The 69,903-nt window shown below is 38.0% G+C and overlaps 1 protein-coding gene and 1 pseudogene across 3 annotated transcripts; both read right to left on the bottom strand.

Annotated features, from left to right (window-relative positions):
• Positions 1 to 9,329: 9,329 nt before the first annotated feature.
• Positions 9,330 to 23,280, bottom strand: LOC149846816 (putative inactive heme oxygenase 2, chloroplastic; annotated as a pseudogene).
• A 9,019-nt stretch (positions 23,281 to 32,299) lies between these two features.
• Positions 32,300 to 60,501, bottom strand: LOC149846815 (alpha/beta-Hydrolases superfamily protein). Of its 3 annotated transcripts, none has more exons than XR_016430319.1 (10): positions 59,647 to 60,501; positions 57,863 to 59,071; positions 45,957 to 47,141; positions 45,750 to 45,791; positions 43,216 to 43,292; positions 39,634 to 39,718; positions 39,447 to 39,530; positions 39,196 to 39,327; positions 38,665 to 38,763; positions 32,300 to 32,600 (listed from the first exon to the last, which is right to left on the bottom strand). XR_016430319.1 is itself a non-coding variant. In XM_089996595.1 (10 exons), exons 1-10 carry the CDS (start codon positions 60,403 to 60,405, stop codon positions 32,484 to 32,486), a joined length of 3,759 nt encoding a protein of 1,252 aa, XP_089852721.1. In that variant the 5' UTR covers positions 60,406 to 60,501; the 3' UTR covers positions 32,300 to 32,483. The 3 variants fall into 3 exon arrangements, 1 of the variants encoding a protein (XP_089852721.1); XM_089996595.1 differs by having other exon boundaries at positions 39,226 to 39,327; XR_016430320.1 differs by lacking the exons at positions 32,300 to 32,600; positions 38,665 to 38,763; positions 39,196 to 39,327; positions 43,216 to 43,292.
• Between the last annotated feature and the right edge of the window lie 9,402 nt (positions 60,502 to 69,903).

The following is a 69,903-nucleotide window of genomic DNA, read 5'->3' as shown; positions in this document are numbered from 1 at the left end:
AGAAGCCATGGGGAGACTTTTTTGGTGAGCAAGAAGGGAAAGGGTACCCGTAAGAGTTTACAACAATCGAGAAATAAAATAAAAAAATCTTTCCACAATAACAAGTTTGTATTTCTGAGATCACTACTTGCATTGGATCTGGAACTGAATGCCCACCAGCTATAAGTTTTTTGAGTTGTAATCCACTCACATGGAAAGAGAACAGAAAGTATGAAGGAGCATGCACTCCATTTTGGATCCTGTAAACGTGTAAAGTACCCCATCAATTTCTCATTGATCCAGATTGTCACTCTGATAGGAAGCAACAAAATGAATTGGTATGTGGACCCTCTAAATTGAGTATGTGGACCAAGTTAGTAATCATAATAGCTTCAATCTCGGGATTCAGTTAGATGTTTACCATCGCAATGGATTTTTTTTTAATCTCAATTGATCTTCCCCATGAGTTCGGAACCGACCATGCACTGCTAATATCCAAACCTGGATTCAGATTGAATAGCCAACCCCATTCCATTTTGTTCCATTATAAGGGCCTGTTTGGTTGCAAATCCAGAAATCTAGTTTTCGGGTTTTATATTTATACAGATTTTTAGAAAACTCAATCTTTTTAATTCTGAAAAATTATAATGTTTGGATGTACTTCAAAATCTGGAAGAATTATCCAGTTTCTAGCTTTTGCATGTTTGGTTGGTTTTCTCAACTTATTGAGATTTGCTTGTGACTGCCAATAAATTGTATGACCTGACATGCCTTCAAGGGACATCCGAAGGTTTAATGACTGTAACACAGAAGAAACTTAGAAACATACTGTAACACAGAAGAAACCTAGAAACATACTTCGTAATATTGTAGCACTCCAGCCATGCAACCTGTTCAATCTTTTTGTTTGAGCTGGGCATAATCAGGTAGTTGAAAATTTAAGCACAAAGAAAAGAAAGACAACGATAAAACCAATGGTCAAAACAAACGCAGGATAATTTCTATATTAGCTTGTGAGATGGCAATTGGCATCGCTTTCAGGCTTTTCATCAAACAGGTAACAGACAACTTCCCATTCTCCATATATATTTTTGTAACATTCAAAGAAATGATTTCTGTTAAATTTAGTTTATCTATTCCTTTCCACCGTGGTTTGCATCTTGGGAAGCCAGCCATATTTCGATCTCCTTGAGCCTACTCTTCATTTCATTCAACTGTTGGGTTAAACCACCATGTTGGTGGTGGTTACCCACGATGTGGGTAACGTTTTCCCACATAAAGTGCTCCTTCCGGTAAACCCATCACCGAATAAAAAGGGGAATGGTTGTTCAACCGTTCTCATTCAGTGATTATAAGAATAAGGTTTCATGAGCAACCTCATACGGGAGAAAAGGCGTGGAAATCAAATCTGTACTATGAAAAACATAGTGAAAGAGAGAATAGGGTCGACTCACCGGTGGCATTCGAAGGCCTGCGCTTGTGGTGGCTGCAGACCGACTGAGTTGAAGGAAACCCCTTTCCGACAACATCCTCTGCCCTCCGTCAATGGCCGACTCAGGTATGCATTCTGTGTGTTTTGTTTTTGCAGGGGCTTCGACCGGCTGGTGGCTGAGACGTCGGCGACTCCGGTCCGGTGCTGAAAAACTCCCCCCAACAATGGGTTATGGGCCCACACCCCGCATCCACTGCGGGGTGTGCTCTGGCCGTCCGACATGGCAGATCGTCGTGGGGCGATTCTGCAGCCGGCGACTGTCGTCGTTGGGCGACAGACAAAAAAAAAATTAAAGGGGTTTCAGGTTTTTCTTTTACCTGAGGCCATTGGGTTGCTGTATCGTCAGGAAACTGGAGTCTTCGACGGACGATTCATCGATGTCAAAGACCATCCGATGACATTCGGGACACTCCGGCGCCCTATTTCAGGGCAGCAGGCTGTGTCGGGTGGCAATTTTTTTGCCAGTGTACGTCGCCGTCGGGGCTCCTACGTGAGTCGCCGTCAGGAAGCGTGGGTCGCCGGCAGGCGACATTGGTCGCCGGCCCCAAGATGGGGAAAAACCCTCTTTTGAGAAAAATCGGGCTTTTCTGCCCCTTTTTCAGTTTTTTAACGGGTGGAACTAGATCGGGTTCGGTATTCAGTTCAGACCGGATCCGATTAATATGAGATCCATTATACCCGGGTCAGACTCGGATCCGGTTATTATCGGGTCTGACTCGGATCCAGTAAACCCCAGGCAGACCCGGATCCGGTTATAAATCGGGTCTGACCTGGATCCAGTTAATATCGGGGCCAACCCGAATCCAGATAACACTGGGTCTGACCCGGATTTGGTTGCAACCGGGTCCGACCCAGATCCAATTTATACCGGGTCTGACCCAGATCCGCTTACAGTCGGGTTTTGACCCAGATCTAGTAGGGTCCAGGCACTATTTGGCCTGAACCGGATCAGGGACTGATTCGGCCCCCTTTCGGGATCGGTTCAGAGCCGTTTTGACCGATTCCTTCCAGTTTCTCATCGGTTCCGAGATGCTAAGACTCTGTTTTCTTAAATATAAGAGAATACAGGAATTTTGGCATACAATTAAAGGGTTTTTATGAACTTTTGTTCATACTTGACCCAATTCATAAGGTTCAGAACCGGTTCAGACCCTTGGATGATCGGTTCAGGGCTGTTTCAGACCGGTTCAGAGTGCTTTCAAATCGGTTCTTGCTTGAGGACCCAAGTTTTTACCCATTTAAGCTTGACTTGGGTTATTGATCATGCATTTATTTGTAATTATGCATGTATAAATGTGTGTATAATGTAATTGCATAAAGTATAAGAAGTGGTTGGAAAAGAGAGGTAATTTATTATTTGTTTCTCATAAATATAATTTATTATATATTCCAGAAAACATCTGATGGATTAAATCTTACATGCTTTGGCATCGAAGGTTCGATCATATCTCTGAAAAGAGAATAAAGAGACTCGTAAATAAAGGGATCTTGAAATCTCTAGATTTTATCGACAATGACCCATGTGTTGATTGCATAAAGGCTAAGCATACAAACACATATAAAGAGGGTGTCAAACGCATCAGTGAGATATTGGAGATAGTCCATACGGATGTATGTAGACCGTTTCCCCCCTATTATACAGGCAAAAAATATTTTGTCACCTTCATTGATGACTATTCTCGGTATAAGTATCTCTACTTGATCTTTGAAAAATCTGATGTTTTTAATGTTTAAGAAATTTAAGAAAGAAGTAGAGAAACAAACCGATAAGGTTATTAAGATAGTCAGGTCTGATAGAGGTGGCGAATATGATGGTAAATTTACTTAGATGTGGCAAAGGGAAGGACCATTAGCTCGGTTTCTCAAAGAGGAAGTCATTGTGCCTCAATATACCATGCCTGGTAGTGCCTATCAGAATGGTGTAGCTGAAAGAAGAAATCATACGCTTAAGAAAAATGGTCAGAACTATGTTGAATTATTCAACACTTCCCATAAAGTTGTGGGGTGAAGCCTTAAGGACTGTTGTGCATATTTTGAATAAGGTTCCTACGAAATCTATACCTAAAACTTCTTATGAGCTGTGGACGGGTAGGAAACCATCATTGTCTTATATGCACACATGGGGATGTCCTGCAGAGGCTAATTTGTATAACCCCCACATTAAATTCTTTAATCCAAGAACAACCAGTGGATATTTCATTGGTTATCCAGAAAGATCAAAAGGGTACAAGTTTTATTACCCATCTCACTCACCACAGATTGTTGAAATGGATAAGGCAAAATTACTAGAAGATGATTCAGTAGAATTGAGTGCACTTCAAAGCCTTGGTTTTGAGGAAGAACATGATCCAGTTTCGTCACCTGTTAAGAAAAACATCGAAAGATACCACATTGTTATTCCTAATGATGGTGTGGTTGATCATTCGATTGTTAATGCACAAATCCAAAATGAACCTATTGTGGACAATGCGAAAGGCCACAAACAGGATGATCAGGTTCAATCTGAGCCTAAAGAACGACCTGTTTGGAGATCCACAAGGATTAGGAGATCTGCCATACATCCTGATTATGTGGTGTACCTTCAGGAGCCTGGTAATTTCATAGATATGGATGATGACCCGTTGACTTTTATGAAAATTGTTGAAAGCAAACAATCTTCGCATTTGATAGAAGTCATGAAAGAAGAGTTAGACTCTATGGCTAAAAATCAAGTGTGGGATCTTGTCACGTTACCTAAAGAAGTAAAGCCCGTAGGGTGTAAATGGGTCTTTAAGACCAAGAAGAACTTCAAAAGGTAACATAGAGAGACATAAAACAAGATTGGTTGCTAAAGTATTCACCCAGATGAAGGGCATTGACTATAATGAGACATTTTCTTCTGTCTCAACTAAGGAGCCAATGAGGATAATTTTGGCCCTCGTAGCTCATTATGACTTAGAGCTACATCAGATGGATGTGAAAACAACATTCCTCAACGGGAATCTGAATGAAGAGGTATACATGGAACAACCTCTTGGTTTCTCTGAAAATGATCGTTTAGTTTGCAAGCTTAACAAATCAATATATGGACTTAAACAAGCCTCCCGACAGTGGCATATTAAATTTCTCAAGTCATTGTGACTTTCAGGTTTATAGAAAATATTATTGATCAATGTATATACCTTAAGGAAAGTGAGAGTAAGTTCATTATATTGATGTTGTATGTGGATGACATTTTACTTGCAACTGGCGATATAAAGTTGCTTTCAGAGACAAAACAGTTTCTTGCATCACATTTTGATATGAAAGATATGGGTGAGGCTGCTTATGTTTTTGGCAATGAGATCCATCGAGACAGATCAAAAGGTTTTCTAGGCCTCTCTCAGAGATCCTATATAGATAAGGTGTTAAAGTGATATGGGATGGAGAATTGTTCTCCTAGTTCTACACCCATATCAAAAGGTGACAAGCTGAGCTTAAAGGATTGTCCACAGAACGATATTGACAAAACACAGATGAGTGCTTATCCATATGCACCAGTTGTTGGCAGCTTGCAGTACGCGCAGACATGTTCTCGACCAGATATTTCTTTTGTAGTAGAAGTGCTTGACAGATTTTAGTCTAACCCAGGTTTACCCCATTGGATGGCTGCGAAGAAAGTCTTGCGGTATTTGCAAGAGACAAAAGACTATATGTTGACGTATCATAAAGTTGATCACATCGAGGTCATTGGCTACTTAGATGCAGATTTAAGAGGATGCCTTAATAGTAGAAAGTCTACTACTGGGTACGTCTTCTTACTTGCTGTGGGCGCGATCTCTTGGAGGAGTGAAAAGCAGACGACCACTGCTGCCCACACCATGGAGACAAAATTCATAGCATTGTACGAGACTACTTCGCAGGCTATATGGTTAAAGAACTTCATATCACATTTAAAGATGGTCGATTCCATTGAGAAGCCACTGAATGTCTACTGTGATAATGAAGCCGTGGTGTCATTTTCCAACAAAAGTACTACGTCATGTAAGCATATGAAATTGAAGTTTTTTGTTGTTAAAGAAAAGACGGAGAATCATTTAGTGCATATTGTTAATATTGGTACCAAAGAGATGATTGTTGATCCTCTTACTAAAGGGTTAGCACCGGGATTATATTCTGAACACGAAATGAGGATGAGATTGTTAAAATCTTTTTAACATGTGCACATAAATAAAGTGATCACTTTCAGTTTTTGATTCTCATTATGGTTGTTGTTAATCTCATAAGGATTAGAGATTCAACTAAGGACCTATAGAATGGAATAAAAAGATCATTTTATTCATCAAGTTATTCCCATAAGGTTTTCTGGTTAAAGGGTTTATCGTCGGAACAAGTGGGAGAATGTTGGGTTAAACCACCACGTTGGTGGTGGTTACCCACGATGTGGGTAACGTTTCCCCACGATGTGGGTAACGTTTCCCCACATAAAGTACTCCTTCCGTTAAACCCATCACCGAATAAAAAGGGGAACGGTTGTTCAACCGTTCTCATTCAGTGATTATAAGAAGGAGGTTTCATGAGCAACCTCATATGGGAGAAAAGGTGTGAAAATCAAATCTGTGTATACAGTGAAAAAGGGAATAGGGTCGACTCATCGGTGGCATTCGGAGGCCTGCGCTTGTGGTGGCTGCAGACCAACTGAGTTGAAGGAAACCCCTCTTCGACAACATCCTCCGCCCTCCGGCAATGGCCGGCTCAAGTATGCATTCTGTGTGTTTTGTTTTTGCAGGGGCTCCGACCGGCTGGTGGCTGAGGCGCCGACGAATCCGGTCCGGCACTTAAAAACTCCCCCCAACATCAACTACTAGAAAACCCCATCCTTTTGCATTCTAAAACCCGTTGCAAACTGAGAAATGAATAAATCCTAAAACTAACTTTGGAAGAGGAAGGACCACACTCACCGACCAGCATTATCTCAGCATCAGCATCTATCTCGGCATTCTCTGGCACATTGTCATTGCCTCAGACCTTGTTTTCCGGCTGTCATTCATTCTCCGAAGACACTTTTCAGTTTCCCTACAGAGAGAGAGAACCGACTTCTTGCAAATAATAGGAAGAGATGTAAGCTTTGCAAACACACCATGTAACTAAAGAAAAAAAAGCAATAAGTACAAAGACATCAGATTTTTCCTGTTTGTACCACCTTCTTTCTTCTCCCTTATTATAATACGAACAAGTTGTCCTTTCACACTTTTACACGAACCCTCACCCACCATGTACAAGAGACTATGTCTTAAAGCCTCTGTCTCTTTTCTTCTTTTTCTTTTAGTTTCTCCCATAAAAAAATCTCTTTCATATAATCTTCTAGTTTTTTTTTTTTTAGTTTATAACTCGTAGAAACAGCACTCAGCATTAAGACCCTGGTCAGCCCACTATACCTACAATCACAGTGCCGGCTGCATAAAACTCCAAGGCTAAGACCCCTACCCCCGAGGCCTATGCTACACATTGACTTGCATAGAAGGACAACACCCATGAGGTTAGAACCTTGACTATCCGTCTAACAGCTACGATAACTCTCTTTTAACCCTCTTGGGGCATACAAGCTTTCAATTACTAGCACTTTTGCAGGTTCCCAAAATACCTTGTAAACCCTCAATACTTTGAGGTTTCCTTGAGACATAGGAAAGGAACTCCCAATGTTGTCAATATATGTGTATCGGCTTCACCCCTGAATCTGCTATTTTTAATAAATGCAAAAAGAAATACTTAAAATTAATTTTAATATTATTTTAATAGTTTTAACATGTGTCACGTTTTGATTGACACTTAATATTTTTTAAATTATTTTTTGGCCTATTCAGAACGATTCACTTGAATATCATTATTGGCCGATTTACCTGATACAAGGCCGATAGCCACAACATTGGGAACTCAAAATTTGTGAGTCCCATGTCCCATGTGGCAAGTCAAAGCCACATTACCCAACGTGAGAGGGAGGTGGTATCTCAGGAAAGAGGCACGACTAAGGTACTGGGCGCAGTTGCACAGAAGGGTCATGCCTCCTTTTTGAGATAAAATAAAAATTGGAAAATTTTCCAGTTTCCATAAATCTAGGTAGCAGTTGGATTTTCTCTTTTCAGGGCTTTGAAACAAATCCTATTTTTGTTTATCCTGTTTTGTTAGCCAAATACCAAGAAATAAAATGTCTATATTTTTTATTTTTCTAATATCTCATTTATCCGGATAACTGGGTCTAACAAAACAAGCCCTAAAAGAAAAGAGGAAAAGAAAAACTATATCGATAGTTGATGCAATGAGGGCCAGGTCAGATGCCCAATCCATTAAGCCGCACGCTAATCCACCCAGATGGCAGTGGCTAGATTTGGATTTAAGTCAGTTTGAGAAAATGGAAGGCCAAACCCAACCTGTATAATTTAAGGAGTTTTTAAAATGTGTATTTTCACTTAAAATGGTATAAACTCGGTGGGGGCAGAAATAATATCTCAAATTGAGATCCAAATATTGTTTGGGTCTGGTTTCCATGCCTCTAAATGTGGATTCAGGTCAGTTGGATACCCAACAAGGATCCAATCCACTGGTATCTAGGCTGCAACATATACCACACTAACCCAGAATCACTAGATGCATCCTTGGTCCAAACCCTTTTACCTGGTTTCATTCTGCTCAGTCAGGTTTGGGCCATGATCCAGTCTTGGATTGGTGGACCCGATGCTGTGGGTATTAGCCAAAATGCTTTTAGGTAATTGTAGTCCATTGTTTTCTTAAGCTTTTCTGCTTTCAACTAATTGTGTTTAGGCATAACCAAACTAGGCAAAAAAAAATCCATGTTAGGCTTCCTACTGCCAGTCATTGCATAACCAAGCAAGCTACGAATCACTATGCTTAGTTATAAGAACAGTTCATATCCTAAATGGCATGTAGGATGATGTACATGCTGAGCCTGAGGATCCATAAGTTTGACAACCATGCATGATCACATCATAACGTTTTTCATTTTACAAGTTGTATGATTCATTATGGTGCTTTATCCTTTGGAAATTCTTCTGATATAGGAAGATCAATGCTTGTTAGTTTAACCTCACTATATGATTCTAAAGCAAGCCCCTGTGACCTGATGTCACATGTAGAACTGTTCAAAATACTAGTTTATTTTCTAGGCTTGATCAGTGCACACTCCTGTTACTACAGTAGCCTTATCCCATTACCATTTTCAATGGGAGTGGGAAGAAAGTTTTGAACCATGAGAAAGATCACCAACTATTTAACTAGTTCATAGAAATGACTAGTTTCACAAATCCCATACCAGCAATTAAGCAAACGCAGCCTAGGCCATATATATTTTAACTCTAGCCATCATCATCACCAAGCTTTATCCCAACTACATGCGGTTGACTGAACTAATTCACCTCAAGTCTCGTCCCTTCGGCAACAAATGATCTGAGAAAATTCTGCGTGGCCTTTGCTTTGGTCAAATTTTCACTTTGCAAGGAGATACAATTGTCAACATGAAAGATGATGTCTTCATGATGTGCAAGTAATTTTGAGAAAAAAAACACAGATTTATGACTTGCAAGTTATAGCAACAGCAACAAAGTAGAAATAATTGCACGCTTAGAAAAAAATTCCAGCATAGGATGAGCACTGATTGTACTTGCATCACAGGTCAATACACCTTCTATTCCTACTTATCAGAAATCCTTATAAGATGCAGCGTGCATATGGCACTATCATGCATCATTTATGTATGCCTTCGTCATCAAGCATTAGCGACTGATGTCCTCAAAGCACCACACTCGTCCTCCTCAACAAGAGTTTGTAGCACCAGCAATCTGGCTGGAGAGTACCAAGAGCTCAGGGACCTATTTGAACTGCTGTATTACTGAATAATCATGCGGACAATCTGCCCACAAAATTTAAATGATTTTGATGCTTCTCTTAGGCATTTGTTTTTCTCATCTCTAGACCAATGCTGCACCAGAAAAGTTCGGTCAGCTGCACTAAGACTGCAACTGAGTTTTAGTGTTTTCAAAATGAAAGAATACTTTACCTCTCCTAGTTTATTAAGCTTCTTTCTTAGATCTTTCAATAAGTCGGGCACATCACCTTCCCACTTGTAGAACTCCAGCTCCCTATTCTCAAGGATCATCTCAGAAACCTACATGCAGGAAACTTGTTACTGTCATTAAGAAAGACAAGGCAGATGGAGAAATTACATCTTACCTAAATCAAGAAGGAATAAAACAAATAAGGTAAAAAAGAAAACTTAATGCAATCGTCTCATTTTTACAGATGGCCAAGTAGGAATCATTGTTTCTCATCATGGGAGGTCCTGAGAATGCCCGCTTGGAGAATTGTTGTACAGAAAACTCAATATGTAGTGGTCCAAACACAATAATCATGCATGTGCTTTAAAGGTTAAGTACTTGAAAACCACACCTCAAGTAAAAGACGATCACAAGCATAGCGTGGATTCACTCAAGCGATGACCGCTGGTGGAAAATACGGTTACATTGTATCTCTGGATAGGTTGGGTCATATATCCCAACCAACATTAAGTACTCAATGAGGATAAACTCATACATGTCTGTGGTGTCTGTTAGACATATGGTAGATAATACTATGTGCTATCCATCTATTGTTTGAATATTTCTATGTTCCAGTACAGTACATTTATATAATGAGAAGCACCCTCTTAATGGAATCAACAATGAATTCATTTAGCAAATTTTCATTCATGTTCACATGGCATCAGAATCAGCTATTTGTGCATGTGGGAATGTGTGTGTGCATGTGTGAATTTTTGTTTACTTCTGAACCAAAAGCCTGTACATATTTATAATAGTTAGGTGCAATTGAATATTCAGCAACAAGTTGTATCTTATTCATCATTTCTGTAGAAGTTTGATCAAGTATCAATGAAAAAGAGAGAGTGCATGATGCTTTTCTTGCAAGCAGAGCATGCTGATTGGTGACTGCACAATACCCAAAGTATGTATCAGATCAGGTAGCAGGCCAAATTGTTTGTCATGGCAAAATGAAGATGAAAAAGGTGAACAATAAAAGAGGAAGCTGCAGACCAGTCACCTTAGGTAGATAATGTGTCTTTTATAAGGCTTTTTAACACGCTGAAGCATGAATAATCATCAATTGAAGGTGCTGAAGTTCTGCATCCACTAGTTGGCAGAGCCAGGATTATGGATTTTCCCTTGGGTGCCATCTCACAGATACTCCATTTTGGCTCCCATTTCAGTATCCCCTTGTATGTTGGTCATATTAGAAATTTCATAAAAATGGCCGTATTGGTTTGTGATTGTTGGACATGCATGGTTAATTTACACCCATGCATACATGTTGGTCATACCAGGTTTGGATCTTCGACCCATTTCATCCTTCTGTTCATATATGTGTACGATAGAGAGAGAGAGAGAGAGAGATTCCTAAGGTGTTGTATAATATATGGAGGTCAGTAGAAGGAAAAAAAAAAGTATTTGAATTATCTATTTTTCTCATTTTATAAGAATCAGGTTCTTGTACTTTAAATGCTCACCAGAAAAAAAGATCAACTAGATGGTTCAACTATCTATATTCTAAAATATACATTTTGCATCATAAAGTTTCTAAAATCCATATAGTTAAGTGATGGCAACTTCTCAATTTCTACAGCATAGGGGGAAATAACTCTTAGGACTCATTTTCATAGGACGTGTCTAGAGTTTCACAGCCGTTTGCCACTGACACCAAGCCTCCTCCTTTATCCAGGCTTGGGACTGGAACCCTCCATGTATTTGGGATAAGGCTTGATGATAATGATGATGATGAGGGGGAAATAACTCTCCAAAAGCCATGCTTTTGGGGGCATGAAACTCAATGGCAAGTCACCAACCACGTTGGGTATTCCCAAACTAGGGGGCAACTGCCTCCTATTTACCATGTCCTGGATCTGCAATGATGGTGGTCATATACACGTTAGACGTGCATATAGTCATGCACTCATTTTATACCTACTTTGTCTTTTGGGCACTTCAGTTTAGTTCAATGTCTACATACTGAGAGTTTTTCCCTTAGTCAAATGCAAAACCTATGTCACATGGACATGGATATGACATGGTACAAATTTTCTTTCCATGGAATTATCCACTAATTTCCTGAAATTGAACTTCTGCCTTGACCCAAGTACCTAAATTATATAGGAAATGAGGTAGAGGTGTTAACTAGTGCCCATGAATCTTTGCTGTATGTTTTTCATACTTCATGTAATTCACAAAGCAAAATTCTTGATTTGACATATATACAGGGTTTCGATTTTATGAACCAAGCATGATTCCTCTCTCTCTCTCTCTCTCTCTCTCTCTCTCTCTCTCTCTCTCTCTCTCTCTCTCTCTCTCTCTCTCACACACACACACACACACACACACACATAATTGAACGCTGTGACCCAAACACCTAAGTTATACAGGAAATAAGGAAGAGGTGCTAATTAATGTCTACGAATCCTATCACCTATTATATGTTTTTTACAGATTGTTTCTGTCTAAACCAAAAGGGCATAATTAAGCTTGGCAAAAAACACTTCATTGAAGGCAGAAATTGCAAATAGATCTTGAGAGAAATACCTACTGCAAAGGGCAATAAAGAAGATGATACTGTACCTGCTTCCCTATCACTTGGCCACCACTTATATGTGCAAAATATATGGTATAAAAATGACACAAGAATGCCTGCAGGACTGGTTTCTGAAGTTTCATGCAGATATTTAGCATAAGAAACTCCAGGAGGACTTGGTTCTGGAATCAAGTGGCCCTGTTGGCTGAACCGCTCTATATCTTTTGAAAGAGCATCTGATCGCTCCAAACCAATTTTCCTGAAGTCAGCATCTGCAGCACATACATGTACGCTTATCCTCCGTAAGCTCCTCTGTTCATAATTAATGCCTTCTATAGGATGCAGAAAAAGACGATACAACAAGCGGATTAAGTGAACTAGAATCGGCATTCATCTGTTGTTTCAGTTGCTGAGTAATAAAAGTTTATACATGTTACAAAGCACAACATATGCCCAGGCACAAATAATAAAAAATTAAAGGAAATAGAAGGATTAATATGGTCAAAGTAAATGTTTTTCCTTTTCAAAAGAGATTCATTGATTACTAGCCCACACAAAGTAACTTGCAGTGTTAGAACCAACTACTGCTGTTTAAAGAAGCCTGCACTAATCATCAACACAAGGTGCAGCTGGGTGTCACTCTATTGCCAGAGATGACAATCCATTGGACTTGCAAATTAGCAGGGCTCTGCTGGGGGATGATTCCAACATGCTCACCAACTACCAAAAAAGACTCAAATAAAATTTGCATGCTAAAGTTCTATAGAGATATCTGCCAAAATCTACGTAAGAACGTGCACATGTGCTTGCATCTTTCTGGGTATGCCAATCAGCGTGATTCTCTAGCACCTTTGTACAAGTCAATTGTTATCTTGAAAGCCTTTGAGGAAAGGAATAAATGGGATGCAACAAGAAGATGGCAGTAACATGTAAAAAATTTGTATATACGATCATTGATAGACAAACTTGCATATAACAGTCAAATGATTCAAACCAACTGTATTGGGGAGAATGATTGTGAACTTGTCCTTAACAAAATCTTATCAAAACTATGCTTCTCTAGATATGGGTGTTGAAATAAAAGAAAGAAAAATAACTCAAAGATTTAACCTTGTTCGCTATGAGCCGACATCCAAGACAAGCACAACTCCTTCACTCTTATTCATCTTCAAGTGGAGTGAACAATTATTTATACATGAGCTGCAACACTTAGGTAGGTGGCTTCAATACAAGCAGTAAAAAAGATAGGCTATAATATGGCCTACAAGATAGACTATATGTCCTACCAGAATAGAGACATTAGGTAGCTTTTTTTAGATTTCGTAGCCGATAGTAGATGTGCTTGGACATGTCTACTTCTAGAAGGTTAACAAATTGTGTCTATGCCATAAGATGACACATTAATTGTTTGTGCCACCTTTTGGATTGTAGTAGCCTTCGTAAAATTGTCTATGAAGAGACAATATGCATACAAACATAAATACTTTATAACAGAAGTGTACGAAGACACTCTCACAACACTTGAACAAAATACGCAAAAAGCGTAAAAATAATAAACATGCAATAATGCATGTGTTTCATAAAAAAGAGCAAATGCTTGAGACTCTCAAGCTTGAGAATTACAAGGGGGAACACCCCTATTTATACAAGAGCCAAGAGGTGCAAAAAGGGGGGCTCCAAAGGAGTCGTTGGGGGGCCCCCAACGACTCTATTGGGGGACCCCCAATGCACCTTTAATAAAAACTAAAAATAAAAAAATGAAAAATAAAAAGAATTACAAAAGGAAAATAAAAAAGAAAAATACAACATATTCCAAATGGAATATGCGCAAGATTACAATAATACCCTTTTTGGATAAGAAATTAAAAAAGTATATAAATATATATATTTATATATATATATATAGATACATATACATATAATATATTATATGTATATATATTTCTAAGTATATAAATATATATATTTATATTTACAACAAGGATTTTCGGAGATACATTTTAACCGCCTTAACATTTCTCACCCTCAAGTTGGTGCACCAATATCAACAACAGCCAACTTGTTGAGAATGGTTAACAATTTTGTTTTTCCATTAGCCTTAGTAAAGATGTTTGCAAGTTAAGCTTCACTTCACACAAATGTAGTAGTAATGACTAGTGTTGTAAGTATCGTACTGTACGATACATATTGTTACTTTTGGGTTTTGCAATACGATACATACTCGTATTGCGATTCGAGTGTATATCATACTCGTATCAGGTATATCATACGATACACCCCTGTATCGTGTTGTATCGTTCAATGCACTTTAAAAAGGTCGAAAGTTACTTTTTCATTTTGGGTTTTAAATTCCTTTTGAGGGCCGACTTTTCAATTTGTCTAGAGGTCATTAGAAGTGCATTTCCACCATTTTTTTACCTAAAGAAATGGGTTAAGGTAAAATGCATTTTCACCATTTTTTCACTCAAGAAAATAGGTTAAGGTCAAAATCTTTATTATTAGTAAAATTACATAGCTACTCTAAAAAAAATTGCCTCGACAAAAATTAAATATTTATATCAAAGTAGAAATCAGGCTCCACACTCCTCCAACAAAGATAGCATAAGATAATCCGGCATGACAATGTGCCACTCAAGTAATGAGTGAAAATCGATTGAAAATTGAGTGCAACTATTGCCATAATATTTTTGTTCATATAGTATGGAAGTATAAGGCTTGCGACATGTTCTTAATTGCAAGATATTTAATATTTTGCATTGTTCTTGCGAGATATGCATGCAATATTATCTATGATTCTATATTAGTTGATGTTTGATGATGTCTTATGCGGCTCATAGAGACATAAATGCTTCATGTGTGATTTTATAGTTGTATTTTGTGAAATTCATCATTGTTTCATTTGATATGTTTTTTTAGAATTTTTGCTAATTTTTTTCTGATTTTTTGAAAAAAATTATTACAAATTTACAATATGTTTACAATACGATATGATACGGTGTTACTTTGGGCCTGATAGATACAGGTAATGATACGATACATACAACCTTGGTAATGACTTTGGCTTGACCCTTTTTTCTGACAAAGTGAAAATCAATCTCTATATGTTTGGTATGTTCAAAAGGCAAGATTTACAACAATATGAATGGCAGCTTAACTATCACACTTCATCCTCATTGGTGAAGTGACATAATTCTATGTTGGTTAATAAGGTCTTTAACCAAATAAGCTCACAAATAGTATAAGCCCTATATTCAACTTCTTCACTAGAGCGAGCTACAACATTTTGCTTTTTGCTTTTCCAAGTCATGAGGTTCTCTTCAACTAAAGTATAATACCCGGTTCTGGTGGTAGATCTTCTATCTGATGGATCACCAAGCTAGTCAACATTTGTGTATCCTTTAATTTTTGTATGTATGTTTTGCTTCATCAATAGTCCTTTTCTCTGTGATGATTTTAAATATCTCATGATTCAATCAACTATTTCCATATGTGGTCCTTTGGGATTGTGCATGAATTGACTTACCAGACTAACCATATAAATGGTCAAACCATATGACTGTAAGATAAATCAATTTTCCTACGAGCCTTTAAAAATTTATCACATTTTCAATAGGTTCATCATTGTCTTTCTCAATTTTATGATTTGGATCAATGGTAGTGTCAACGGGCTTGCATCCAAGCTTTACAGTTTCTTTCTAAAGATCTAAGATATACTTTTGTTGGGATATGAAGATGACTTTTTTTTAATGGGAAACTTTGATCTTAAGAAAATATCTGACCTAAGTCATTGATTTCAAATTCATGTTGAAGGTGGTGTTTAACGTTGACTATGCCTGAAATATCATTTCTTGTTATAATGATATCATCAACATAAGTTAGTACCAACACTGTCACAAAGGTATCTTTTCTTATAAACAACAATGAATTGGTGATGCAGTTGGTGAATCCAAAGGTTAATAAAGCTTCACTTAGCTTAGCAAACCATGTTCTAGGAGATTGTTTAAGACTAGAGATAGTTTTTCTTAGTCCGCATACCAATTTTTTATTTTTTTCATCTAGATAACCAAGTAGAAGTTTCATATATATTTCTTCTTCCACGTTACCGTGAAGAAAAACATTTTTTACATCTAATTGAAATAGTAGCCATTTTTTGTTTACAACAATTGACATGATCACTCAAATGGTATTTATTTTAGCGAAGGTCTCATGATAATCTATCCCATATGTTTGGGTAATCCTTCTTGCAACTAGCTTAGCCATGTATCTTTCGATAGTTCCATCATTTTGGTACTTAATTTTGTAGGTCCACCAACATCTAACATGTCTTTTTCTTGATGGTAAACAAACAATGTTCCAAGTATTGTTTTTTTTCAATTGCAAGTAGTTTCCCGTCCATGGCCTTTTTCCATTCAGGACGTGAGTTAGCTTCATTGAAGCTAGAAGGCTCTTGAGTGGAGTAGACTTTGGTTAAGAAGGCAATAAATGACTTAGAAAGGTGTTTGGTAAAAAACTTTTGCTCAATAGGATAAAGAGCACAAGAACTTGAGTTGGAAAGTGTAAAAATCACTTACCATTAGAGGTGGACGAGTTTCTTGAGTGGATCAACACAACTGACTAGAATGTTGATCCAAGGGCTATGGATGAACTGTTGTCGTAGGATGCTCATTCGGGTTTCCTCCTTCATGTTCAACTTCACTAAATGTTAAGGCTACTATAATCCAAAAAGTGACACCAACAATTAAAGTGTCACTGGCACACAATCAGCCAAGAAGAAGGCATGACCAAGCACATCTACCATGAGGCTACAAAATGTAGAAAAAAGCTACTTAATATCTCTATTCTAGTAGGACATGTAGCCTACCTTGTAGCCCACATTGTAACCTATCTTTTTTGACCACTTGTTTTGAAGGCATCTATTTAAGTGTTGCAGCTCATGTATAAATAGGTGTTCACCCCACCTCAAGAAAAATAAGAGTAAAAGGATTGTGTTTGTGATGTAAATCAATTTACAATAAAACTAAGTTACCCTACTCCTATGCATGAAATCCAAAGAAAAGCAGGAAAAGCTGGGAAAGAACTGGAAAAACAAGAAATAACTTAATTTAATATTCTCAAATAAACTTCAACTCTCAACTGTCCCTCAAAGAAACCCTATAACAATTATTTATTGCAAAACAGAAACCCTACCCTACATCGGATCTTCAATATGATCCAAATATCTAAAACTAAAGAATTCAAACCTAATATGCATGCAACTAGGGATCCCCTCTCACTGGATTCATAATATTCAATCACCCTCTGTTCTTCTTTTTCTTCTTGCTTTTGGTTCTTCTTGTCAATTGGTATCAGGGTAAGATAGGGGGAAATATTCAAGAAATCGTGGTTGAGGCTAAAGGTTCAGTGCTAGACCTTCCAGCCAAAGTGACCAATCCGAAGGTTGATATGCAAAGATTGGGAACGACGATGACAGATACGAATCGGAAGCTTGCGATATTTGATCAACGGTTCTCCAAGATGGAACAGATGATCGAGGCATTCATACGACGATCGGAAGTAGTTCGTGGAAAGACGCCCATTAACAAGCAAGAAACGGAGGTTGCGACCCTGGGCAACGTCTCACGACTGCCGCCGCCGATGATCAGCGGCAACGCCCGTCAGACTGCCCCGATGATAGGTTTGAATCTCCCCTCGTTGGTGCAAAACGATGGGAGAGGAGGGCCTCAACCCTCTCCCTCTTTTCCGGCAAACTCCTTCACGGCAGCTTCATTCCCGCACCCCTTTTAGTCGACCCTTCCATCCCTCGAAGGAACAGCCTCTGCCGGCATTGACCCACCTGTCTCCTCCTTGCCAAAGAACGGGAACCAGCGGGAGCCCGTCGCCTCAGCCATTGGGCCCGACGGTGGGTTGTGGCTCACCGTTTGGGGACGCCCCTCGTTGCGCCAAGGATCCCCATCGCCTGACGGCACCGTCCGGTGGTATGGTGTCATGCTGGACCTCCCAGAATTCTCAGGACAACTTAATGCTGACATTTTCTTGGATTGGAGGTTGGAGATAGACACGTATTTTACTTGCCAGTAGGTCTCGGAGCACCATCGTATGGCATTGGCCACAAAAAGGGCTTGCACTGTTGTGGTGGAATGACTTACGCCAGATTCGTGAGTCAAGATACAGCAAGTCATAGAAGCCATCAGCAAGCTTATCGACGATGCTTTTTACTTCAGCAGGGCGCAAAGTCAGTAGCCGAGTACACTACAGAGTTTTATCGCCTAAACCTTTGGAGTAGGCTCCAGGTGACTGAGGACCACCAAGTTACCAGGTATATCACGGATTTTTGTCCTGATATTTATGATGACATGATTTGCCTTGTAGTGTCAAACGTGGATCAAGCAACCCAACATGCCATGTCTATTAAGGAGACGCTCAAATCAATAAGTGATTTACGAGCATCATCATCACGGCCTAAGAACGCTTTTCCAACCCGGAGAAGCAAGTTCAGACCAACATGACTCTAAGGCCACCAATCAGAAGGACTGCAAGCCATTGACATGACGTGAGGATTCCAGACCTGCCCACAACACCAGGTCTCATACACAGCCATCCGAGGGTGAACCAAGGTGTTTTCGTTGTAACGGAGTTGGGCATCATGCAGTCTAATGCCCGACAGTTCACAAGCAAGTTCAGTTGGTTGGGCATGAGGAGCATGAAGAGACGAATTCAAATGTTGCAGATGAGGGTCAAGAATCGGAGCATGATGATGACACCATTATTTATGATGCCACAACTCTTGTATGCGGACCCATATCCAGTTTTGTGGCCTGTGATTTTTCATATCCTTTCCAACTCGAGGAGGATGATGCACTCGTGAACCCAAAGCCAGATCCAACTCCAGCAAAAGGCAAGAAGAAAAAGAAGAAGAACAGAGGGTGATTGGATTTGATGAATCCAGTGAGAGGGGATCCAATGGGATCGATAGTTGCATGTTAGGTTTGAATTCTTTAGTTTGGATATTTGGATCATATTCAAGATCCGATGTAGGATAGGGTTTCTATTTTGCCATAAATAATTGTTATGGGGTTTTTGTGAGAGACACTTGAGAGTTGAAGTTGATTTGAGAATATTAAGTTGAGTTATTTCTTGTTTTTCCAATTCTTTTTCAGTTTTTTTTGCTTTTCTTTGGATTCCATGCATAGGAGTTGGGTCACAGAGTTTTATCGTAAAACAAGCTCTCTCGGTTTACATCAGTTTGTCATGGATATAGGCTCCTAGACTAACCCCGTTAAATCTTTGAGTTATTTATTTATTTCTTTTATTTTAACATTTAAATCAGAGATTCTACTAATGTGTGAGTGCAACCATTTTTTGGTTATTAAAGGCCATTAAGTAATTCTATTACTTATGGTATTGCATATTGCAAAGCAAAAAATTGCTGGAATCCTTTGGGTCATTGCTCACTTGCTGCTCTGCGGGACCCTGGCAAGTCATTGTTCACTTGGTGCCCTGTACACTCATACTTTTATTTCTCAGTGATGGTTGATCCATCTCAAGATCTTCCTAAGATTCTGTAACTGCTAAAGTTATAGTGCAAGAGCATAATCTTAATCTCAAGATAACCATTGTTGAAACCACCTAGTGATAGCTTGGTTACTTTATGGAACCGAGCATGAATGAAAGATTTTTAATTCTTGAATGCACTTAAGGATGTAGCCAGGGTATACTAACTTACACAAGATATTCCCATCTTAAAAAAGAAAATACACCATTCAGCGAGTATTTAGGAGGGTTGCGAGGTCAGACTTTATAATCCCATATCAACCGATCTTGATGTCATAAAAAAACGTACTGATCAAAGCAAGACTTTTCTAATGATTGCTAGATTCGGGCCTGACTATGAAGCCATTAAAAGTCAAATTCCTATGACACTTTAATTTCAAGGCGAGGAAACTGGATGCAGGGTCATGGGTGTTGAATGCAAAATTAACTTCAAGACCATTGATCGGTGTGCACATGTCTGTCAATCTAGAGCAATACTAAAGCCAACACCAGTGGCACAAAACAACTCGACCAAGTTCGTAGCCCATGGTAGACGTGCTTGGGCATGCCTTCTTCTAGAAGGTTGGCTGATTGTGTACCATACAGTGGCACATTAATTGTTTGTGCTACCTTTTGCTGGGCTTCATTGGGCAAGAATGATTTGTGAAGAAGCATGGATGTTTGATTGTTACAAACAGTTTATCAATCAAACTCGATGAAAAACAACGGGCGAAGGTGCATTGGCTTGAGGCTGGTGACGGTAATACTAACTTCTTTCACTCCTACGCTTCGCACCGTCATAGGAAGAACGTTATTCCCTCTATCTTCATTGGGAGAGTCAGCTACTTCGCTGACAATGTGCTTTCAGTGGTTTCTCACTATTTTAAGACCCTTTATGTTGTCCAGACCTCCGTCGATGACACTATTGGCCCTCTTCTCATACGGGCTATTGATCAATCTCAAACCAGAGCTATGCGACGCTGAAATCATTTCAGCTATCAACGATCTTTCAGGATGGAAAGCTCCTGGCTACGATGGTTTTTCCGTGGATTTCTTTCATATATTTTGGTCTTGCATTTAGCATGACGTTATCAATGTCTTCACCGAGTTCCATCGCAATTGTCGGCTGCCGATTCACACACACTTAGCCATTGTCTCTCTCATCTCAAAGGACGTGACAACCTTTGATATCTCAAGGTTTCGTCCGATTTCGATTACGAGTATGCTCTACTGCATTATTGCTAAGGTTTTGACCAATAGGCTAAGAGTCGTCGTTGCTTAAATCTTCTCGGACTCACAGTTCGCTTTTATCCCCCACAGGCGGATTCAACACTCATTCATCTTGGCATCGGAAGTTCTTCACTCTTTGCATATTAGCGGCCAACCTTTCTTCTCTCTCAAGCTCGACTTCCATAAAGCCTTCGACTCGGTCCATTGGCCTTTCTTATTCCACATGCTTACCAACTTCGGTATCGGTCACTGTTTCTCTCGATGGGTGTGTGAGCTGGTATCAAATGTTCACTATTTAATCAAGCTTAACGGAGCAAGGAATAGGCAATTCAAGCTTGGGTGCGGTATTTGGCAATGATGCCCTCTCTCCTCTTTGTTATTTAATGTCATCACCAAGGGTCTCGTAGTGGTGTTCAAGAGGGCAGCAGATAAAGGCATAATCGATCACATCGGCATCCAGAAATTTTTCCATCATATTCTCACCTATGCTGACGACATGATTATTTTCAGCTACGCTTCCATTCAACAGATGTTAAGATTCAAGCGCATCCTTCAGTCTTTCCTCTCTCTTTCGAGTTTATCTCTTAATGACAGTAAATGTTGTCTGTCCATGTTCAATGCTCCATCTTTCTTGTTGGTCGCCGGACAACAAATTTTTAGCTGTGCAACTTCAGATTTACCTATTTTCTATCTAGGTCTCCCTTTATAAATAAAACACATCCCCTCAGCCACTTGGACTGTCACTATCCAAAAAGTTCAGACCAAAATTTCTTCCTTCCAGGCTTTCTACCTTTTCATCGTCGGTCAGCTTACCCTTATTAGGCACATCTTATCCTCTATCCCAGAATTTTTTATGTCCATGTTTCTGATGCCTAATTAAGGGTGTGGAGAAGTTCTCCAGTTTGATGATGGATTTTCTTTGGTCTGGTTGCCACCTTCGGACTAAGCGCCACCTGGTTGGATGAAACTCGTTAGTGTTACCAAGGCGTATGGCTGGTCTGAGGATCTTCGCTCACAGACTAAGGAGTATTGCTCTTATCGTGAAGCAATGCTGGATGGCGCACTGTTCAGGCAATCCGTGTGCTCCTCTGTTCTATGCTAAGTACGGTTCCCTTGAGTTGATCCATTATATCCATTGTCTCCACAGGCTTCATATCTCGCACTTGCGTCGCATGTGGCTTAAGGTCATGTCTTTCATCCTCATGCAAGATGGTGATCCCGGTCCTGACGTGCAGTTTTTGCAATAGGCAATTGCACCTAGCAGCGTTTTGTTCACCAAAACTTTGTATCGGTCACTTCTTCCTCCTGGGGCTCATTGGCTTCCTGAGCGTCTTTTATGGGCGAATGGGCCAACTCTCTGCTCTCGGTTCTTAGCCTGGTTAATTTTACACAATAGGGTACAGACCGACAACTTCCTTAAGAATGTGGGTTTTCAGTATTCGAGTAGGTGCATCCTTTGCCAAGTGGTGGAAGAATCAACCTACCATTTATTTTGGGCCTGCCCAATCTTTGTGGATCTCTTTAAAAGTACGTGAAATTAGCCTGAAGTAATTGTGAGACAGGAATCCTTCGTGCTCGACCTTTTATGGGGGTCTGTTGCGGGTTCGCAGTTGCAAGCAGTGACGGCTGATCTGGAGAACTTGGCTTCTTACTTCTTGGTGGGTTGTGTGGATGACTCTCAACAATGCGATCTTCCATCAAATTTCGGTTGCTTTCAATAAGCTCGTTCATTGCATCTTGACTGATGTGTACGCAATTTTGCGCCTCTCCTCCTATGTTATCCACCCCCTTCAGTCACTTTCTCTTCCTCAAAAACCTTGTTGATCTTTATGTTCTTCTATTTTTATGTTTTGCCTTCGTGTTTTCGGCCCTTTGTTTTGGGTCTGTTGTTTTTTGCGGGCTCAATTTTTTGTTGATCCCCTGCCTTTGTAATGTTGATGTTTCTTTTGTCTCTCACACACACACATGCGAAGCAACCGGCAACCAACTCAAAAACAGAGTTGAGAGAGAGAGAGAGATGACTGACAAGCAACATGGGTGGCCTCATCCACGATTCTATCAAGAGTATCTAAGACGAGCTTGTTGTCTACCAAGTATTTGAGACACCCTTCAATGGTGAGCTGCCAAGTCTCCTGTGTATAGCCATCCTCCTCCTGCTGCTGCTGCTCCCTGTTGCTCTATGTTCTGAGCCTCATGGCAACGAACCTAATCTCTTTGACTATGCTCTTTGCCTCCCTCGGGTAAGGCTTCCTGTATCTCTTCCTCTTCTTCATGGTCCCAGAGCACAGAACGAGCAACGACGACCCACCTTCCTCAACTTCTTCCCTGTTGGAGATGGGCACTTGGTGAACCTGTACGGAAAGGAACGGCTTTGCAAGACTTGAAGCCCAAAGAAGAGAGACAAATTTTGGAAGCCCACAGAAAACCGACGCATGCTGCATTCTGCAACCAATTGTGAAGAGCATGTATGGCTAAAGTTGTTCACTCTCTGATAAATGAATACCAGAGAGAGAGGTCGGACTTGGGCTAGATCCAACTATGAGGCTCTGCCACCAGGTTCGCATCTGGGTCTCATCAGACCTGGCTTAGGCAGGAAATATCTAGGTCCAGGTCTAAATGCTAAGAAACCGGACTAGTAAAGCCCTTAATTTTTTGGATGTAGTTTATAAACTCCCAAACCAGGCCAGATCCATTTTCTGCTTTTTGAATCTTATGATGTGGCCAATACCATATTCGGCTATTTGGATGTTTATTAAATGGATTCTAATTGGGATGGTGAAAAGCTCATACTAAATATGCTTTTTTACATGTAAAAAGATTTGGATATCCATCAAATTCAGATATTTGTTGGCTTCCGTAATAGGATATGGTTTTGGATTACCAAATGCAACTAAAGGAAATGAAATTCAATTGGATAACATATAAAATCCAATTCATTGACATCCATAATCTTATGGGTCTGACATAATAACAAGTCTACTTTAGTAGGTTTGATTCCATTGATCGGTAGTGGGTTTGGGCTATTAGTCACAATACTGTTATTCCACTGACTTTTTTAATATTTTTATATTTTAGATTATGTCACCAAGTTGATGGGATGCCACAAGTTGCGTCTCTTACCGCTGGATGTACTGACCTCGAGGATTTTACCAACCAGAGTCTAGCCAATGCAGGAAGCAGATCAGGTCATGCTGAACATGAGCGTTTTTTCTCATGCGACATCGTGGCCATCCGATTTGCATTTTAAAAAGCTAAAAAGTCAACAAAACCATATGGCATTCATCCAAAATGCAAACAGACGGCCACGATGTCGGCATGAGCAAAAACACTCATGTTCAGCATGACCTGATCTGCTTCCGCCAATGCACCTAATGCCAAAACCATGAAAGCCTAAAACCCTAGAAAGTAGAAACCCTCAAATTGATCCTGCCTCTTCTTTTGTTACAGCATTTTTAATCAAGAGTTAGTTTTTCCTTCCATGTTTATCTCCATTTTCAAGTGAAGTTTTTCATTTCCAAATATTAGACGTGATAGTTTCAATTCTTCGATTTAATTTTCATCAATATTTCCTTAGTTTTGCCATCCTTTTTCTACTTTTAAGTTCTTAGATTTATCTAGTGAACTGATCACACTAGTTGAATTATTTGAGTACAATAAAGGCCAATTTACCCATTTTCATAAATTATTTGACTCATATTTTTAATTTTAAAAATCTTAAATTTCTTAATGGATTCGATTTGTTTGCAAACCATACCCGAGGAGTAGTTCCTATACCAGATTTAATCTGAACCAACTCATAACTGCATAACCATTAAGCTAAATCTGAACCCGAACTTGAATCAAATCAAATATGAACCGCCTGATGATCCAAAGCATTTTAAGATCAGGTTTTATGGCTCAACCTCCCACCATATGGATCTTCTTAATATCCAATCCTTTAAAGGGCACACCTTCTTTCATGGAGCAACTTTAGACAAGTTTTATTTGCAGTGGATAGCTGAATGGCAAGTGTGGTTCTTTGTAATCTATCTTCCGAAGCATAGAATGGTTGTACTGTACACAAAAATGATGTGTTTCTCAAAAAAACCCTATAATTTTTAAAAATTAGTCCGATATCCAAAATCACAAATGTCTAGCTTCAAAAGGACCATTTTAATCTTCTCACAGTGGACATCTTGAGGTTTGCACGATATATCGGCTATGACAAACACTCGCCTAAATGTAAATTCACATGTTTTTTTTGTGAACCTCACGAAGTTCACATAACTATATTCGTGAACCTCCTAGAAACTTTGCAAATATCATACTAAATTTGCATATATAACATAAAATTCTAAAGATATAATGTGAACTTTATGTTAATATATCGTAACATTGCAAATATTTTACTAAATTTGCATGTATAATACGAATTTCATGGGATACAATGTGAACTTCTTATGATCCTCAAGAAGTCTGCAAATTAGGTACTAACTTCTCAAATCATATCATTGCGAATATGCTAGTTTACAATTTTTTGTACGAGCATTAAATGTGAATTTTTTTCATTATAAAAAAAAACTGATTGTCGCATCCTAAGGTCATTTTTGCATAAACTAAGGTTTTTTGTGGTCCCCACGTGCTTCCCCTCAACAACAATTTTTGACGACTATTTTTGACGAATCATAGGTGGTAATTCATCGATGAAAGTCATCAACAGTGAGTATTTTCGGTAAACACATCTTTAAGGGTTGAACCTGTTAATTTTTTTAAATTGTAGCTTGAATCATTTTTTTTTAAACATTGGCATAAGTTATGTTTTTGGGAGAATTGCATAGTTTTTTAATTATCTTTGCATATTACATTTTTTTCTTTGATTAAATCATTTGTGTGTGAGTGTATGTGTGATTATATGTTGTATATCTAGTATTATAAAAATGATTAGGCCACACACTTTGTTTCTTTTAGTTGTTTCCTTAACGGTTTAATTTTTTATAGGTTTTTTTGTTTTTTTTTTGTAATATTTTTTCAATAGCCTATGCCTTGTCTCCATTGCCTGCTTGATTATCTATATTCTCTGTATTGTTATTGTAGAAAATTTTAAATTTATTTAATATGATGACTGAGAATACTGACTTGAAGGGGGTCACACCCACAATATCTTATAATGTTGGAACACAATAGAAAAAGCAAAAAAAAAATTTATATACTAGATGATAGTTCATACTATGAAGTATGAAGTAGGCTTGACACATGCGTAGAGAGAGAGCATGCTCCATGGCCAAAATCTTGAGTGTTCAACATTTTTCACAGAAAAATGCATCATCGATAAATTGAGACCCAAACTTCTATGCTTAAACTCGCAACAATTTAACACCTTTAATAAAAGTTAAACAACAACAAACACTTGCATTATGGCCCAAATCTAAGGATGAATGTACAAAATTTGTTAACAAGTATGTGGCCACGGTCTTATCTCCCATCTCGGAAGCATTCAAGGAGGGAGAGAGGAAGGGGGACTCAATGGTGAAAAAGTTTCACCCATTGGTTAACTCTAAGGTTGTTGCTTACATCAATCTCTAGATAGAGGAAATCGGAGACATGGCCACTTATAGTGGCAGTGGTGAGATGAAGATAATACCTTAGCAAGGGGAGGATGTAAACCCTAAGGTTGAGGTTAATGTGAATGGCGCTTAAGAAATTGAGGTGAGTGAGGGTCCTCAGAAAGTGAAGGTGAGTGAGGGTTCTCAAGAAGTGAAAGTGAGTGGATCATATGATCAACCAAAGGTTGAGGTTGCGGTGGAGAGTGTACATGATCGAATGCAGCGAGGAATAAGGTCTGGTGCTCTGAGGAGGGGGTCGTAACAGGGAACAAGTTTTGGTGCTCATGAAGAAGTACTTTATTGATTTATTATTTTGTATATACATGTTTGTAAGATGTTTGCAATTATTGTCAATTTTATATTTAATCAATGATAAAATTATCATATATATATTGCACTTTAATCTTTAAAATATTATATATGTGTGATTAAATGATTAATTTGACTGATTTCATTAAAATTAATTATGATTGTAGGATACGCAATCTCAAGATTCAGAGGATCCAACAAGCTACATACATTGGTTCTACTGGTTTCAAACACATGTGTGGTTCGTAACACTAACAGAGGATGCAAATGACTTGTTGGATCAAATACATTTTTTAAAATTCTTGGAGATCACACCATGAAACATCAATCACAATATCTTAGAGACCATTGTGCAGCTATGGAATCCTTCAACCAATACATTTCAGTTCAGTGATATTGAGATAACCATCACATTGAAGGATATGAAACGAATCATCAGATTTAAGTGTCATGAAGATCCAATGAGTGCACATCGGTGGAGAGATTTTAAGTGCATTTATGGTGTTTATCTACAAACGGATAAGAATGTGTTAGAATGTGAAAGGCTGAAGTTATCATGGTTAAGGAACCACTATGACCCCAGCAAGGCGAGGAGAATGAAAGGGAAGCTATCATGTGTTGGAGGGAATGACGGTGCTAGGTTGAACATGGAGATGAGAGCATTCTTGCTCTATTTTTTTGGCACATGTGTATTCATCATTACTGGCATGAAGTCGATTTACAACTAATACATTCAATTGTTGCAAGACCTGAATCGCGCCGGTGAATATGCATGGGAAGCAACCTCACTTGTAATCTATATAAAAGTTTGAGTAGCGTGAGACATGAAAGAAGAAACATGGTTGACATGTTAGTTTTGTTGGAGGTATTTATTTTTTTATTATATTCAAACATTATTTAACATTGTTGATATATTATACTGTGTATTAATATTGTTGAAGATATTTATTATTTGCATGCTTAGATATGGGAGCACATGTCCATTTAAAGGCTCCTGAGACGTGACTGTTTTCTTGAATTTTAACGTGTTGCAATGTGGAGTCGGTCACACAACAAAAAAAAAGTCATGATTAAAGAGCATTGAGTCCTCCTGTGAGAAGGGACCATTGTGTTGCATCATTATACGGGCTGATCAGAGCATATGTAAGTATTCTTCAAACAATGTCCTATATTTTTTTTATAAATAATGTGATATAGGACTAACCACAAATGAAACTTTGGTTTGTAGGTAACGTGGTACCCTTACAAAGACACAGAGGAGGAGGACCACTTAAATGTAGTTGTGCAAGCGAAGGACATCGCAATGAGGGATATTTGGTTGCACAACATGAATGAAGTTGTGCCTCAAATGGCCAACCGAGTGGTCCAGCAGTTTGATTTTGTTCCGCAACTACTTAGTCTCCCCTGTGCACTTAACAAAACAATCATGTACGCAATGAAGGACAGGACGAAGGATTACCCCACGAGCTTCCTCTTTGAACTTAAAGACTGGTGCAAAGCTGACCAAATCATCAGCGTATCATCCATGGTATGTGTCTGTGATGATGAGGATGTAGTTGTTGTCAACCTCAGTTTGCAAGTAGTTCCTCCATAAATAAGGCCATTGAGAAGGAGAAACTTTGGGGGAGGAGTCTAAAGCACGTAAGGACAACAAGTGGAATGGATGACCAGTTGACTCTTACATAAGCTGAAATCGCTACTTCAAGCAAAAGAGTTCATTATACACACTCAAGCTAACCTTATTGCTAACAAGGATCAGGTCATTTAGAACCAATGAGCGCACCTGACGCATAAACAACAGTGGCTTTCATCTTCGATTGTGTATATATATATATATATATATATATATATATATATATATATATATATATATATGACATTTTTTTTAAAGTTATTGATGTTCTTTTAATATCTGATGTTTTGTATAATATGTTTTATAATTTCTAGATGTTATGTACAATATGTTATGTGTAAATGCTGTAAATTTGAATTAAGCAGGTAAAATTGATTGTAACAAGTGAATTGTGCATTTTTTATAAATTAAATTTGAAATAAGCATGTGAACTTGAATGTAACAAGTGAATTGTGTAAATGTTATAAATTTGAATTGAGTAGGTGAATATGAATGTAACAAGTGAATTATGTAAATATTGTAAATTTAAATTGAACAACTAAAACTGTTAATTTGCCAAGATGAGGAATTCCGCAAAAAATATTAGCAAAAATGATCAAAACTACTAGGATGAGGAAGTCTACAAGAAAGATTTGCGAAAAATGACCAATACTTGCAAATCTTGGTCATGTTTTACAAATCTTTTTTTGTAAACTTCATCTTTCCCATAATTAACAATTTTACCTACTCAATTTAAATTTACATCATTTACATAATTCACCTATTACATTTAAATTCACCTGATCAATTCAAATTTAGAGTATTTATATAATTCACTTATTATATTCAAGTTCACCTGCTCAATTCAAATTTAATTTGTAGCAGATACACAATTCAATGACTTAATTATCTACAATGACCAATACATTTACATTCAATAATCTATCAAATTTACATCCAATGTTTTACACTAGTAATCAACTAATAGTCTCCAAAATTATTCAAAGCTCAGCTTTTGAGAACTTGTCATCTGACACCTCATTATCTGATGTCTCATCCTACGACACCTCATTGTTCGTCCTCTACCTTTTTTCCTTTAGACAATTTTTATTTTATTGCGGTCTTTTTTGGTTTTTTGCCTCCTCTTCAGCCTTCTTTTTGGCATTTTCTAAAGCTGTCTTCTTTGTCATGAATTTATAGAATTGAATCATACGATTCATGTACTCTGATACATGATTACATCTAAAAAACTTAACAAAATATCACATATAAACACGTACATGCGTGAAGTTCAAATCTTTGTTTCTACTCAAGCATTACATATACAACATAATAAATATACCACAATCAAACCTATAACAATCATATACCAAGTCAAAAAAATATACATATATGAATTGAGTTAACAAATATATGTAAAATAATTACCCATTTTCTTGTTGAGGAATACCGTCCATGGCACATGTCATTCAATCAGTGTAACAATCATAACCAAACCATGCTGCAAAAAATGAATATGCAATGCCAACATTAAACCTATAGAGTACAAGAGAGCAATCAACACATTATTGAATAAGTAATGTTATCATATTAGTATTTTGATGTTCTTATCTGCATTAGTTGTGTAGCTCATGGAATTGTATAGTTTGAACTCATTCATATTCATATTCATTTTTTAAAAAACCCAGTGTTGGTTGTCTCAGTTGATAAGAATTAAGATCTATAACATAAATCGAGTTTAAGGTAGTTATGCATATGCAAATTTATGTTTTCTAAGTATTCAAAGTTGTTTAACGGATTCCTTATCAGATTCAAAGAAATGATTCAATATTTCACCAGTCTCCAAGCATCCATGAGCCTCATCTTGCATCCCTTTAGTTTTGACCATTTGCTATGAATATTTAATGTTTACCAGTTAGTTTCTATTAGTCGATAGAAAACATCAGAAACCTCGCTTTCAAAACTTATAGAGAAATATCAGGTAAGGTAAATGGTCTTTGACATTTTCCTTTCATTTGTCATATCCTTGTGAGCCACTTCAAGTATTTCTATGAATCTTTCTAGATACTACATAAGAGCAATATGTGATACATTCTTATTAAATCCAAATAAGTGTACATGTAAATGTAACAAAGGATCAAAAAAGCTAATGTACAAACCTAACACTTACATCACTTGCCAATAAAGTTTCTTTGTAAAATTCATGCTCTTTTGATTCTGATGACCTTTTGCTTTCTATATCGATAACCTATTTTCATCACCAATTGAAAAATGAATATAAATACATACATAAAATTATATTACTGGTAGTGTATACATATAACTCGAGATATTGACTATACCTCAAGCAACACAACTAGGTCCCTACTTGAAGGTGGAGATGGGGTTTGGATCCCTTTCTGTTGCTATATTTTCTTTTATATTTATAAGTATGCATCACGAACTACCTAAGATATACATAAGATATTGAAACAGTTCATTCAAAACCCCTAGATAAATACAAAAAGTAAAGAAGCAATTCATTAAACATATCTTAATAAATATACATTTTGCAAAGCATTACTATAAGAAAACCCTAAATATAGTAAACACTAAAAAGTAAAACTGGTAGAAAATATTAAATAAAATACATGAAAACATATAAAAAACATTCACAACAACAACAAAACATGAGGCTATCAAACACTCATATCTACAAACAAAATAAAAAGTTCAGAATGAAATAACACAAATACACAAGAGGTTATGGAACTCACCTTTCGACCTAACCTGAGAACTCGATGTGATGTGAAGGATATTGCAATCTCGTCAAAAAACAACTAAAAATTTTTACAAGAATCATCGTAAGAAAAGAGAAAAAATGTTGAGGGTTCTAGAGGAAAAGGGTTAGGGCTATTTCCCGAAACATGCAAGCAAAGAAATAAAATAAAAAAAATTGCCTTTATATATGATTCAACGTGCATGTAAATTTCATGAAACTTCACAACATATTATGTGTAGATATCCATTTATTTGCAGATCTTCTTAAGGATCAGTTACTTAAATGATATCCACACAACCCTATGTAAACTTTAAATTATATATACGAATTTAATAAAATATTTATAAAGTTTCTAGATTTTAGTAAAAGTTTGAATATTTGATCATGCAATCTTCGTACAATATATGTGAATTTAGCGAAATATTTGCTAACTTCTACATGAAGTTCACAAATATAGTTATGTAAACTTCATGATAAAAAAAATATGTGAATCTACATTTAAGTGAGTGTTTGCAATAGCTAACAAGCGGACCGATATATCATGCGAACATCAAGAGGTCCAATGTGCAAAGGTTAAAATGGTCCATTTAAAACTAAACATTTACGGTTTTGAACACCGAGCAGATTTTCAAAAAATATAGAGCTTTTCAAAAAATGCTACCATTTTTGTCGCATAGTACAGTCATTTTCCGTAGAATGATTCCCTCACTGTCTGAGACTGTGTCAACACATCATATGGCTTTAGTTGAGTGATGACATAAGGAAGAAGGGTCGCCCATAAGATAAGCCTATACAAGGTGGACATAGTCGTTATTCCCTCTAAAGCCACTCATAAAGTTATTCGTTAGGATACTTACAGTCAGTCTCACGTATGAGAAAGAGGTAGTGCAGCCTACTCATTAGATGCAAAGTCCCCTTTTTCTATGAGAACATGTTCACACCTCTCATGAATGCTTCCCATGGGTGGGAGTGTAACAAACGCCCCCAACAGCCAATGGAAGGGTTCAATACTCAAAAGATTTTGTTCTTGATAGCAGTGTGAAAACGCCATAGGTGTGGGTCCCTTGCCACGAGGCTGAAGTTGGATGTACTGCCTGGTGGGCAAAGGGAACCTAGCGTTTTTTATACCAATGAGCTTGCCATTGAGTAAAGTCCGAGTGAGTGAAGTGGTTTTCCCCAATTATCAGGAAAAAAAAAAAAAAAAGCTACACTTGGGATGATCATTATACAGAAGCGTACATCAAAGGAATAGTTTACATCAGATTTACATGCTTACATAGACTTACATGTATGCCAGCATCGCATACAAAAAGCAACAAATGAAGGAATTATAATTCTCTATACACATAATGCAACAAGCACCAGTAACCAACAAATCATGCTTGGTGCACCATAGCCATATTTTTATCTAATATTTGCCTTCTCTTTTATCTTCAGAAGAAATTCCAGCGTCTCCACATAGGATGGATCTGAGCGACTAACTGGCTTGCATGAATTGATGTGATCAGTGGCCTCTAAAACCTGAACCGTTCACCAAAAAGAAAAGAGTATATGAATAGGATTCACAGAAGAAATATACAATTCTTGTTCAGTTTTTTTTTAATAATGATTCGCCAAAAGTCACAGAAAATTCAAGAGATTTCTCAATACCTTGAAAGCATCCTCAAACAAAACACAACACAAACTACACAGAATAGGTGACAGTTATGAATGAGCAAATTCAGGAATTTCATTTGATTTTCTATACAACGACAGTTTTCTATATTACAGAATGCAGATTATCCACTATTGAGTTGAGCCCAACCAAGCTTGTCTAAAAAAATATATATCTTTCATAAGAAAGACAAAGTGAAGAAAATTTTAAATTCCACGTTTTATTTGCAAAAGAACATTTTGTTTTTCAAAGGCTAAAAAAAATTAAGCCCCCCAACATATTGTATATAAGCGAGGCCTAACAATCAATTCCTCTGTGAATGTTATACGATACATCATAACACAGATTTTACTCTACCAGCCTGTGTGTGCCCAACTGAGCTGAGACAAGCTCGGTCTTGTTCAAGTTTGGCTTATTAAACATGACGTGACCATAAAACAAGATAGTTGAACTCAACACAAGCCCACTTATTTCACAAGCTGGAATGAGAGCGTTACTAATCCAAACCAAGCTGAGTTGCACAAAGCTTGGTTCGCTTACCAGTCCTATCCACAAATTATATCAGGTCTTTAATTCCCAAAGTGCAATTAGTATTTTTCTTACAAAATACTAGTTAAACAGCTTATAAGGGATGAATGCCATGCCTCAAGGACATTACCGACAGTGAGCAGTTGTCAGAGTACAATTCCACAGATGTGTACAGCAGGGATAATCATTGGTATACACTACGCAGACCATATAATGGAACAGCAGAAAAGCCAGAAGTAGTGCAGAAACGATGACAAAACCAGAAAAAGCTGATAAGTAAACTAAGTCTAGCCATGTTAGGAAGCATATTCATAATATATATTTGCCAGCTCTAGGTCCATAGTTGGAATTCAGTTAAGTTGTTTGCTTTAACGAAGCAGCACATAAACCTGATGTTCCTTTCATAAACCAACAGAATCTAGTTGGATCGGGCAATAGCAACTGCAGCAGGTAGGCAAAATAGACTTTTAACAATTTAAAATTCTTCAATGACTTCACATACACAGTCAACCATATCAGCTGTAGTCAATTTTGTAAAATGTGCACTATAACTCATCATAATTACAAGAAAATAGTAGTGTAGGCTAAGATTAACTAAAGTATTTGTTCTTATTAGTAGTGTAGTATAATGTATTATAAAAATCGCAAACATAAAAAATAATGGTGACTATTAATGAAGCTAAATAATGCAGCACATATACAACAGAGTCAACAACTATAAATAATGAAAACAGTCGTGTCCTAAATTTTAACAGATCTAAAATCAATATGAAAAGCCATAGTTTATGATAGATAAAGTATAAAATATGAATCATCCAATAAAAGTATTGAATGCTTCAGAAAAAAAAAAAAGGTGAAGAAGAAAGCAAACATAGACACTATAGAAAGACATGCAACTATTCACATGCAGGTATCATCCACTTCAAATGCATCTTTTCTTCCTATTCAAAACTATTAAAAGGCAGGTGCATGCAAAATTTACGGTTTTCAGAGTGAGAGCTAGATACAAATAGTTCACAACAGAAACCTTTTTTCCTGAATTTTTACAGCTTTTTGTATGTTCTGCATATTCAAGTCTTTTCTTCTGAAAATCCAGTAGATTCAAGTACTCGTATTCAGTTGTTAACTATCAATACATCAAGTCAATAATGCAACAGAGATATCTTAATGCTTAATACCACTCACATATACACTGTCAGTCTTAGCAACTAAAGATAACATCTAAAGAAAATACGAGGCCTTTTTCCCCCCTTCTACCTGAGAGCCAGCATAAGTCCTCATATCTGTGGAGAACACTTCTCATGGAAATACAAACAGTTTAAAAGCTGAGAGAGAGAGCAACATTTGCAAGGTGAAATGGGTCATTAGTGTTCAGGTGCCTGGAGATGGAGGAAACAACAAAGTAGCAGATGGCTCATGATTGGCTTGTGGTTAGGCAGAAACCATAGGAACCCTAAGTCCAACACATTCAACTTTCATAAGACCCAGAAGAATCTTAATCAAGTGTAGGGAAAAAGATGTCGTTGCAGCCTTCTCTCTGTTTGCCTTGAGCCCCTATATTAGCAACAATATCAAGTGAATGTGAATGGAGGTCCTACCAGAAACTAACCATATTTTGAGATACAGAAAAAAATATCATCTATTTGCACATTCGAGCTGGAGCTGCAAACGTCCCATTAGATACTGCAACTAACAATTTTGTTCCAGGTCCCAATATATGAAGATCTGAGCTGGATCTAGATCAGAGACAGGCTGATCTTTTTTTTCCAATGTAAAAAGGCCCAGTTGATTCTATCTTGATTAGACAGGTTCGTGATGCTCGTTACTACCCTGACAAGACCCGACACGGGATGAAAGTACATATTTAGATTTATACAAGAAAAAGAAGGGAGAAAAGCACAATGAGGATAATAAGATTCATTAGAATGAAAGATAAAGAATACATCTTATGGGAGTCGACCTCCCTTGTTACACTACAAGACAAAAATGACTGACTTTGTCCCTGCTAGTTTACAAAAATACCCCAATAATAAGAGTGTACAAATAAGGGTAGCACAGCAGAAGAACTACATATTGCACATTACATTCTCTAACACTCCCCCTCAAGCTTGAGATCATGCAAATCTAATCATATCAATCTTGGAAAGGAATGTTTGAAAAAATTTACAGGACAAGCTCTTAGTGAAACAATCTACAATTTGGTGAGACGTCCCAACATATATCAAAGAAATAACTCCTTCCTGATCTAGTGAAATGACAGCCAATTTCAATATGTTTAGTCCTCTCATGAAATTCTGGATTATTAGCTAATCGGATTGCACTTTGATTGTCACAATGTAGTGGAGTTCCCTCACCAATCTTGATCCCCATGTCTTCAAGCAATCATCTCAACCACATAATCTCTGCAGTAATTTGGGTCATAGCCCTATACTTGGCCTCAACAATGGAAAGAGCAATTCTCTATTGCCTTTCTCTTCCAAGATATCAAAGAATCTCCTAAAAATACACAAAATGAGGATCGAGGGAAACTCCTTCAAAATCGGCACTAGGATAGGCCTTTAACTCATGTCTAGCAGAACATGAAAAGAATAATACATAATTCATGATGCACTTAATAAGAAGCTAATTATATAATTGAAAAACTAAGAAACTGATTACATAACTGAAAAACTAATTATATAATTGAAAAATATAATGTCCTATAAAGCAACAACCAATAGGCAATAGAAAAATATGAGCTTCTTCTTCTTCGCCTCAAGGCGAGGCACGCCTTTTGCGCCTCAAGGCGCATTTTTAATAACACTGCTCCCAACTAATTGCCTATACACAATGGGATTCTCAAGAGGTTTAGTTTGCTTCCATACACGTGAATGCACAACCAGAGGTACCAAAAGGAGTGGACGATGTAGAGATAGCAGACTGTGCAAAGAGATGTTTATGGATGGCAGTGGACCGGGGCGGGGGCGGGGGACAAGGTCTCCACCCCTGCCCGTCTCAAAATTCTGCCCTCCATCCCCACACGGGTTTTGATTTTAACCTCCGTCCCTGTTTCATGTCCTCCATCCCCGGTCTAAATGGGGGGAGGCCCCATTTCCCCTCGGTCCACTGTCATCCCTAAAGAAGGAGAGGAAGGTTTACTAACGGGGATTGGGGACGGGGCGGGGTGGGGGAAAGCGTAAGTTCATCCCCGCCTCCATCCCCACATGGGTTTTGATTTTAACCTCCATCCCTGCCTCTATCCCCATTTCATGTCCTCTGTCCCTTATCCAAAAAGGGCGAGGTGGGGCAGGGCCCCGTCTCCCCCCGATCCACTGCCATCCCTAGAGATGTTGCAACTGTTGTAGTAGAGGATGTAGAGGCAGATGAATTTCCAATCATCTTCATGTTCTTCAACATGGGACAAGACTTTTTCATGTGCCCCAACTCCTTACAATAATTGCATTGCATCCCACTCATGTCACTCTTGGGAGTTCCAAACTTTGCACCACCATATCGATATGTCTGCCTGGTGGTTGCCATCACAGAATCTCTAGAAAGACTAAACCCAAGAGATTTCAATTTGGTTCCCTCTGCTATAAGTGTCTTAGTCATAGGAGGCAAGAAAGTCCTATGAAGGATAGTACACGTTACACCATCAAACTCAAAATGAAGATCCATGAGAAATTCAATCAACCGAACTGTCTCTCTATATTGGTCATACACCTCCACACAAGCCTGACAGTCTTGGCATTTGTCACACTTAATACATTTCTCACATTTTTAGGACTCTCCATCAGTGCAAAAGCATCCCACATATGTTGCATCTCTGAATAAAACTCCTAAATAGACCTGTTCTCTTGTCTCATACTCCTGAGTTCCTGCATTAGCTGGTATTGTCTTGCCCAATTCTCCTAGTTATAAACTTGCTTCAAATATCCCCATAATTATTTTGTCTTTTGATACTTTGAGATGTTAACTGCAATTTTTTGTTCTACATAACCCAGAACTCATGCTTTGATTTTGGCATTATTCATCTTCCACTCTCCCAACAACTTATCATAAGCCTTATCTGTCGACTTAGGGTTGCTGATGGTTCCATCTAGGTAACCACCAAGCCCCTTTCCTTCTACCACAGTGGTCATGAAATCGGACCAATAGCTATAATTGGCTTCGTCCAATTTGACTGGGATAATCTAGATTGCCTCTCCTTTCTCCATACTTCACCACAACCCCCAACTACAATTTTAATGCTAGACAAATCAACAAACACACTAAAACAGAACCACAATATGTTGTGTGAGGCCAAATATCAGAATTATAGGGCCCAATACAATAGAGCACCTCGCCAAACTCATATCCAAGAGAAATCCCAATATGTAAGTGTTTGATTTAGGGCATAAAAGCAATAAACCCAATAAAATAACTCATAATACGCTGCAAGTTGAGTACTCAGAATATTCAGACTACAGACTCAACAAAACCCAACCATATCAGCATGCCAATACCCAAGAACACAACAAATTCAGTTTAAAGTCACCAATGGACCCCAAAAAATAGCATTAAAACTCCATTAAATGGCAATCCCCATTGCTAAAACCACATCCAACACACTTCTAACTCAAAAACCAGTTATAGAGGCATCAAAAGCCAAAAGCAAAATAAGACAGCGATTTTCTCAAATCTGGACACTAATCTGGACACTGTTTGCCTTGATGTCCAGAAAATACAGAAAAATCTTTAGAAACTCAGATACCAATCCGATTGAAGAAGAATTTTATTCACAAATCCTCTAAAATCATAACCTAATGAATCCCCAAGACAAACCTCACATCAGCCAACTTTGCCATATGGCACGTTTCCCAAAAAATGAAGTCAGCAACCACTGTAGCAGGTATGTTGATGGTTCCAGATGAAGCCTCCTCAGCAGCACCCAAAATCACTCCTCTAGCTTGATTATATGGTTCAGATACCAAATACAAGAAGAAGATAAAGAAGCACAATGAAGAGAATAAGCTTCATTAGAATGAAAGAGAAAGAATACATCTTATGGAGTCGACCTTCCATGTTACACTACAAGACAAAAATGATTGACTTTGCCCCTACAGCTAGTTTACAAAAATACCACCAATAGTAAAAGTATGTACAAATAGGGGTAGCACATAAACACATAAGAACTACATATTGCACATTACATTCTCTAACATGATTCAGCAAGGATATGGACCTGGACCAAGATCCCCATTCCAAAGGTTTGACCACTAATGGATAAACAACAATCCACCCAGATCCTACCTGTTTTCAACTCTAATCCACATAACATATACATGTAGGCAGTTTCCACACAATCTAAAGAAGAGCAAAAGACTAACAAACTAGTGCAAACAGCAAATTTAAGCACATGAGCAAGACCAAACAAAAACTTACAACAAGTTCACCAAATCCAGGATATGCTGACTCTATTGGTACAATTTCCATTCGGAAGGCCCATCCCCCATATCCTTCAACTATTGGAGTTACCTTGGTCTGCAAAATTGTTTTAACTAGAATATAAACCAAAAATATGGCAAGGAAACCTTGAAAAGATAACCATGATGAGTATTAGCTTTACCCACTGTCACCAATATCACTGATATTTTGAAAATATCACAATATTATAAGCTATTTCAAGGTAGCCGATAATATCAGGAATGTATTGCGATATTTTCAAAATATTGCCAGAAACAAAATATCTTGATAATATCATGATATTTTTTTAGAATTTTTTTTAAAGTTCGCATTTCCTATTTTTTCGTTTCTTTTATATTTTAAAACCTTCAAAACATGTTTCTTTATATTTTTGAAAGAAAAATAATGCAAACTTGTTATTTTCTTAGCTTTTTTGTTGTTATTTATATTTTTTCAAATTTTTAAATTCCCGTGATTTATCAACTTTTGAATATCTCTCCGAGAAATTACCTTTAACGATACAGGTGACTATGGCTTTACCTCACTAAAACTGAGAACCTCAAGCCCTTCTCGGTTATGTAGATAACGGATGAAATCATTAAGCTCAACAAGCCTTGAAGATCCGCTTCTTAGCTCTCCAATCTGTGAAAAGGTAGAGGAAGTTGGCAAACAAGTTAGATGGAATCACTTAAACATAAATTCGGTAGTTAATAACATGAGTTATTTAGAAACCACAGCTCAGGATTGTAAAAAATACTTACTGATGGGGCTGGTCGAAACACAAGGCCCATACGCCAAGGCACATCTGCAAGCTTGCTGCCAAAATGTGGACAGCTATAGAAGACCTGAAAGTGTGAAATATTGTGGATAATATGTATTATAATAGAATTCAAAATAAATGGAGAACATTTAGAGAACTAGCAGGATCTTCCATCACAAATAGCTTACAATTCCAAGAGTGTTCTTAATAAGGTCCGTGATGTTATGATTCTTTGCCTGATACAACATCTGCTTAACAACTAAGCCTCCCATACTGCAAAGAAAATACACATTATTAATTCACACATTGTATCTCTTCATATGTAAATGCAGATTTCCCACGATAGATACAATATTTAAATATATTCAGATAATAAAAGATGCACTTACCCATGGATAAAACAATTTCCTGCAATCAGACCATCGTTACCAGATTTATAAAGTGCATACAACAAGGCATAATAATTTATAACAAAAAAACTGAAGCTAGTATTGGTAATATACTGTAACTGTATCACATGTTCTAGAGGTGTACTATAACTGTATAGTACATACCTGTATCACATGATACATTGAAGTACTAGAAACTCGATATATTTGCTTTTTTTTGTTATTCTTTAAATATTCTAACTATATTTGTGGTTAGACCACCTAAACCCTCATTTTTTCACTTGTACAAAAGTTTCCTAGGGCTTTCTAGATTAGGACTAGGATTTCTAGGTATACCTTTCCTATCTCTCTCCATTAGTAGGAACAAGATTAACTTTGAAGTGGGGTGTTGTGAAGTATATTTTGGTGAATGGAAGTGGTATTTCTTGTTAGTTTCTGGCTTCCTTTCATTTATAAGCATGCAGTTTTGGTTCTGGGGTTATGCTTGCAAGTTTATCAAGTTTTGTTACAAACACTAAACAAAATGAAACTCTTAGCAAAAGGCCTATGTGGTGAAGATATTTCATCTAAGGCATCAATCAGAAAGATAAGAAACAATGTCGATCCTTGCATTTCATAAGATCTTTTGAAAACTATAAGACACTGCCAACAAATGATTGATGACATGAACAGGATAAGCAAGAAATGCAATAATGGACGCCAAGAGATAGTTACTCATAACCATGGCATAGTGATAATGCACAGAACGATGATGACAGTTGCATAAAAAATTTAATTCTACGCTCCTTAGTATGAAATCAAACGTTGCTAATTCTAAAGCTCAGGTAAAGGAATAGCAATAGAAAAAGGATGATCAAGAGAAGCTAATATTAAGAGTTTCTTTGTTGCAAGAAAGACCTTTGGGTGTTAACCCAAGTGAAGCCTGAGTTTTCATCCAATGCAGCAAATTCATTTTGTCATTAAGGAATGGCAAAGTCTATAGCAATATTGGAGATGAGTAAAAACTCTTCCTTATCATGACATGAGAGAGAAACTTTTTGATGCAAATGTGAAGGACGCCAAACATTATCGTGATGAAATTATGAAATTAGACAGTCTTGACAAGATACACACATAGCATCATAGCTGATGGTCCAACAAATGATAAGATAAGGACATTATTAAATTTTTTGTATGCTGTCAAAAAAGTTACATTTTTAAAATCAGTGGATCTATCAAATGTGTGCAACACTATGGAGGTTATTTTTTAATCATCTTATTTGGGAAGTTGGACCTTCAAACATGACACAGAAAACTATGGGACAGCAGGAAAGGAGCTTGAAGATAGATATAACACTTGACTTTGATACTTGGAGATACTAGAAAAAAAAAACGAAGGAACAACAGTGCTGTAGGACTATTAAAAAGTAAAATCAATTATGATCTTTGAACAAAATGATAAGACACATACATGAGGCAGAGCTATAGTTGAAGGAACTTGAAAACGTAATCCTTCATCATGTGTATTCTGAAGTTAATGCTAAGATCCCTAGAAGTAGAACTTTTGAAATAAGATATATTGAAATGCTATTACTTATATTCAGTTTCTTTTTCCTTTTACTTAAACCACTGTTTCAAGCTACTCTTCGTCTGTATAGTCAAGGCTTAACATATCTGACAAGGAGTTCACTTCAATAAAGAAACAGTGACCTATTACAAAAATATATACAGCAACTAAGAAATGAATTTGCAAGAGAAGCATAGTAGAAAGGAATGAAAGTAATGCATAATTGATAAAGAATGTCATGAAATCAAGCCGTATAAATCCAAAAGTTGCAAATGTTCATAGTCTTGTAGTTGACATTCACAGCTCAAAAATTTGTATCTCTTAACAAATTCAAAAATCCGTGCCAAGTATTTATGGCCACCCACCAAGGGTGCTACCATAATTTCATAAGAGCTGGAGTAAAACTTAACAGTGTGATCTTTCAAAAGTCTAGATAACAGTTTTCATAAGATGGTTCCTTTGTTTTACTTGGGGTCGAATGAGATATTTGAACATTTAGGCCACACTATTATAACCAAGAAGTCTAATACCACAGGCGCTCTTTCCCATCAGAGGAAAAAAAAAAAAGACGGTCCCATTTTCGCAAATTTATTTATGATAACACTAGGTGACACCAATGAAATTAGGGAACTCTCTCTCTCTCTCTCTCTCTCTCTCTCTCTCTCTCACACACACACACACACACAGCATAGTCACCAATATCGCCGATATGTTCAAAATATCGCAATATATCAATTTTTCAAGGTAAGCTGATATTTTCCCAAGATTTTCAAAATGTTGCCAGAACCTAAAATATTGTGATATTATTGCGATATTTTCCCAAGATTTTCAAAAAACATCTTTTTTTATATATTTTAAGTACCTTTTTTTGTTGCTTTTATATTCTAAAACCTTTTCTAATTGTTTCTTTATAGTTTTGCAAGAAAAATACTATTAAATCGATTATTTTTTATCTTTATTATTCATAACTTTTGAGATTTTCCCAAGAAAAATCACTTTTTGAAAATATCTCCAAGAAATTACCTTGAATGATACAAGTGACTATGATATATGTATGTATGTATATATATATATATATATATATATATATATATAGCCACTCCCTGGTGCGAATACAAATCATGTTTCCAACCACAAAATGTAGATGTGAAAGGCCTTATTTTTTCAATCACATTTTTTGTGCAATTTGGACAGTGCACCTTCTATTTTTATTTTAGTTCAAGGTATGCTCTAAAGTAAATGAACCACGATAAATAAATCCATGCAGTCAGGTTTATACAGAAACGCATGAATAATGAGATATAAGATATTGCTGACATCACCTTTGTCGTGCACACATCCAAACCAAAGGCCAACCCTTCACACACACACACACACACACACACACACACACACACACACATTATATATATACTACTCAGTAAACTCTATTTTTCCTTACTTTTTCTGAACCCGTGGATGTGATCTAAATATGACCATTTAGTGCGAATCGACATTTGGATCACCGGATTCCGACACCGGAGGAAGTTTTTCCAGTGTTTGAAAAATCAACAGCCATAAATTCAACATTTTTTTCTACTACAAAAATATGTTTTAAAAAAAACACAATTCAAGGGTCATTCCCATTAAATAGAGCACACTGAACACATCTACAACATCAGAATGTGTCATAACAACTTGCATTATCAGATTCCAACTAGATTATACATACAAATAATTGTACCAAATATATTATGTATGCATGTACATATTTATGTACATGCATGTCTATGTATGTATCTGTGCGGTTGCATGTGTGCATGCACATATATACAGAGAGAGAGAGAGAGAGAAACCTGTGAGTCACAAACACGACAGGCCGGCTTCCAATTCCAGCAGCAACTAATTTCCTCAAGAGAATTAAACTAACTTCCTGGACAAGTTTTAAAGCTACTCTTACTCCAATTTCTGAAAAATTGCATGTAACCGAGTAACAAAAACAACTCAAAAGGCATGATTAAAGGCACCTATCAAAGCATAAAAATGCATTCAAACCATCATCTGATTTTAGCAATTCCTATGGAATCAAAACATGATTATCACTTTGTAATCATAACCAAGGTTTTAAAACTCGCCGAGTCAACTCGGTGACTCGGCTGACTCGGCTCGGCTCGGCCCTCCAACGAGTCAACCTATGTCACATGGGTGCGGGTGCGGGTGCGGGTGCGACACGGGTGCGGCGCAATTTCAAAAAATTTGGACACGGGGACTCGGCTATATATATATATATATTAAAAAAATAAAAAAAAATAAAAATATATATATATATATAAGACTCGGTCAAAGTTGTGCCCATTAGGGGACAGGTGATGAGTTGTGAAGGCATTCTGTACACTTTCTTCATACAGGAAAAAACCACAAAAACTTGAGTTGTGCCCATTCTGTACTTAAAACTTGAAAGTGTACAGGTTTTTTAGTTGTGATGGGTTTTTTTCCTTACAGCTGTAGCCCAGAAAATTAAAAAAAAAAATCAAAAAAAAAAAATGACCCTGGGTGCGTTGACCACACCCAGGGTCGGGTTGACCGAGTCCGAGCCACACCCGTGTCCGCACCCGTGTCGGTGCGTGTCGACGCGGGTGCGGCGACCTTGGAGCCGAGTCCGTGTGACATAGGAGTCAACCCGGCAGGGTAAACTCGGCTTGCCTTGACTCGGCCGAGTTCTGGGATATTTGAAATTTGATTTTTTGAGTATTTTAAAATAACAGTTTAATAATAAATAATAAATTACAAGACAAACCAGTTCAAAGATACAATAATCTATCAATCTTTATGTGTTGATTAAACATATTGGCAAAAAAAATGATTCAAAGATCTAACAAAAAAGTGAAACATACACATATCGGTGCTTGTACTTCATGTTCTGGTGTTGGGTGCCTTTGAGTGTTGTTTTATGAACACATATCATATCCTTCATTGTATATAAAAATACATTTTTGTACAAAGTCTGTATTTGCTTATCTTCATATTCCTGTGAATTTCTCTATTTGCAATCTTAAATACACCTCTCACTTTATGCACTCATATCATATCCTTCATTGTATATACAAATATATTCTTGTACAAAGTTTGAAATTTTGTATCTTTATATTCTTGTGAATTTCTTTTTTTGCAATCTTAAATATACCTGCACCCACACCTGTGCATAACAATTTGTATCCTGGCATCCTTATTTTTGACAGAAACACCCATATCATACCAGTTGTGCTGATCTTGTACAGTATGCTTGTACATGTATCCATGTGACAGCATTTCCCTTGGTCATAATTGGAATTTCTTCGGGTGATTCATTCTCTTATTGTTGTTTTACCTTGTTGCAACTAATTCAATCTGGCTTTTTATGCAAGATGATGTGTTGCCGTTCTCATTGAGGTGAGATCACTAGAAAGGAAAGCTAACAAAAGCTAGGTTGTCTTCTGGAGAAGTTTAGCTGAAATTCCTAAACCATTATATTTAGAAACTTGAGTTTAAGTATGTTTCTAGACTCAGTTACATGGGGCCTTCATTGAATACCAAAGACATGCAAATGAAAATTGCTCAGTCCCTCCTTTGTCCTGCCTCTTCTAACCATTTCTTCCAACCTAGAGGTTCTAGCTGGGGACAATCAATATTCATCTAGCTAAACCTGAGTTAAATATGAGCAGCATGCTTTGGCTCAATAAGCTAATCACCTTTGAATTTAAGGTATTCATTAATGTCCTTTTTATTTTTATTTATCTTTTGCTGTAGTTGTATTATGGTTCATCAGCTTCTTCATGTAACTTGATCTTTCCATGTGACCTTGTTATGAAGAAGTATGTACTTTTTCTACTCTCTGAACTTGCAATTTTTTATTCTATCAACTCTTTAGACTATATGTTTACTGAAAAACATGGTTTGAGACAAATTATATATTGTTTTTCTTTTAAAATCAAAAGTTAACAAAACCCGGTCCGAGTCACCGAGTTGACCCGCCGAGTCACGAGTCAATAAAGAACGAGTCGAGTCCCGAGTCACGGGTTTTAAAACCTTGATCATAACCCCTTTCCTTGGAACTGAGAATTTTGTTTTGTAAATTCTCCTCATACACAATTTTATATTTCACAAAAAATAAGAAAAGGACATTCTTAGGGATCATCGAAGAATGACTACTCCTTTAAAGTAGAATGTGGTTCACCTAGCTAAAACAAAATTTTAATAAACAGGTCATAGAATTTTGGAAAGCAAAAAACTAAAAACAGTCATGAACAAAACCACAATTGAGGATACATGGAAGGAACTCTTCCGACAAGAGAAAATTTAAATAGAAAAGGAAAATTGAAAAGAAAAAAAAGTCATGAATGAAACCACAAACCTGGAGAGGTAGACTAGCTCCAGACCACTGAGTCAGATTTGTCTGCATGAATCATTCAATTAGATTGCATGATGTATGAATGGCCCAAACCTGGCTGGAGACGGCTTGAAAAAATTAATTGGAAAGTGACTAACAACACAAGAAGTTTTGCAACAAGCCATGAAGTGTAATAAGCAACTGCGGGTGAATTAAGAGAATAACACAGACCTTGTATTTTACAGTAAATAAGCGAGCATGAGGTAAATCTGTTGCAAGCCATTCTTTTGGCCAGCATGTCCCTTCTTTCCCTGCCTCCTGATCAATCTTCTCTACAAGACCAGATTTGCTAGTTGTTGAAGACTTGTTTTCTGCTATGCGCCAAGTCTTGAAAGGCCCTCCACGTAAACCATGAACAAAAACAACATCTACTGAAGGTATTGCAACCTTTGAACACTCATCTGCTGTTCTAACACAAGAACTGCTTGAATCCATATCCTCCATAGACACGTTCATTTCGTCAGCAACACATTCATGGTGACCTATAGAGAAACTCTGTTGAATATCGGTGTCACCTGTACCTGGTGCATTCTCTTGAGGACCACTCTCACTTACCATGTCTGAACATTTCCAGTGTGGCAATTCAGGATTAATCAAAAATATCATGTCATCATATCGAGGGCATGTTCTCATCTGGAAAACCCTCCCTGTGTCAAGACCACCCTCAGTGAGATCATGTCCACTAGCTTGGCCTGGGCAAAGAATATTTAATAGGGTTGCTCGAGCATAGCTTTGAATTTTTTGATCATTACAACCAGAGATCCTCCCATTGGCACAATCTTCAAGCCACTTGCACCAAATCTTATCAGCTAAGATCGTTCTCTGAACCTTTGGAAGAAGAGAAAGGATTGTAAGTAACCTAGCAGCATGTCTTCGAATGTGAGCTGTAGGAGGCACACGAACACTTGAAGAATCATTTACAACAGACATAGAGGCTTCACCAGAATTTGAAACTCGTTCCTGTGCTTCAAGGACTCGAGATGCATCATATGCCTCATTTGCAGCTAGTCGCTCATAGTCGTCACACAACAAGAAACGTCTCAACAAACACAATATTCCACAGTCAACGATCTTGTTTTGAGATGCAAAATCTTCAGCACACAGACCAGTCAATGCCTTAATGCCCTTAAGCGTGGCTATTGCAGAATCAGCAGCATCAAACTTGGGTAAATTGTCAACTTTCTTAGTTTTCAGCTGATCAACAAATGGTTCCAAAGAAAAGAGGCTTGCAAGAGATAGAGCATCAAAAGAGTCAACTGTGTTTTCTGACTGACTAACGGCTAAATTAATAACAGCATTAACTAACAAACTGGTGACTTGAGCAGCTGTTTGAGCATTTGACTGATCGACTTGGGCCTGCAAATATAAAAAAAAAAAATCATCAAACAACAGGGATGTAAGCACCCAACATTGCATGAATATGCAACAAATGCAAGACTACTAGTTGCAGGTCTACTGGCAAATAAGACGACTAGCAATCCTATATCTATGTGTAGGTGTGCATGCAAACACTACAGCCAGCCATGATAGAGACTTCCACTTAATGACCCTAACACTCATTAAACACTTTTGTATGCTGCATATAGGTGTCCAGCATTTACCAATATAGGTTTCATTTTTTTTTTGTTTTCTAATTCGTAGATTGAAAATAATTTTTGTGATCAATTTTGTCATTCTTTGCCAAAAATTACAAGCAACTTGATAATTAAGATTTTAAATCATATTGTGGTTTTGAACTCAATACTGTGATCAAACAAAGAGTTATGGAACAAAATATGAATAGTTTGGCCACTTTGAGTCGACCATACATCACACTGCTAGACTGGCATCCTCTCTCTTCAAAAACCAAAGTTCAAAATTCATTTGAGTGTGTGCATGTGTGTGCTTGAGTGTGTGTGTGTGCACGTTTGTGTGTGGAAAGTTTTCTTAGAAAGACATCTAGGCCCAGTTTGAACTTGAATTACACTTTGAAAGAAAAGGCTTTACATAATCTCTCTCTCTCTCTCTCTCTCTCTCTCTCTCTCTCTCTCTCTCTCTCTCTCTTATTTTTCATATGAGAAATGCCAAAAGAAGAGGAAGCATGGAGAGTTTTCTGGTCCCGCAATTATTTTCTTCCAAACAAATATTCTGCTTTGTGGTTTGGCAAAAATCATGCAATTTTATCATCAAAAGGGCCTCAAGATTAATTGGATTACGCTCACAAGGGAAGGGTGCTAAAATCAATGGCTGAATAGTGGGTGGTATTGGCTGGAAGGCTTGCAGTCTGGCAATAGGATTGCAACTATGAAAGTTCAGAGTCAATGATGAAGGAGTGAAGACGATGAAGAAATTACTGGAATCTGGTCATAAACAGGATGCTGGCTAGAGTGATCTCCACAAAGCGGCTCAATGCCAATTTTGGTAGTTGCACACATAGTGATAAATATCACAAGATTTATGAAAATCTCGTGATAATATCACGAGAAATTGCCTGAAAGTTTAAAATGGCAATTTCTCGTGAGATTTTCAAAATATCGCGAGATTTATAAAAAAACATAAATACCGTGATTTAAAAGCAATATTTGTGTTTTAAACGGCTATTTATCATGAAAAAACATGTATTTTTATTTTTAAATAATTTTTATTAATATTTTCTTACAAAAATATTTTTTAGATTTTAAAATTTAATTTTTTACTGCCGAGATTTTGCCGAAAAAAAAACACGATTTATAAAAAAAATTCAAATTCTCGCGTGATTTTGAAAAACGAGATTTTGCCATTTTTAACGTTTGTCACTATGGTTGCACATAACATATGAATAGAGCACTGGCAGTCTCTTACTGCCAATATGTGGCAAGAAAAAGACTGAAAATGGGAGGCGAGGGGGGAATTTTCTCCATAGAAATACTTTAACGTTGTTTTGAAAAAAAGAAAAAAACTTTTTGCTCTTTTTCCAAAATGACATTTTGGAATCTCAAAATAGTATTTTTGAGAATAACGTGAGCCAAGCAATACATGATAAAATGACTTTTTATAACAATGTAGTTCCAAAAAGGTTTTTGTGCATCAACCAAATGGCCCCGCAACTAAAAAACATTTGCACCAAAACTTTTGAGATCTTTCGGATCACACTATTTTTTACTTTATATAGTCAAGAACGGGCTTATATTGGTTCAAACTAAATCATTGTTAACCCAATTTAAGCTTGTGCCTAAGTTTGGGTGTCAGTTTCATAGATGTCCTAGATATGAAGAGCCACTTAACTAGACACCCATGGTCTAAGATACCAGGTAACATTCATGGCCTATGGGAGAAACAACAGCCAGAATTTTCAAGTTAAATTTAAAATGTCTCAACATAGAAGAATGATGGATTTGGTTCACTTTCGCAATTTCAAAAAAAAAAAAATTGGTTCCTCCTGACTTTCAAAAGGGAAGATTCCTAACAATTAAATCATGGGAAGCCTAAGGACGAATGCCAAGAAGGGTTGAGTCTAAACCAAAGTTAGCGGAAGCTTCATAGATATCTAGGAAGCACGCTTCCCAAAAACACGGTTTGGAAGCCCGATACTCCTTGCTTCCGCAACTTGATGGGAATTTCAATTTTCCTATGCTTCCCACATATTTCTTCCTATGTCACATAGGTGCGGGTGCGGGACTTTAAAAAAGCTTGGGTGCGGGAAGGATATATATATATATATATATATATATATATATATATAAATTTTTTAATAGTTTTAAGCTAATACTATGTGTATTTGTGTGCATTTATGTATTTATATATATATATATATATATATATAATATAGATAAAAATGGACTTGATTAGGGTTAATTGAATCTACTTTTGGATAGAAATGGACCTGTGTGGTTGACTTCACCTAACATAAAGAAAGTTGTGTCCAAGTGTCGCACCCGCCTGGGTGCGGGTGCAACACGAGTACGGTGCCTTGTTAGAAGAGTCCGTATGACATAGATTTCTTCTATGTTTCCCTACCTAAGTCACACGGACTCGGCTGTAAGGTCGACGCACCCGCGTCAACATGCCCCAACACGGGTGCGGCTTCGGACACGGGGCGAACACGATCAACCAAGTGTCAAACTCGATCAACGCACCGGGGCCGAGTCCGTCCACTTTTTGGATTCAGTCAACTTTGAACGAGTCTATTTTTGTCCATTTTTTAGGGCAAAAGACGTATAAAAACTAAAAAAAATGATCTTTATATATATATATATAGATATATAGTCTTATTATAGTTAGGGGTGGCAAAATCTGACACGACCCGCCAACCCGCTTCTTAGCCGGGTTCGGGTTTGGCTTAAACGGGTTCGTGTCGTAAACGGGTCAGCCTGCCTAACCCCTTTATTAAACGGGTCGGGTCGTGTTAGGGGTATGCCAACCCGGCAGCCCCGTTTAATAAACGGGTTAGGCGGGCAGGTCAGCCCGTTTACCCGACCCGCCAACCCGTTTACCCGAACCCGCCGGCTAACCCTCCAACCCGTTTACCCGACCTGACCCGTTTATTAAACGGGTTAACCGTGTCGTGTCGGGTTACCCGTTTAATAAATGGGTCTGGTTCGTATTGAGGTATGCTGAACTGCCAACCCGACCCGATTGCCACCCCTATATATATATATATATATATAGTCGTGTCCCCGTGTCCAAAATTTTTGAAATTGCTCCGCACCCACACCCGCACCCATGTGACATAGTTCCCTACATGCTTCCTATGTGCATCTCTCATGCCACTTTTCACATTTTTCATGAGCTTCCTTTCACTCTTCCCACTCACTCCCCATGTACTTTCTCTAAATTGGCAACCATCATTTTTACATTGTGAGAAGAATTTAATTCTTAAACTACAAAATAATGAAATTTAAGAATAGTCATTTTTATGCTAGCTTTTATTCCTTTCTTGTTAGTATTTCGCTTTCCATTTGATCCCATATCACTTCCTTTTCTATTCATATTTAGTTTTTAAATGGATTCCTCGCTTCCCACTCATAAAGTTTAAAATGCCTTGCTTCTCACTTCTGATTTTTGTTTTGTTTTCCGCTTCCACTTCCTAGACTTGTAACCTCGGTTTAAACAATTTTGAGAATGATAGAAATTTTTAAATCAATGAATTGAAGGCAAAGAGGGTGGCAAACTGAAACCAAGTTTAGTGAACAAATTCAACCTGAATTCAGTTCCAAATAAGTTGGTAATGATTCAATAGCAACGGAATTAAAGCGGTTAAGAGGACCATGAGGAGAAAAAAATGGGAAAAATAAAATGTTAATGAGCTCAATAGATGTTTTAGGCTTTTAGCTACTCTAAGAACAAAAACACACCGCAAATGGACTCCAGAAAATCTCCCATCAATTTGGTCAATTACTGCCCTAGTGTGTTAAGGCCACTAAACAATGTCCAAACTTCATTGCTCTGACAATACTCTCATCAATGTTTTTGAAAATAAATTGTTAGAAAGAAGCTTCTGCCAATTCAAAAATATCAATCGATACTTATTAGAGAAGTTCAAGATTTTTCACCATTTTTAGTTTCATTAGGCATAATTAACAATAAGAAATCCCCTCAAGAAGTTCAAGATTCTTCACCACTTTAATTTCGTTCTACATAAATTTTTCCTTTTCATGCCTAAAGAGAGCAAAAATGCCATAAGGTCTCTTATTGAAAAAAGGTCTAAGAACTAGGTTTCTAACAATCAAACTCTCAAACAAATAAATGTTGATTACCCTGTATTTGGGATCCTTCCATTCTACAATCTTCCAAGGATTCAAGAATGAGGGAAAGGGCCGAATAGTTGAAAAGATTGTGACTTCAACATGAGGCTATAGCAATATGGTCTTATATTGTAGGTTTTCTTTTTTTTTTGGTAAACACGAACAGAATCTCAATGAGCAAAGACAAAGTTTGAATCCCTTATCGTCCTCCTAATCTACATAGTCAAAGGAGCCGACTAGGCGCCTAGTCGGGCTAGTCGAAGGAAAAACTAGGAATCGGCCGGATTCCTAGTTTTCCCCCTTCAGGGGTACCGATTTTTCAGCCTAGGTGCCTAGTCGGCCCTTGCCTAGGCGGGAAAATCGGTACCCTGCAACTTGTTATGTGCATTTTTTGCTTTTTTTAATTAATTTGTTATGTGTGTTTGTTTATGTAGATATGACATTGAATTGTTAAGTGTGTTTGTTTATGTATGTAGATGTGTCTTAATTTCTTGTCAGGTTTTGGAATATAACAGGTTTACTATGCAGCTATGCTTCATGACAGCGGTATTTTGTACTTTGTGCATTTGTTGATTAATTTTATGTTGGATACATCTTTGTTGCTAGTCTTGATAATATTTGAGAAGGTTTTGTAATATAACATGTGAACTATGCTTGATGATAGCAATATCTTATGTTTCGTGCATTTGTTCTTGATTAATTTTATGTTGGATACATGTTTGCTGTTAGTTTTAGCACTTTATTTTAAGAATTTAAATTATTTATAAATTACTTGGCATTTGTTGATAGTTGTTTGCTTTGCTTATTCAATTGTTTTTAATATTTGAGCAGGTTTTGTAATGTTAGACATGTTTTTTTGGTCTATTGCTTATTGTTGATTGATTTTATGTTGCATACATGTTTGTTACTAATTTTAGCAATTCATTTGCATAATTTTAATATTTTTATATTTTTTTAATTAAGGTACCGACTAATCCACCTAGTCTCCAACTAGGCTTTTTAGGGGTCCGCCTCCTAAGCACCACCTAGCGCTTTTGACTACATAGCTCTTAATAGGTAGAATTGTGACAGTGAGAGAGAAGAGTGTGTGTAATGCCCCCAAAATCCCGGACTTGTAACTTTTTAGGAAAATTTTGAAAGCTTTGTAAGCATTCTTTTTTCAGAGTTTAAAATATCAATTCAGCAGAAAATGGTGTTTGAAATGACAAGTCAACGAACCTTTGGCGCATTACAGGCGAACTTTCATTTACACAATGAATTTGTAATTTCATATATTCATTGAAACCAAATATATTTAAAACAAGGTTTTAATAATTAAAGTTTATACGAAAAGTAGAATTTCAAAGAAACCCTTATACCAAATTATAAAAATATCCTTAAGAGCGAAACTTCAGAGAAAGAGTCTCCTCTTGATATCATCACGTCATCATGTCATTGTCTGTCGTTCCGACCTAATCTTCACATGTACACATGAAACGGGTCAGATTGATGAAAATCTGGTAGGTGTATAGATATCAAAATTAAGAACAAAACTAACATATATGTTGTCCCTTTCGTGATGTGCAGTTCAGAATAAGAAAAATGAGCATGAATGATCTTGTTTAGATATTAACTATCATGAGGGTACGCATAGGAGAGAACGTAGAAACAACTGAGACTGCCCGGGTGTTTGTTATTCTATGTATTTTGATACCCCGAACAACTAGCTAAGTCTGTTCCTAAAGAGACGGTCAGTGACCGGAAGAGAATTCCCTAAAGGCATTCGTGGTAAGGGATGCATCCAACTTCTGCAGAAGTCCATGGAATCTATCACCTAAGATAATTTTTGGTAGCCCCATCCCCTAACTCCAATGACCGGAGACACTAAGTCAATTGTTACTCGAGGAGCGTAGTTGTTAACAACCTGTCCATCGGAGTTTTTTTATCATCTCATCATCTCCCTTGACGGAACCAAAGAGACGAATGAATATGTCAAGTTTTATTTTAATTGACGACCCATTGTACATGTTTCGGTCTTTCAAACCAAATCGAGCATCTTGCCTATAAAGGCAATGATCACCATTTATTTGATTTTCTTTTCATCATTGTGCATTTGCACACTACAAGGTTACAATAAACCTCTCATCCAATCATCGTAGTACTAACATGGTGTGCATGTCTGATAGTACCGCTACGATGAGAGGGATATCAGTTTCTCAGAAAGAAACCCCAGCATTATTTAGAAATATCAAAGTCCCGTGCTTTAGGTCGGGGATATCCGAGTCATTTTGGATATCAAAACAAAGGATCGTACATACCACTTAAGGCTACGCAATCGAAACTCTTTTGTTACCCAGGGTTGAGGGAAAGACTTGGTTGTGAATATGCAAATGTCAAATATTTGTTTTTTTATTTTCGAAACAATGAATATTACGAGCTTTGGAATTTCGCATGTGAAATCCCCTTTTTCTTTAAAGACTTTGTGAGTATTCGCAAATCTGCGTCTTTAAATGCAAGTGTAATGCAAAGTAGGTAGGAATATGCAAAAATGCGTACATTTTCAAGTTATATATATATATATATATATATATATATGTATATATGATACATATAAATAAAAGCATAAGCATGTGCACATTACAGCGTGGCGGAAATATAAATGACATAAAGTCGGACTCAATGTACGAAACCACATATCGAGTTAAATAAATTGTGTAAGTCATGCACAATGTACAAAACCGTACATTGACTAAATAAATTGCATAAGCAGTGCACAATGTACGAAACCGTACATCGGCTAAGTAAATTGCATAAGCAGTAGTAGCTTGTGCATGTAACAGTGCGGTGGCAAAGTAAATGACATAAAGCCAGACTCTATGTACGAAACCACACATTGAGCTAAATAAACTGCGTAAGCGGTGCACGATATACGAAACTGTATATCGGCTAAATAAATTGCGTAAGCAGTAGCCTGCACACATAACAACGTGGCAGCAAAGTAATGACATAAATTTTAAATAGACAAGAATACGCAAAACTGCATCATTGAGTTTAAAAGCATATATATATATATATATATATATATATATATATATATATATATATATATATATATATATATATATATATATATATATATATATATATATATATATATATATTATAAGTATAAGTTAGAACTATTATGTCATTTGTCCTTGTATGCAACTTTTCCCTACCTTGAAGATGATCAAACTCGCTGACGATTCCTAGCGTAGGTTTTTAAAAGCTTGCACCATAATAAGTGTGTCTCGTTCGTTGCCCCGATGTGCTGCGCTAAAAGGTATTTTATCGTGCTACAAAAAAAGGACGATGTTATAAAACCATTTTCTGGCGAAAAGAGGTGATCATCTCGTTGTCAGGGTTGAACATGAATCCTGCTCGGGACGACTGAATCGAGTCGAACTTAAAGTGGCTAACTCGTGTGACTCGGCTAACGAAATGACTGAGTTGGCTCATATTCGTTCGCAACCCGATATACAACTTGGCTTGGAGTTACACAAGATGTAAATGTTATGGAAAAAGACCTGAGCTTGGTACAGATGAGCTGAGTCAAGCTTGGTTTCAAGGAAACCGATTTTTGACTTGGTTTATGTGGAACGAGATCCACGACCAAGCCGGCTCGGTCAAATCGAGTTGATCTTGAAAAAAAGGGACAAGGGAGGTGGTTGACCCTTGGTCCACCCAGTGGTAGGAAGCCAAGAGGGGAGCAGCAAGGGGGCTCGCCCACCTCTCTCGTCCGGCAGGAAACGCCGACGAGGAAGAGGAACGAAAAGGAGGCAGGGCGAGGCGAGGCAGTGGTTGTCGCCACCGCCAGTCAACAAGCAGTGGAGGCGGAGGAGAGATATGCGCTCTGCCTCTGTCTAAACAAAACAGGAAGGGGAAGAGGGTGTCTGACACCCTCTCTCTGGTTCTTCGGTAGTCCTAAGAAAAAGGAGGGACAGCGAAAGAGCAGGCAACAGCCGAACGGCTTGGCTGCTGCTGCCTTCGAAAAACAGAGGAGGGCAGGTGGGCGGCTTGCCAAAATTAGAGAAGGGGGGGAGTGGGTGGCGGCTTCAGCTGCCCCACCTGATCGGCACCCAACGGCCACAGTTGTGTCGTCCTCTGAGAAAGTAAAGGAAGAAGAAGAAACGGGGGAGGAGAGGAGTGCCTCCCTCCTCCCTAACGTTAACAGATAGACGAGATAGGGCAGGAGGGGGGTGCCCTCCTGCTGTGTGCTAACTGAAAGACAAGAGACAGGGGGAGGAGGGTGGTGCCCTCCTGCCGGCAACCAACTAGCGAGAGGGAAGGGGCACGGCTAGAGGAGGATTTGTTCACGCATTCACCAGCCGGAGCTAGAGAGGATGCCTGAAAAGGGCCCCTGAACACCAAATTTACCAGGTTGAAGCAACCATTCTAGCTGCCAAGTTGAAGATGGAATTCTCATTTTTTAGAGAGTAGGGGAAAATACGATGGTGAATGGGGTTGGTACCAACAAAAACCAGCAATGAGGTGGTCGTCCGACCACCTGGTTCCATGTCGGAAAAGGGCTCCGGCAGAGCCAAAGGAGAAAGAAGGGGAGGGGGTTCGGGGTTCAGCAGAGAGAGAGAGAGAGAGAGAGCATGATGACAGTGGAGCACCCGACTGGTGCTGCCGGAATCAGAGAAGGGGGAGAGGTGGGGGAAACCATTGTGGGTGGTTTTCGGTGACCACCACATAGAGAGAGAGAGAGTGGTGCATACCTGAGGGTTCGGGTTCTGCCGACGTGAGGGTCCAACAAGTAAAGAGAGGGAGACAGAAGGGTGGCCGGCGAGTCGGGGGACTCCAGCATGGGGTTGCCATAGGGGAAAGAGAGAGTCGGGGAGGGAGGGTGCAGGGAAGGAGTCAGGGGAGGGGTTTGAGTTAAAAAGACCCCCCACCCCCTTGGGGGTTTAAATACAACACAGGGAGGGGAAGTGGACGCAGATCCAACCTGGATCCAAAACTTCTTCTTTTTTTTTAAATGAGAGTATTAAAGTGTGTGTGGGTGCTAAATCCAACATAGCCTATTAATTGCTTGATTATTCAATTGAGATGGAGGAGGCATTGGGACAGGGTGGGGTGGAATGGGGTGGGGGCTCTTGCGGGGTGCCAGTGTTTTTTGCTTTCCTTACTTTCCAATTTAGAACAAGTAATGGTTTCGAGTTAACTGAGCCGAATTCAAACTGTTTACCAAGTTACATAACAAGGAATGTTAATTGAAGACTCGAAAGAGTGAAAATCTATTCCACCTCATCTAACTCCAAGTTGATGCAAGAGACAGCGAAGCCAACTGATTACATCTGAAACTTCGACCTCAACGGCAGCATTTTAGTAGACTTGGATAACTGGTAAATCAAATCACTAGGTTTACCAAAAATGAAAGACTAAAGATGAAAAACTCATACTAAATACAATTTGTAAAGCTTCAAAGATGACATAGACGGTGAATTTTTCATAATTTTGAAGTACACACCACAAATATAAGTTGATAGGTTTCAGCTAACATGTATCTGAAACCTAAAAATTATTCTCACTTTCAAAGAATTATTAATCACAAGTGAAATATGAGAGTTCGCGAGTAGGTTGTGTACTTTACTATCAATGCTCCCTAAACAAGCAAAGAGTGATCTTGTGGGCATCTAAAAGATACTGGTCACATCCAATATAAGGTTTTGAAAAATGCAGCCATCAAAGTCAAGGCCAAAGCGGTTATCAAGAGTGAAAAATAATATCTCAATCAATTTCAAGGAAACAAAAAAGAGGCAGTCAGTTACTAGCATGCAAGCAAGGGAATCATATGTCCAAATAATATATGTCAATCACAAGAACATAAAGCATGCAAAAGGAGAAAAAAAAAAGAGAAATGCATATAAGTATTAGCTAGCAAATGCAGGAAAATAATCCATTAAAAAACTACATTTACCTATGGATAGCAGGACTGAATTTGGAAATTTACATCCGAAGTAAAAAAAAAAAAAGGTACTTGAATGGTCCTAGAAAAGAGTTAAAGCAGGAAATGTAAATATACATGTATTCAAGAGATGTCAATGAAATGAGAGCGAGAACCATCAAACAAAGTCAAGTACAACATTAGTCATGTTCAAAAAACAAGTCTAGGGGAGTGGGTTTCTACTTTAGAGTAGCAAGATTCTAGAGAATTAACAAGTTATTGGAAAATCTTTGACAACCATTTATCTACTAAAAGAATAAATAAACTACCCATCACACCATAACTTCAGAGAAACCATGTTACCAAGCATGGTAAAAAAAACTTACCCAAAGCATAGATTCTTCATTGTGAATGACTAACATAAAGACATGGTTATTACAATAGAAAAAATGAGAACATATTCTAACCTTCACTTTAACACTCTTTTGGGGAGCACTTCCTTTGACAGCGGCTGCCTTACTACCAGGTAAAAGTTCTGACAACAGTATGGTCAACCACCCTTGAGATATTGATATTGAAGCTGGGCCATAATCTTCAAGAATGCAAGCAAGGACTTTTGTTGCCGAAAGACGTGTGGATTCTGAGGAAATATTTCCAGAAACCCATGGCAAAAGAATGCCAGACCATTTTTGACCCTCTTCGAGAGACAAACGTTTCTCCCCTGTAGATATAAGTTCTAAAGCTTTTGCAAGTGATTCTTGTATATGTTCATTTTTTTTGGTACATTTAGCAATTTCCCTCATGAGGTGAAGACCCTTGTCCATGATTACTGTCCTTGCAGCTCCACTTCTTTCAACCGAAACTAGAAAAGCCAAAAGAGCCACCCTAGCTAGTAGAATATCTTCAGACTTACTAGCTTGAGAGGCAGAATATATAAGACTGGAACTCCAATCAGGAATTGATTCTATCAGTGGCAAATCTTTATCCTCAAGGAGCATTCGAGCAACCAGACTCCCATGCCATCTCACCGTCCTTTCTGGCGCCTTTAAAGCAGTATTAATTGCATGTCCATCTCTGTCAAGCTCCAGGATATGACTACGATTAAGTTGCGATGTTGATGCCCAGTTTGCCAATGCCCATGTAGCAAAAGGCACAGCAACATGCCTACAGTGCAAATCATCCCAAAGGCCATGAAAGTCAATGCTCTTCCCTGATCTACTTAGTTGAGATGCTTTAGAAACTGAAACTGAATTAATTTCCCCTTCAACTGATGGATGAAAGGGGTGATCTTTATGCAAGATGGCACTCTTATGAAAATGTCCAGATGTTTCCAAATGGTCAACATCGGAAAGCTTGAAATCTAAATCCCCAAGTTTTTTTGACAACCCAAGGATTCCAGTGCCACCAAATATTTTTATCCCAATACCCTTTATTCCTTTATCACCATCATCTTCGTCATCACCATCATGCGGTTCATCCAATCGCATTCCACCTTCCTCAACCACTTCGAGGGCAGCAGCAATATCTCTCATATCCGCATTTGCTGGAAGACACAGTTGAAATTGTGATTTGTCCAAGCTATCACAGTTCGAAGTGACAATGTCCATGATAGCAGCAACAAGCATGCTCCTTCCCTTCAATGACTCGGCATGATCCAAAGATGTGCGCTTGACTTGCTGTATCAATGCAGTTACACAGGAATTTAACTTGCAACATGAACATACAAAATTTATGAAATATGCCTTTGAAAATGATAAGGGTACAGATCTTGGAATCTTCATCAAGGGAGTACCTTGAGATGCTTAAACTTTTTTTGTTTTCCACAGGAAATTATTGATAAAATGTCCATGCAATTGGAAAACAAAAGGAACTCAAAAAACTGTTTGGCATATTTTGAAATAAAATTGTTACAACAAAAACACTGATAAACTGAAACTATTGCATGCTTTTTATTTATTTCATTGAGTTGAAGTGTCATGATAAATTCAACTCAGTGGTTATGTCTCTGAATAAAATACACAACCTATTCCAAACGACTCAATTGCACAACAGAGTTCCTCCAAATGAATAGCATGTTTGCAGTTGATAAAAAAATCAAAAAAATTCAGACGTCACCAAATCAAAACATTGGAAAACATGAATAGTTTGAATCAAGGAGCTTGAAAAAGGGGCATAATTTTTCTCTGGCACAAAATTCCAATTTCTTAAGGAATTAAATGGCTATGCTAAGACCCAAGAGTCCAAGACTCACCTTCTTTGCACGCTGCGGCTGATGCGAGAAGATGAACCGGAGGAGATGTGGGATCGCATGAGGCCTCCCGAGAACTGCCTCGCACACGTGCGGGTCCGAGATCAGGTGAGCAAGCGCCCTCGCGGACTCGGCCTGCGTGGCCCTGGACGAAGCGTCCGTGCGAGACACCGTCTCGAGGAGCCAATCGATGACGGCACCACCACCTGCAGCCACGATCGCTGCCCTCCGGCTCTCGTTCGCCGACGAGATGTCGGCCAGAAGCGCCGCGACCCTCAACCCGAACCCCGACCGGACCTCGTGGTTCGCGGACGACAGGACGGAGCACAGAGACTTCCAGAGGACCGACGCAGCAACTCCGGTCTGCACGATCCGATCGTAGAAGGCCGACGCGGCGGAGGAGACCCGTTGGAGCGATTCCCTCCGCCTCCCCAGTGACTCCTCAAGATTAGCATACACGCTCCGTGACCGATCTCGGAGCGAATCATCTGAATCGTCAGAAGAGGAGAGAAGGAAAGCCGCAGTGGCGGTGGAAACTAAGGCGCCGGAACCAACTGCGACGAGGAAGAAGCTATTCCGGCGAGGACGGGGCGGAGGAGGGACGAGAGGGGCGGTTTCGAGGATTTGAGCGGGGGCTAGGGTTTTGGGTTCGGGCTTGTTCTGGAGGGTCGGATGGTGGGAATCGGTGGAGGAGGGGCGGAGCAGGGTGCACCGGCTGGGAAAAAGCGGCGGACGGCGGCGTTTCCCGACGAGTCGAAGCATGGCTTGTGCCGTACGCGGTCTTCGCGCCGCGTTCCTTCTTTTGTGATGGATCCTTTCTGTGGGTGCACGCGTGGCGGAAGAGAACGGGGATGCGCAGGCGGTGGTGGTGGCGGGAGTTTCGAATTGACCCCGTTGCCCAGTTCACGCCTAATTTATCCATATGAGGAATAGTCACGTGGTTTGGTTCGAGATTCGCTCCATTATGGGTCGGGTCATCTCAATGAGTGGATCTGTTTTTGGGTCTAGAATTTGACTCTGAATTAGGGGTGTCAATGGGTCGGGTTTGGTTAGGACCCAGGTAGAACCAGACCTGGCCTTAATTTTTTGGTATGGTATCGGGTCTGGATCTGAGTCTAATCAGACCTACTATAAAAGAAACCATACCTGAACCCGATAAAAACTACATGAACCAGACCCGGTAAAACAATATTTTTTATCATTTTTTCATTAAAAATTTGCAGGTTTTAATCGGAACTCGAGTTGGGTATAAAAATTCACAAACTATACCCAGTTCATGTATTAATCGGACCTTTGCATCCGGACCCGGATCTTAATCCATCTTCATATTTATCACCATACCTGGACCCTATAAGGTTTGGTTCAGGTAGACCCGTTGACACCCCCTACTCTGAATACATGGCAGCAATCCAGATCTTGATATTATTCGAACCCCTGTTTTACTGGATATGCAGGAAATGGTATATATTGATTTTTATAAAATGCATATCCAAAAAGAACAAATACTTGCTAATGGACTGAACCCCATCAACAACTGAGATTGCTCGAGGTTCGATAAACTATTAAAAACTGGTTAAGGGTGAAGGATATAGGTTGTTTAAAATGAAAGAACCGTTGCTTCCTGATACTTGTGTCTACGGCAGCACACGAGCCGAGTTTCAATCGAGCTTGGGTTGGATCAGCTCATTTGAAAAAACAAGGTGTTCAAGCTAGGCTCGCGCTTGAGCTTGAGCCGAGCTTGAACGGTCACTATCCATGATCGGCTCAAGCCGTATATTTTTATTCAAAAAATTTTAAAATCACTGTAATGGGCTATTAAAAAATGATGAGAGTTTAACTGACGACCTGCTACCAGTCCAAGTAAAACCTTTGTTGTATATATATATAAAACTGTATAGCACTGGCGGAGCCAGGGGTGGGCATGGGTGGGCGGTTGCCCACCCCAGAATTAGAAATCGGAAAAAAAATTCTTCTGACAATGTTAAAGAAAGAATATGCGTCCGACGATGGTAGTGCTAATCTTTTCCTTTAATTTTTTTTACCTTATTGAACTGTGTAAAAACTGCAGAAGAGACGGGTTATTAGTTCGTGGGAGTTGGAGTTCTCTCTTGTGAATATTCAACTAAGATCTGTGTGTTTTTCCCCAGCTTCTTCTTTTGTCATTTGTTCTTTGTGAAACCGTGTAACCTACGTTTATGGGGAACCCGGCTCCACTCATCCCTGTATCATCCTCTGTGGTCATAACTCCCTCTCGGATCTCATTGGTACTAAGTTGTTTTGATCAATCTGGCCCTATCGATGGGTTCAACACGGTTGATTTAATAGAAATCAATCTTTTGATAGTGTTCTTTAACAAAAAAAAACATGATTTTCAATTTATTTTGACAGTGTTCTTTAACAAAAAAAAACATGTTTTTATTAATGGTTATTGATTTTTGAATCAACAAAAAGTCCTGCACATAAGTTGGATTCTGTCTATTCAAATGTCGATCTTCACTAAATGGATGATGTAGATCACATACACAGGGTCCAATTTGATGAAAACAACTTGCATGGGTGAGGTCCTAATCACAGGAATGGCGATATAGATGACTGAAACCTAAATCTGGTTATGGGTGCCATGCAAAACACTATGCTTGCTTCACTAAATGGAGGAAAAGAGGGATTAAAAGTGTGTTGTAGCCTGACCACGGGCAGGCCGATGCCATGAAGGCCCTCAGAATGATGAAACCAGATGGTACCATCAACTTGATGGCCATCGCCTTTTCCGGCCAGGGAGGCCACTTCTAGAAGAGCATGTCAGATCTATCACGCACAACCAAATTTTCTTCTGACGATGGGTGGGCAAAAAATTTCTGGCTCCGCCACTGGTCTGAATAAATGGATTGTCCTTCAAGACCATAGCATTGTCAAGTCTGCCCACCCAACGAAAAACTTATGGCTCCGCCACTGTTGTATAGCTTTATAAGCCAAGCTTAATCAGGCTTATCAAGATTATCCGAGCTACATCGCCTATTCAAGTTCGGCTCATTTATGTTTACCGAGCCTGAATTCATGTTCAAGATCTTTCTCGAACAAGTTTGGGCCGAGACAAAGCTGAACTCGAGCTAGCTCGGCTCGTTGTGCAACCCTAGTCATGTCTCTTTCCTACCCTGAAAACCCCTATCCTCCCCTGCTATTTTGTAATAAGATGCAAAGATACCATGTGAAGGGAATGGTTTTAATCGATTCAGGGTTCCCTAGATCGCTTTTGATTCTTTCAAACCCATAAGATCACCAAATGCAAATCAGCTTTTTACAAAAACTTGTTTAAAGTGGAAAAATTGCCTAAGGGTAGTTTTTCATATATCAAAACTTGGTTTATCGGGGGCAAGAGTTGCTGACCTCTCCCCAACCCCTTTTTCTATGATTCCATCCCCTCTTTTGGACTTCATTAAGGTCTGCCACATGTTGGCCATTTCTTGCAGGTAAATAGCCATTGTGGTACCACCCAAGCCATTGGGTTTCAGGGTCCTTAACTAAGAGACCATAAAAAAGGGTAAAAAATCTTTATAGAGTCTCAAGCTCTTTCTCATGTAGCCTTAGAGATTTCCATCTCTTTAAGTAAGATTTGCCTCTTGGAGTATACGTTGATGCAGAAGAAGAGAAAGATGGTGAGAAAGAAGAGGATGGCTGCAACAAATGGTCTGATCTCACTCAGAGATGGTGCCCTATTTTTTCATGTATATACATATGTGTTACAGACTGGATCAGGTCTGGATATTACATAACCTTTCATCAGTTCTAGACCCGAATACAAATATAAGATGTTATACAGATTCTGGTATTCGGGTCCAGATCCAAACCCGTAACCTAAAAACACAAACAGTTTTAATACCCTCCCTCAAGTTGTGCATGGTCGCGGACCATGGACAACTTGCTTTTTAAGAACCAAAACCATATGCTGGTAAGGCCTTTAGTGAACAAATCTGCTACTTGATCTGATGTTCGAATGTAGGTTGGTTCAACTTCTTTTTCTTCTACCTTTTGTCGAATGAAATGCTGATCAATCTTTATATGTTTTGTATGGCTATGATGAATGGGATTGAAAGTGATATGTATAGCACTTTGATTATCACATAGGAGAGTAGTAGGTAGAATAGGTTCTCTTATTTCCATCAAAAGATGTCTCAACCATGTAACCTTTGTTGTTGTTGCTGCCATAGACCGATACTCTGCCTTAGTACTAGATCGTGCAACTGCACGTTGCTTCTTGTTGCTCCATGCTATTGAGTTCTCATCAATAAAAACACAATAGCCAGAAACTGACCTTCTGTCATCCGGATCTCTAGCCCAATCAGCATCTGCATATACAACTAGTTGATGTTGCTCCCCTTTGGTCTTAACTTGATGAGAGATTAAGCCATCCCCAAGAGTACCCTTTAAGTATCGAAGGATTCGCTTGACAGCGTTCATATGCTCTGTGTGTGGATCATGCATGAACTGTGAGACTTGGTTCACTGCATACACAATGTCTGGTCTTGTGAAAGTTAGATATTGAAGCATACCCACAAGGCTGCGATATTGTTGAGGTTCTCCATATACTTTCCCGTCCTGAGCATTGAGCTTATGATTCAACACACTGGGAGCGGATAGGGGCTTGCAATCCTTCATATCTGCCTTATCTAATAAATCGAGGGTATATTTATGTTGAGTTAATGAAAGAGAATTATCCCGCCGATCTACCTCAAACCCCAAGAAGTAATGCAGAACCCCCAAATCTTTCATTTTGAACTTTCGACTTAGTAGAGCTTTTGTACCTTCTATATGTTCATCAGAGTTCCTCGTAATGATAATATCATCCACATAGATGAGGAGCAATGTACTGACCTGACGATCCTGAAAAATAAATAGAGAGTGATTGAGGTGAGACCGAGTGAACCCATGTCATTGAACTTCGACAGAGAAGCTATCAAACCAAGAACGGGAGGCCTGCTTTAGCCCATAGATAGCTCTTCGTAATTTACAGACATGAGTGTTGGGACTGTGTTCTACATAATCAGGTGGTTGCTCCATATACACTTCTTCTTTCAGACTACCATGCAAAAATGCATTTTTGACATCAAGCTGACTGAGAGTCCGTCCATGTTGGACCAACAGATAAAATTAGTCGAATGGTTCCCATTTTAATAACAGGACTAAAAGTCTCATCATAGTCTTGTCCATATTCTTGAGTGAAGACTTTGGCTACAAGTTTTGCTTTGTAGCGTTCAATGGATCCATTAGGTTTATACTTGATCTTATAGACTTATTTAGAACCGACAACATTTTTGTCTGAAGGCCTAAGAACAATTTGCCAAGTTTCACATTCATGCAAAGCTTCCATCTCCTCATTCATAGCTTCAACCCACCGTAAACACCCCAAATTTTTCAAAATCTTTTAAATATTCCCTTCTTGCCCCTAATATCATTTTTTTGAGCAATTGAGTCTATGTTAAATCTAAATTCCAATATATTTCTCAAGCTTTATTGAAATTAAATTCATTTTATATGTTTAAATTGATTTCGGGTCTGGATCCATTGTCCAGATCCAAATCTGAGCCTCGTTGTCCAAATTTTGAACTAAAATTACAGAAAATACCAAAAATAGTTTTTAAATAGCTCAGACAGTTCCTCCAACATCTGTTTTGATTCATTGCATTGTATTCCTCGATTCGAGTGTCAAAACTCAAACATTTTCTCAAAACCTGGGTCCAAACCCACTTTTTGAAGAAATTTCTCCAAAATGGTCTGAAACTCTCAAAAAAATACTCTTTGTAAATATTTCTCAGAAAAATACAAAAATTTAGTGTTTAAAACTTTGGTTTCTTTTAAAATTTTAGTTTTCTACTACAAAAATACAAAAAAAATAGAAAATGCAAATAGAAAAGAAACAAAAATTAGTTTTTGGAAAACCTCTTTTGAAAGACCATTCTTTGCAAAATAATCTTTTTGAAAACACCGCTTTTGAAAAATCGGGTTTTTGAGAAAACTTCTTTTTGCAAAAATTTGTTAGGGAGCCCCTCTTCGCAAAAAAACTTGAAAATAATGGGGGCCCCTGTGAAAATTCATTTTTTAGGGTTTTCAGGCGCCTTCTCCCCTTTTCTGAAAAAGGATCATCATCTCCAGGAGCCTCTCCCTCTCCATCTCGAATTGCTCTTCACCTCCTCCATGTGCGCACCCTCTTTCCCCTCCGTTTATCTCTAACGACCCCATCCTTCCCGAATCCTCTTCCCCTCCTTTAAAAAGGCACTCAGGGTTCTCTCTTAAGGACCGCTTCTTCACCTCTCCACTTCTTATTCACGATCATTTTTCACCCCTCCACAGCCTTCTCTCTCTTTACACATCCCTCTTCACTTCTCCATTGATCTTCACTTCATCGAATCCCTCTTCTTCCTTTCCTTCCGTTTTTCTCCCAGTTCCTCTTCTGGCCGATCGGAGGACATTTAATCTCATCAACACGAGCCAATCAGTCGCTCCTCTTAATCGGTGAAAAAGAATCTCGCCCGAGGGAAGAGAAAAAGGAAGGAGCTCTTTTGAAGGGATTCCATCAAGTATATACCATCAGCCAACATCAATGCAATTCATCGATTCCGCGTCTCCTCCCTCAGATGAGCTATAGTAAGCAACATTCCCGTCTTGTTTGCCAAATTTCCCCTCTACCTTCTTTTTTTTTTATGCCTTTAAGTTCCATTGACGCACCAAGGATAAGGTTGAGTTGCCTATAGCAACGTCAACATATTTTTGTGCAATATTGACAGGGAAGAAATATCCCAACATCCCCTTAGATCTATGAGTTTTTTTTTTATTTCATAATGATTATGTACATCGTATTTATTTTCTTGCTTTTCTTTTGTATTAGGTTCAATAGTAGGATAATGTCCTCTGTAATTTCACCCATTTAGCCTATGCTGCATATTTTAATTTCGGTTGATGAGGGTTTTAGGATCAGATGATGGTATGATTCTCTAACTTACAGACGTCGGATTCAATCGGAGGTCTGAATCAGATTGACCATTAGGCCTGCCTGAATATCGTTAAACGTCGGATATGTTTAAAAGGGTGTTGGAAATCCTGGAATGAGGCACCTAAAGTTTTAATTGGTTTCGTTCAATCTCCGGTAAGCATTACCAGATTTCTGCCAAGACTCCTCCGAATTGTTGTTGGGGTTCAAATTTCCAACAAATATTTTCGTAAAAGCAAACCAAGCGATTGCTGGCGTCGACTCAATTTTTGGATCGATTTTGATTAGTTGGGGTCTTGCTGAGACTTGACCTGATTAATTACCTGGGCATGGCTTGGCTGTAATCTGTTCTCTGGTTAGTAGCTGTTTGATCGCCGGAATTCTGGCCACTCATTGTTTGAGTCTCAGTTCGATATTTAAAGCCAGATTTGCATGAGTTTTTGAATTAATTGTTTAATCTGCTCGCTTAAAGCTCTAGATCGGTGGTCTGTTTGTCAATAATTGAAATAATCTGAACCTTGAATGACCCATCTCCAACGTCAGTCGACTGGTTGTTTTCGATCCTGCGATTACTTGAGCATCTGAAACAATTACTTGACTTCTTATGTGTTGAATTGTTTTGCAAATAAATTCTGGCTTGATTTCATCCTGCTCCTTTATCAAAATAACTTGGATTGCTTGTTTGATCATCTGAAAAGAATGATTTGATTTTACTATGTCATGTTTCTTTATTCAGAGTGGTTTGTTTTCCTGATAATCAGATCCTCACGATCTGGGAATTCGATTACTGATACTCAGTTGTTTAAAGATTGTTCTTGATAGTTGGTGACAATTTGAATGTTGATCGATCGTTCACCGATCGTTGGCTTGAATGATCATCAATTTATTGAGCTTCTTCGGTTTAATCAGGTATTATTCACTGAGATCTCCTGTGAGTACTATTTTGAAGATCGATCAGCTGATCTCCGACATTGACCAAAATTTTTTTTTTTGATTCCTGGACATTGAATCCTTATGTTTTGTCTGAGTCCTAGCTTTTAGTGCCCGGATGTCATTTTTTTCTAAGTTCCATCTGCTGTTGATTGACATTTCATTTAGGACTCTTTAGCATTTGAAATTTTAGTTATTGATTCGTTATCACTGAGTCTTTCAATCTGATTTTGGTTTATTTGTTGATTGGGTGCAGGACTATTATCTATTTGAGTTTTTAATCGGTAAGCTCAAATTTAATGAAGTTTGTTAAAATTGTTGAACTAATATGCAGAATCTAACTCGCAGAGATTTGTCTGCTATGGGTCGGCTTATTGCTAATTTTTTTTCTATCCTTTTGAAATATTATGCCATGGTGAAACCAAAGGGTGAATTCCCTCTGATAGGCAGGTTCGACCTACTGAAGCCAAACTGTTATAGGAAATTGTATATCTAAGACTGTTGTTAGCAGTCATTCCCTGCAACCATATTTGTTTTTTTTTTCATTTCGATATCTACTCTTACAGTATTCAAAAACTCCTCATTATATTTACACCCTGCTGTGGTTACTTACTTGCGCCTGTCTCCTGCATATCCTGCTATCTCGATGCTAAAGCTCCAATCATTGGTTTAAGTGGCCCAATTCCTGTTATATGATAAATAGAGCAATATTTATGGTGGGAGGTTTACTGATGAGAACTTCAAGATCGCATCACGATGGATCCAGCGATGTCAAGGCCGATTCTTCATGTAATTGATTGATTGATCTGCGGATACAGGTTTGTGCTCTTTCTGTAAATTATTACAAGCAAAACTATACTGCCCAAAATTTCATATACTGTGTATGCATGTATGCTTGATGAGATATATGTATCCAGGCCTTTTTTTTTGGGTTGATTTAATCCATTAACAATATTCATGAATCCTTTTTACAGTAACTACACCTAGGTATATTCCCTACCCACCACCGCACATTGTTATTTCAATCATAGCTAGCTTAGCCTTGCATTATCACCCTTCATTTAGACATAACAATGCCCACTTAACTCTAACCACTTGCTGCCAAACAGTATACCTCTTATAAATGAGTATTTATCCAATGTATTATTACAAATATATAGGCATCATCTCACTAACATAGCCATCATCTCCAGGTGTATATATATACATACAACCTCATCTTGGCATAAATAGAATGTTTCATACATGTGTTCCATATTAGGATAGATGTATTCATATGCATTCATGTTCCTTTCTACATATAGTCTTTTGCCTTATACTAACCCTCTCATAGAAACACATGGAAAATTCAGGCTTCTTCTCTTCATTTGAAATCTTGATTGTTAGAATTCCACCTGATGATGTAATAGCTAAATTATGAATGAAAATTTTATATTTCCAGTTCTAGATAGAATGAATGAGCATATAAATATCCTAAATCATTTGTTCTCATGTCATTTCCATCTTACTCAAATAGGACCACGAATGGCACGTGCACCATTTCGTAAGAGATAATTAATTCTAAGTTGATGATTTGCATCAACGGCCATAGTCGGGATGTAAACAAGACTTAGGATTTTTATCTTTTACGAAATAACACTGGATCCACACTAGATCCATTTTCAAAATTCATCATATTTCCTTAAATATTTTCTTCTTTTATCAGAATTTAACTTAAAATTAATTCAAAATATATACCAATGGCCATAGTCAGGGTATATTGAGAGTTAATTTCATTTTAAATTCTATAAAAGCACCAAATGTGTTTCATTCTTCACCTGAATTTAAATATAGATTATTATATAATACATTCAATGACCATAGTCAAGGATGTATTATATCTTCAATCTTATTTTAATTCATCCAAAGAATGAAATAGCTTTTCAAAATCCGATTTCAAAATTCTTTAAATTCATTCATCACTTAGGATAGAACTGCATCATATTTTCAAAATTCCATTTTCAAAAAAACTCCAAGTGATGTAAATATCTTCCTCAATCTATTCTTATAAAATCTAATTCATCATTTCATTTTCAAATTCAATTTCATTTTCAATCTCAAAGTTCAATTTAATTTTGAGATTTCAAAGTCATTTTTGTATTCAGATTCAAATCAGACTTCAAAGTTCAATTTGACTTTGAAATTCCAAATTCAATTGATATTCAAAACTCTAATCAAACTCCAAATTCAATTCTAACCTTGAGACTCTTGATTCATCTTCTAAATTCCAAATTCAAATACTCCAAATCAAATCCAAAGTTCAATTTAACTTTGAGATTCCCTTCAAAATTCAAGGTCTAATTTGACTT

This window comes from Nuphar pumila, chromosome 2, assembly GCF_984573655.1.
Source record: "Nuphar pumila chromosome 2, dmNupPumi1.hap1.1, whole genome shotgun sequence".
Lineage (NCBI taxonomy): Eukaryota > Viridiplantae > Streptophyta > Magnoliopsida > Nymphaeales > Nymphaeaceae > Nuphar > Nuphar pumila.
Note: the sequence above shows the minus strand (reverse complement) of the source record. Positions and strands in the feature narration are given on the sequence as shown.

Bases quoted from the DNA above. Each gene is read 5' to 3' on its own strand.
- LOC149846815 (XM_089996595.1), bottom strand. From the start codon at position 60,405: ATGCTTCGACTCGTCGGGAAACGCCGCCGTCCGCCGCTTTTTCCCAGC. The intron at 47,142-57,862 runs GTTAGAATATGT...TTATATTTGCAG, and splicing joins AAAAGAGTGTTAAAGTGAAG to GCCCAAGTCGATCAGTCAAA. The intron at 39,719-43,215 runs GTTTCTCTCTCT...TTTTCTTTGCAG, and splicing joins GTCGTGTTTGTGACTCACAG to TATGGGAGGCTTAGTTGTTA.